The following is a 72,089-nucleotide window of genomic DNA, read 5'->3' on the forward strand; positions in this document are numbered from 1 at the left end:
ATTAAAGTCATACGTTTCCAAATAACAATGAAGTTTTGATGACTGAATAAAAGTCTCTTAAGCGGGAAGGTCTTTGAATGTCAAAGGAAACATGTTTTGCTGACAGGAATCATCTGATAGCAGACTGCTGATTTAAGCAGAACATTTATAATCAACACCGAGTTATCATCATCGGCATTCCTGAAAATTGATAAGCTGATTAATATTTTGGTGGAAACGTGATCTCTTATTGTTTTCCATACATTTCTAATAGACAGCATTATAATAGGAAAATGCATTCATAGATGCACATGAATGGGAATAGTAACATATGTGTTTTTATTTATAACACTTATACAGCTTATCACCGATGTACTGTATGCTTGTTGAGATCTGAAAATATCTGACCAGCTATTAGAAAATCTGAAACCTGCACTGTTAAAAATGCCAGCTTCCACATAATTCCTTCAAGTTGTCCCAACACAAATCGATTAAGTTAATTTGATTTTACTAATCAACCTCTTACCAATTTACAGCATAGAAAATAAGTATTAAATGTCACCATTTTTCTCAAAAAACATATTTCTAAAGGCGCTGTTGACTTGAAACTTTCATTGGATGTTAGAAACAACCTAATAAATCCATATATGCAAAGAAAACAAATCTAATCAGTTTATAAATGAAGTTATGAGTAATAAAATGAAATGACGCAGGGAAAAAGTTTTGAACACATGAAGAAAGTGAGGTGTAGAAAGGCAGTGAAAGCCCAGACAGCAGCTGAAATCTCTCAGTAGTTCTTCACCATTGTCATTGTAAATGAATATCAGCTGCTTCAGGCCAACATCAACATTAGCAGGATGATGAAGATGAAACCAGCATGGACATTTCAGCAAGACAATAGCCGCGTTTCCACTATCGCGCCTAAAGCGAGCGACCCAGGGCGAGCCAAGGCCAGTCGCGTTTCCACTATCACTTCCGGGGCGTAATTGGGGCAAAGCGGGGCTTCCTTGGGGCCAGCGTCTGGCCTTTTTCGGCCCGCCGAATACCTTGGGCCAAGGAGGGCTAACTGGGGCTTCGGGGCGGGGTTACGTACAAAGGCGGAGTTTTCCTGTCAGGTAAAGAGGAGACGTCGTTCTCGTCGCTCGGCTGCTCTTTTGCGCCTTGCAGCCAAAATCTGTGTTCGAAGTAAATGCCGCCGAACTCGAATGTCCTTATCCAGGGATCGCTGTCTGGCCTTACACCAACAGACCACAAACAGTAAAAAAGCAATCGCTTCGGTGTTCTCCATCTTCCTGCTCTCGTAGTGATGCCAGGTTGTGTTTGTGGTTATAATTTGAGTTTTTTGTTCCCGCTGAAGTGGGCGGGTTGTGTGACGGGTTGTGTGACGTTTGATTCGGGGGACGTTCTGGGGGCGGTGTTTGCGTGACGCGCTGCGAGCAACTAGCCCGACAGTGGAAACGCGACATTTCGGCCTCATTTCTCAACCTCCCGGGCTATTGGCCTGGCCCGATTAAAGCCCTGGCTCGCACTGGCCCGATAGTGGAAATGCGGCTATTGATCTAAAACATGGCAAAGCAAACTCCTGAATGCTTTCAGAGAAAGAAAATCAAGCTGTAGAATGGCCCAGCCAAACATCTGACTTGAATCCAATAGAAAATGCAAAATCAGATTTGATAGACGAGACCCCCAGAACCATCAAGATTTTGACACTCTGTGAAAGTCTGTGAATAACTCACACCTGAGCAATGCATGCGACTTCATTCCCCATATGAGGGGCACCTTTAAGCTGCCATCACCAAAAAAGCCTTTTATATAAAGTATTAAATGTTTCAGTAATTCAGGACTTTCTCCTTCTGTCATTTCACTGTTATTACACACAACTCATGTTTTGTTTTATTTTTATGTTTGTGTTTTTACCAAAATCTGGTTCAGTTACATGTCAACAACTCCTTTAGAAATATCATTTCCAGGAAAAAACAAGACGTGTTCAATCCTTATTTTATTTTATACTTATTTTGAGTGTGAGGGTTAAAAAAGATAATTAAGTACTAACCAAACATGAAGTTTTGATAGATTTACAATAGGATTTCACACAAAAATCTTCATGGAACATGATCATTATTTAAAATACTATTGATTTCTGACAGAAGAGGAAAAATTGGTCATTTGGACTCATATAATGTATTTTTGGCTATTCCTAAAACTATACAGTGAGGCTGGTTTTGTGCTCCAGAGTCCCATATTAGACAGTATCCACACGTTTCTTTATGTCATTATTTGTTCAATTTTTGGCAGTGCTTCTGTGATATTAATTATATCACATTATCTTATGAATAATAATAATAATAATTTAAAAAAACATATTTACGGACACTTCTCCTTTCTTTAGTTGAATTATAAGCTCGTTCTAATCGGTTCATCAAGTAGTCAATGCTTTCTGATGCATTACTGTTTGTTTCAGTAATATCAGCTTGCACATTTAAAGGGATAGTTTACCCAAGAATGAAAAGGTACTCATTACATTCTCGTCCTCAAGTGGATCTAACGGTTTTGCTTTTTCTTTTAAACACAAAAGAAGATATTTTGAAGAATGTTTTAAACTGGAGGCCACTGACTACCAACACAGTAGAACAATAAATACTATGACCCAACAAGCATTTTTTGTTTTTAAAAGATGTCTAATAGATGTCTAATAGACGTCTAAACATAGTTGTCTTGGCTTAAACATGGCTAAATTTGGGCTGTCAGTGAAAATCTTATAGACGATTAAGAAAAGACCAAAACTAGACTAGTCATCAAATACACAGAAAAGAATGACTACACATATAAAGTCTGTCTAATCTGTCTATTTGACGACTAGTCTAGTTTTGAGCTCAGGTTTAGCCTTGTTTTGGCCAAGCTGTCTATGCTTAGATGTCTATTAGATGTCTATTAAACATAAAATAGTTTGCTGGGGAAAGTCAATGGCTTCCAGTTTCCAACAATGCTCAAAACATCTTCTGAAATTTAAAGGTTTGAAAAAAAAAAAGAGTAGAGTCATTTTAATTTTCTGAGAACAATCCCTTTAAGACTACAAGTATAATATTATCATAAACCGTAAACATAATCACGCACCCCGATCTGATCAGTGAAGTAATCCCTGTAAACCACACATGCATCTATCTTTCAGAGTGTTGATATAAAGCTGGTTTTCATTTTGCTACATAATCAACCTAACAGCACAAAAATCCCGACAGGAAACGACAGACGAGCTGAACAGGATGTTCACTTTTCTGTCTGCTGCTTTTTCCTGAGGACACTTCTAGGAACAGTTCTACTGCCGCCGTTATTAAAAGCACATATATACAGCATGATGAACACACACACACTCTCACATTTAAAAAAGGGAAATAAAACACAACTGTCCCTTTTGTATTCGATGTACTACTACTGTAAACTCTGACATACAGTCAGCTGCAAAAGTCTGAGGCATTTCCAACTTAATCCAATTTCCTTAAGTTACACCACTGTTCAAAGGTTTAGGCTTAGTATGATTGTGTTATTTGGAAGTAGACATTTATTTGATCAAAAACAGTAATACTGTTGAATGATTTTGCAATTTAAAATAGCTGTTTCCTATTTTAATATAGGTTAAAATGAAGTTATAATATGCTAATGTGGTGCTCATTAACATTCTTTTAATGGACCCTTTTCACAAGACTGCTATGACGCGTTTATCAATCTTAAATTCTTGAAAGTTTTAATATTTAGATTTTTTTTTAAACTTATGAACATTTATATGCATTTATGTATGTATTATATCATCTTTGCATCAAATTACAAAAAAAAAAATAAAGTTAAATAAAGTCTAAATTATTTGTTTAATGCATTATAATTTCCTTTTCTCTCACTTATGATCACTTTTTAATGAATTCCTGCTGAAATTAAATATTAATATTACACCAAAGCCTTGAATGGTAGTGTATAATATTAGCATAATAATACAAGTTAAAATCTGAGAATGTATTTAGATGGATGTAACGAGGACAGCACTAGAACACGTCAAAATTAATAGCCCTCCTGTGAATTTTTGGTTTAACAGAGCAAGGAATTTTTTACAGTATTTCCTATAATATTTTTCTTCTGGAGAAAGTCTTTTCAGTTTTTAATTTTTTAATTAAAAGATTTTAAATTAGGGCTGGGCGATGACAAAAATGCAATCTCGATAATTATTTTCCATATTAAATGATAACGATATATATATTTTGATACAAGTTGTTAATGCTTCCAGATTTAACCCCAGATTTTGTCCCTCTACCAAATGATTGACCATGTTTTTACTGTTTTAAATAATGACTATTAAAGTCATTTAAAGGATGACTGCTTTAAATATTGGCTTACACACAGCATTGTTAGTTTACAAAAAAAATTATCAAACAAACATAATCCTGTTGCACTACTACACTTGATTTTGGTTTTATTGTAAAAAAAGAAAAGAAAAAGAAAACATGTTAAATGAGAATCTGAAATATTTTATGGCATACTTAAAAAAAAAAAAAGGTGATTTAGTATTCAAAAATGCTTTATTTTGAATATGTTTTTATAAATTGGTATATGTATTAAGTCCGGTACTTTTACCATAAACCGACATATTAACCAGCCTATTAACCAGGCTGATATTTTAGAAATTATGTGATGTGTTGGGAAAAAATGCCTTACTTGTGTTAACTACTGACATCAGGAGTTAGGAAATGCAATCCAAACATTTTTTTTCTTGGTGGGGTAGTTAAAGGGTTAAAAAGAGTACCCGAACAATGACTGAAGCCACAAAAATTAGAGGGTCCATTAAATGGTATAACATATTTTCGGCCAATAAATGTTCGGCGGTCGAAAATTCGGTACATCTCTAATATTAACACATTTTTAGATTCCCATTGTTGCACATTTCTGTGATCGTCTCTTAGATCAATTTTCAGTAAAAAAGTCCAGAGCTTATCATTGTTATTGACAATTCATCAGCCCATCAGCCCAGCCCTATTTTAAGGTCAATATTTTTATCCCATATAATTAAAAAATAAGATTTTTTTAAATTGTCTACAGAACAAGCCATCGTTATACAATGATTTGCCTAATTACCAATAAATTAACCTATTAAGCCAAGCTAACCTAGCTAAGCCTATAAATGGCACTTTAAGCGGAATACAAGGATCTTGAAAAATATCTAGTCATAGATAAATGATACAATTATTATCCTGAAGATAAAATTAGTTATTAAATGATGTTTAGAAATGTGTTGAAAAAAAAATCTTTCCGTTACACAAAAATTGGGGGGAAAATGTACAGGGGGGCTAATAATTCTGACTTCGACTATATATATTTTTTTACTTAATTTAAATAATTTAGCATATTTCCTAATTTTTTAGTCTCAGACTTTTAAAGCTCACTGTACAAGTGATCTTAAAAATAAACTAATCATCCACTTCAATTCATACGGTTGGTGGTCGGGAGTTAATAATTATAGTGCTACTTTTTTCATACATGTTAGAAATACGAAATATATTTTTAGCACTACCTCTACTCTATGTACATATATTCTTCAATATATATATTTATCAGAGCTTGTTGAGTTAACAAACGAAGCATCCAGAAGTCTTTCTATACTTGCATCTCCTCCAGAATCGAGTCCAGAGGATGTCTACAGTACAGCGAATAACAAAGACGTCATGATTACACTGCCCTCTACTGGCCAACAATGGAGCGCACAAGCAAAAAACTAACATCTGAATTGAAGACGTCACAAATCTTCCTCCATGCTGAAGCTACTTCTACGACTACTTGTTTTTGAGGCTCCTGGAGAAACCGAGGAAAGGAGGGGATCAGCGCCTCCTACGGGTGAAAGAGCGCCGCTGTCATCCATCAGAATATCCCCCAAGCCCATATCGGCCATCAGGGTTGGACTGAAAACGGAGGCTGTGTGGTCGTCTAACTCTCCGAAACTCAGCGTCCCGAGCTCTAGAGGACTGGTGACCGTCCCGCCCACTGATGAGGTGGAGGAGGGCGGAGACAGGAAGGAAGAGGGTGTGGTTTGGGTGATTGACAGGAGGGTTTTGGAGAGGTCGGTGTTGGGGTTGTGCTCCAGGGTTAAAGTCTGTGTTTGGGTCAGAGAGTCTGAGAGCTGAGATGACGAGAGGCCGTGGAGCCGAGCTTGCATTTCCAGTTCCTGTTGATCACACAGGAATTATTATTCAAATGCGAACAGGGGGATTTACACATGCACAGGATGCATATACAATTGCAAATAAAGGAAATGACAATTTGGACCAAAAATGCTTCTGTTTGGTGTTTGATTAAGCTAGTTATCTAAAATGAGCTGAAACAACACAATTCTTGAGTTTTTTGGGGGACAACTTAATTGTTTTGTTTAATCCACTGAAAATTCGATTAAACTAATAAGTTATCATAATACCTTCATGTTAATTCTTTAAAAAAATAATTATTTTTACAGTGTAGGTAAGTGTTTAGAATACATTTTTTATAAAATTGGCATATTGCAAATTTTATAAGCAATGCTTTTGTCAACCTTGTTAGGTCATTGATGTGACTCATTCTAATATTACTATGGAAATGTTCAAAAAAGGATGCCAATATTGTGGTAAAAAGCAAATGGATGAAGTAAAAGATGAGCCATCAAAATAAAAATAACAATATTAATATAATAAAATAATACATTTTAGTATTAAACAAAATATCACGATAAGTGAAAATTAGCCTAAATGCAATAATTACTCTTATAATTACTCTATAATTATAATTACTCTAATTAGTAAACCATCAATCTACTATCAGGTTTTAAAGGTGCAGTATGTAAGTTTGACACCCAGTGGTTGAACTAGGTATTGCATTCCAGGATCAAAACAAACTCAAGTGCAGGTTGCCAGATTGAGGACCAAGGAGCGAGTCTGACGATCGAGCCTAAAGGCTGATTTAAGGCTGATTTAAGTTGTGTTCTAAATAAAAGCAACGGCAAATATTTACCATATTAAAAGGAGTTTTTGTCCTAACCAATACCTGGAATTTCTATCTTAGAAACAGTTTCTATTTTTTGCAGCTGATGACATGATCAGCTCAGGTACACCTCATGTGTTTTATTCAGTGTTAAATGCTAATAATGCGAGTTTGAATGCCATTTTACATGACATTAATTGCCATACTACTGAAAGCAGCAGCAGATAGTTCACCTCAGATCTCGAAAATAAAATAAACCGTTTGAAACTGAACTTTAGAACTTTGTCTCAAAACACACATCAGTGATTCAGCATGTACATTTAATAATGCTAAAGTGGGTTAATATGTATTAAATAGACAATAGACCTTACCATTTCGTGAGTGAGTGCATATTCTGTGCTTTTGAATGGCTGTATTTAAATTTCTGTCATGTTTCGTCTGGTGCAAACAGCCAAATTGCTTATCACTGCAAATCGCATCATGTAGCGTGTTGTTAGGACACGAGGTTATAATGTAATCTGTTCTCCTAATGTTTACGCTTGTAATATTTATTATTTGCTAATTGATAACCTTATGTGAAACTCTGAATCTGCGTCTCATTTCAGAGTCTGCTACTGTCCACCAGAGGTTGCATTTCGGTTTTGAGAGCCTTCATCACTGAATGAATGAAATGCGCTGTTTTCTAGCAAGGCAACCTGGGGTGCTGAAATATAATAGTTTATAATAGCTATAATAGCATCGTTTTTTTATATAAACAAGAATGTTCACTTGGCATATTTCTTAAATATCTACAAACATATAATGGTATTTTTATGCTTTAGAAGAGTCAAAAACCCACATACAGCACCTTTAAATAAAATACAACAAGCTTAATTAATCAATATTCAATCAGAGTGCAGTGTTATTAAATGCAACTAAAACTATAATACTAAAAAATATTTTTGTTATTTAAAAACAAGCTGGGAAAAAAATAAAAACAAAACAATATAAACACACCCCCACATATATATACTTAATATAAATGCAACCTAAAATTAAACCCACTTTAAAGATAATTGAAAATGCTTCCTTGGAAAGGAACTTCAGTTTAAGCTGAAGAAATACAATTATTAAACTAATAAAATAAATAAATAATACATTTATAAATAAATACATATATAAAAAAGTATATGGCTACAGTGCTTAGCATAAATGAGTACACCCCTCACAGATCTGTCTTTTAAATGTACATTTTCTATAGAATGCAGTACAATAATATATTAGTGTAAATACATCAGATTAATCAGTACTAAAGCCAAAACTGGAACTAATCTAACAAAAAAACTAAAGATCACAGTCCAAAAATTAGTACACCCTAATAAAATGTGGAGGAATTTTTTTTAACAAACCAGAAAAATCAAGAGAAACATAAAAAAATATATACAATTTTGTTGAAATATAGTAGTTTGTATAACACCTCACCTCATTCTATTTCTAAAGATGTTAGGTAACCAAACTCTTATTTTCATGTATATATAACCGTTTAATAAAACTGTTTCGTTTAAATGCACCAAAAATGTTTGCCTATATTCACTGAGAAATAGATATAAACGGGGTGTACTCATTTATGCTGAGCACTTTAGATTACAAACACTGAAAACAAAAAGCTAATTCAAGAGATTTATGAATAATATCATAGCAAATACATAAGATGGACTGAACTATGGTCAATTTTTAAGTGAGTTGCTGCATCGGCGAGACCTGCACTACCTGAATGCGCAGCATCAAACTGCGGTTTGAGTGTTCGAGTTTCTTCTGTCTCGTTTCCATCTCTTTGGCTCTCTGCTGCTCCTTCTGCAGCTTGCGGATGTAGTCGACTGATGCCTTTAATATAGTGCCCTTGTTCCAGCGCAACTCCCTGTTCAGAAAATAAAAACAGGCTCCCTTTAGACACATGCACTGAATCAAAGAATCAGAAATACTGTGAATACAGAAAACACTTAGGTTTTATTTTAAGCTGTATAACTGATATACAGTTGAAGTCATAATTATTAGCCCTCCTGTTAAATTTGATAATAATAAATAATATATGATAAAGTTCTGTTTATGAAAAATTCAACACATTTCTAAACATAATAGTTTTAATAACTAATTTCTAATAAATGATTTCTTTGCCATGATGACAGGACATAATATTTTGCTAGATAATTTTCAAGATACTAGTACTCAGCTTAAAGTGACATTTAAAGGCTTAACTAGGTTAATTAGTGAAGTTAGGGTAATTAGGCAAATCATTTTATATAACAATGGTTTGGTCTATAGCCACGTGGGCTACTTTATAAGGGGACTTTCTCCAGAAGAAAAAAATATCATCAGTAATTTCCTTAATATCCATTGAGAAATATTTGAAAAAGAAAACATACATTGCAGGAGGGCTAATAACTTTGCCCTTAACTGTATACTGAGTAGGAAACATGTTTCACAATGAGAAAATGGTCTGAGACTAGGGCTGCACTATACTGGAAAAAAAAAAAAAAATCGAACATTTGCGATATTTTGTTATTCTGCAATATACAATACCTGACAAAAGTCTTGTCGCGTATCCAAGTTTAAGGAACAACAAATAATAACTTGACTTCTAGTCTATCATTAGGTATCAGAAGTGACTAATATGAAAGGTAAAGGCCTCTAGATTACACTTATTTTACATGCCCTGATTTTTAATTATTTAATTAGGACAGTAAGGTCTGACTTTGCTTAGACAAAAGTCTTGTCACTTAACAGAAATAATGCACAGTACAGAATATAAAGTCATGCTGCAGTGGAAAAAGAATGAATAGTGTATGACTCCCATGAGCTCGGAGATTCCTTGGATTCATCTTCAATGCTTCCTCCATCTTAGCCTAGACATGCTTAATAATGTTCATGTCTGGTTACTGGGTTGGCCAATCCTGAAGCACCTTGACCTTCTTTGCTTTCAGAAACTTTGATGTGGAGGCTGAAGTATAAGAAGGAGCGCTATCCTGCTAAAGAATTTGCCCTCTCCTGTGGTTTGTAATGTAATGGGCAGCACAAATGTCTTGATACCTCAGGCTGTTGATGTTGCCATCAACTCTGCAGATCCCTCGCACACCCCCATACTGATTGTAACCCCAAATAATGATTTTTCCTTCACCAAACTTGACTGATTTCTGTGAGAATGTTGGGCCCATGGTGGTTCCAGTAGGTCTTCTGCAGTATTTGTGATGATTGGGATGCAGTTCAACAGATGATTCATCTGAGAAATCTACCTTCTGCCACTTTTCCAAATGATCAACTAGAAATTAAGTTATTATTTGGTGCTCTTACAACTGAGATTGACAACAAGACTTTTGTCAGGTAGTGTATATATTGTGATATGAATACAATTTCACTGGATGACTCAATGTCTATTTGGAAAGAATTGATAACTTTAACTTGATTGGAATGATTCTGTAGGAGAGTGTATCTAAATAAAATATAATAAACAACCTACAAGGATAGATAAATACAATAAAGAAAAAGATACAGGTACAGTAATTGAATAATAAAAATAATTCAATCAAATTCATCATTATTAAAGCTATAAACGGTACAATTTCTTATGCCTGGATGTTTGTATAATCATAATACAGTCACAGGCTTCAAAAACACATGCAACTGATAAATTAAAATTCAGAATCAATATTGCATATCTTGCGACGTGACTATTGTGAATGATCAAATTGCGATATCAATGCTAAAACGATATATATTGTGCAGACTTTCTTTTTTTAAGTGTCCTTATAGTTGAACTGATCTAATCAGAGCTGAAAACCAGAGAGAAGTGAGAAAGACAGCAGTGATACTGACGGGTCAGAGGACTTTGGAATCAGAGCTCCAAGTTCCTTAATGCGGTCATTAATGTTGAACCTTCTTCTTCTCTCAACTGCAGAAAAACACACACACACACACACACACACAAACAAGCATTCTTTAAATGGATGAGACCGACAAGACAGGCAAGATGTTTCAGATAAACAGAAAGGTAATTTACTTCCTTGTACTCTACGAAGGATGATTAATCTCAAGAGTTGTTACGTGCAGAAAGTGATGACATATCTTAGAGATAAAACTGCAGGTAAAACCTGCAAGGAATCAAAACTCACTCAGGTTATGGTTGTCTTTCTTCTGCCTCTCCTTCATAAAAGCTTTTGCTTCAGCATCTGTAAAAAAAAATAAGAACAAATAAAGAAATTTATTTCAATGTATTTGTTTGTCCCTGGCAAAAACAATTTCTTCACCTGCCATTGGTCGATTAAACAGATGGCCACACCCACCCAAATGTCACACCAGTAGCTGAGGTAAAGTTCCGCAATTAGACTAATTGATAAATGGGACTTTCAGTAGAAATCAAATCAAGAATAAAATCATAAAACAATTTTTTTACATTTACACACATATACATATACATACATATAGACATACATAAACATTAATTTATTAGATTTCAGCTAGTTGCCAAGGAACCTTTCTCTCTTTCATTTAGCTTTACTTGTACTAAAATAACAACCAAAAAGAAATCTATATTACTTATATTATATCCTTACTTAAAACAATATTGCCTACAACAATTTTCCACCAACAGTCAAACTATCTGTACACCTGTGTACTGTGTACTTGTCTATCTGTGTCTACATGTGTGTAATGTGTGTTTTTCTTAGCGTATTTGTTGTCTTTCACATATTTATGGTCTTTTACATGTTTATTATTAACATTACTAACAGTAGATTGTTTTGTTTTTGGAGTAAGTCATTGTATTTTGCTTTGTATTTTGTCTTGAGCCAAAACTTAAGCTTTTCACTCATCATAGTGCATGTGCTGCTGAAGTGATGATTAAAGTGATTTGATTTAATATATATATATAGTTTATTATTATTATTATTATTATTATTGGTTGGTATTTTACACATTTATACATAAAGTTTAAGTTTTTAATTGTAGAATTTTTGTATTCATTTTAATATTATTCAAAGCTTTAGTAATAATGTTACTTACTTACTCCCAGGGCCATTTATATCGAAGTTGATATTTGTCCGCACCATATTTGTGTTCCGTAACATCAAGGTTTTATGATGCGAGTTGTTGGCCCAACACTCAACCTGGAACACCAGGACATACACATATACACTACGGACAATTTAGCTTACCCAATTTACCTAAAGCACATATCTTTGGACTGTGGGGGAAAACGAAACACCCGGAGGAAACCCACGTGAACACGGGGAGAACATGCAAGCTCCACACAGAAATGCCAACTGATCCAGCCGGGACTTGAACCAGCGACCTTCTTGCTGTGAGGCGACAGCGCTACCCACATAAAATTATTATTTATTTTTATATATATGGAACATTATTACTAAAGCTTTGAATACTATTAAAATGAAAATAAAAAATCTAAAAGTAAAAACTTTATTTCAAACACTAACAAAACTACAAAGGTGTTAAAAGACAAAAAAATAATACTGGAACCAACTAATCAGTAGGCCCACACAGAATCTGCACGCGCCCATCATTGAGTCTATATATTTACTTGTGTAAATGTTTGTTAACTTATTTTTATTCAGTTCTTAAATTATTTTCAATAAAGTTATTAACAAATATGAAAATGTTCATAAGATTTGTTACAATACAGTTTGTAAAGTAATATTTTCTGTCTTTTGGTAGATATATTATATGACAGACTTGTTTTTTTTACCAATTAAGTGGATCTAATTGGATTTGCATTGTAAACATTAAATAAAATTAGTAAAGGTATTCTTTTTTTCCATAAATTAAGTTTTTAGTAATGATACTGCCAAAATCATCCCGCATAAATACGCAGATTGTTTACAAAATTCTGCACAGAAATACCTAAAAAATGTCCGCAGATTCAGTCTGGCCCTACTAATCAGGAATTTCAGATTTAGAAACTGTAGTGTTTCATTTCACCTTTAAATTAACTGCATAACATACACAAAGCATCTAATCTAATAATAAATTTCATAAATCGATGCTAATGCTTTACATGTGCTACTAAAACATTGATCTTATTATTTATTCCATGCATTATAGTAACTGAAGATCATGGTGTGTCTTTTAATTAGTCACAAGTTCTGCAAAAGCATAAATAAACACTGATGCACTAATGAATCATACAGAGTTATGACTGTACTCTAACATTAGCTATGTTTCCATCCAAAGATCAAATTAAATTTATGTGCAAAACTGGAATATTGGTTTCCCAGTACTGGGTTGCAGCTGGAAGGGCATCCGCTGTGTAAAACATATGCTGGATAAGTTGGCAGTTCATTCGCTGTTGCAACCCCTGATGAATAAATGGACTAAGCTGAAGGAAAACGAATGAATGAACTGGAATATTGCATAAAATATTTGCAAATAACGAACCATTTCCTTTTTTATTTTTTTTTTAAGATTTATTTTTGGCCTTTTTGTCTTTTTTATTAGATAGGACAGTTTTTAGACAGGAAGCGAAGTTGGAGAGAAAGATGGGGGTAGGGTAGGGAAATGTCCTCGAGCGGGGATTCAAACTCGAGACGCCCTGACGTGCTACTGCACCATATGTCGGTGCGATAACCACTTGGCTCTTTCATCGACCCATTTCCATTTTTTAATGCACATACTAAAATTTATTGGGTAAAAGTGTTTCCATTGTACATTTATGCACATTTTTTATTGAATAAAAAGTTTTTCTATGCGCATTTTCAACATTTATGCACATCTTTTTGTTTTAAATCAAGCATTTTTTCATGTGATATTCCAAAATGTGCATAAAAATAGGTTGATAAAACATAGCTAGTGTCTGTGTAAGAACTGGGAACTGCTGTGAAACTGGGAAATGGCAAATATGGTGTGTATAACTCTGCTGATACAGTCATGCAGGCCGACGAGTGACAGAGAAATGAGGAAGAAGAAGCAGAGCGAAATAAAGAGCTACAGACCGCTCAGTTCTCTCTTGACATTCTGCAGGTCTGCAGGGCAGGAGTTGCTGACGGTGATGGTGGGCGCCGCCATGCCCTGACTGCTGTACACATCCAGGAGGTTCCCTGAGACTGGCAGCTATTAAAAACCAATCACAATGCGTTAAACCATGACCCCGCCCACTGCATTATCTAGTCCGAGGACCCCACATTAACACATGGTGCAGAGGGTGGATAACATTCATTCAGTTCAGAAGATAACCATAAACATGAGCCTCATATCTGAGGGGTCACATCTTTCACAGTGGACAAACGGCTGTGTGTGCATGTGCGCTGCTGAAGTGATTAAACTAAACAAAGAAAGGAGGATTATACAGTTGAAGTCAGAATTATTAGCCCCCCTGTTTATTTTTCCCCCAATTTCTGTTTTATTGAAGAGAAGATTTTTTTCAACCCATTTCTAAACTTGATAGTTTTAATAACTCATTTCTAAATCACTGATTTATTTTATCTTTGCCATTATGACAGCACATAATATTTGACTAGATATTTTTCAAGACACTTCTATACAGCTTAAAGTGACATGTAAAGGCTTAACTAGGCTAATTAGGTTGACTAGGCACACTGAAAAAAGTGTTGCATGCAAAACTGTTGCACACAATTTATTTGTGTTGAATTTAAACAAACAAATTAAATTGAGCAATGTTCAACTTAATTTGTTTGTTTAAATTCAGCTTAAATAAATTATTTACAACCACTTAACGTAAAAAAATTTAGTAAATCCAAGGAATCATCTTTGAATATTTTTTTTTCAGTGCAGGTTAGGGTAATTAGGCAAGTTATTGTATAATGATGGATTGTTCTGTGGACAGTCGTAAAAAATAGCTTAAAGGAGCTAATAATTCTGACCTTAAAATGGTGTTTAAAAAATTAAAAACTGCTTTTATTCTGGCCGAAATAAAACAAATCAGACTTTCTCCGGAAGAAAAAATATTATCAGACATACTGTGAAAATTTCCTTGCTCTATTAAACATCATTTGGCAAATATTTAAAAAGAAGGGAAAAATAAATCAATAGGGGGCTAATAATTCTGACTTCAACTGTATATGCAAAAAAAAAAAAACAATACTAAAAAGAAATTCGGAGGGTAAAACTTTCAAGATTGTAATATTTCCCTCATTGAAAGCATGTAAAGAGCACATAACCACAAAAAAACTGCTTTGCTTTTGTTTAACAAGTGAACTAAACCAACAAACTCTTAACCGATATGTCAGAAATGTTTACAATTATTAAACCACTGACCGAAATTCCATAAATATGTGTGAAGTTTCAAACACGCAGAGTTACCAGCAAACGTTTCAGCCTTCCTGGCAAAACAGAGCAAGCCTGAAAGATGACTTCTCATTTGAGCAAGACAAATAACTGACACCTGTACAGGATTTGCATAAGATCCATTCATTCCTCTTCTGAATCGGCTCTTTTAAACAAGAATACGCTCAAACAACTCCATTAGATTGTTCACAACATGCAATGGCTATTTATACACATTATGCTGCCTCTAATGCAAAAAACTAAATCATAACCCTACCATCTCCAGCAGAAAGTGAAAGCACAAGAAGATTAAATGCACTCAATTTACCTCAATCTTGCCTTTTTTCTTTTCATTCTCCGGCAGTAAAACCAAAATCCTCATCGTCTCTTACACACCCAAGTGTTTCCTCTTTCTGAGTCTCTCCGTACAAAAAAAACGACGTTTAAAAATGGGGAAATATCTCTTGGAGAATTTAAAAAGGCGAACGCTTGCCACAGCCTGTGAGCACACACACACACACATACACACACACACGTTCAGTGGGCATGCATGTGTGAGCGCGGCAGCTCTCCGTCACTCCAGCCCCACCCATTGTGAGCCCATGTGTCAGAAGTTTATATTTGCTTCCAGTGTTTCAAGCCCACTTTCAACCTAAACGTCCCGAATGCAAAACACTGAACTGACAATACACAGAGTTAACCTTTAATCGCGACTGATTACACAACAGCCTCCAACCTGAGCTCCTCCCGGACTCGACGGAAAATTACTGATTTGAAAAACGAAATTATATTTCCAAAGCAATGGCGTGTCAGAGCAGGATCCGCTTGGAGACAAATTAGCTTGTGAAAGACTAAGGCACAACTGTAGGCTTCAATTAATTACCGGCAATTATGACAAATATGGAAGCTTCACCACAGAATTACAATTTTTTAAAAAAGAGAGAGAGAGAGAGAAGGTGCAACCCAAATCACATACATATGCACTGTTCTACGTCATTTTGTAGTATAAATAGTGTAAGTAGTGCATTCACACTGAAAACTCTTAAAAATAATAGGAGCACTTTAGTTACACGGATGATGCACTTGGTCAGCCGGTAAAATAAAGTGTGTAATGATGGACACTTCACGCGCTCAACAGTTGCAGCTTTGCTCATGTAGCGGAAGGGGCTGAGCTTTCGCGAGCTCATGTTTGATTACTTGATGTATTTTGGATTTTGAAAGCAAAATTCCACCTATGAGAGTGATTATACCACCTCCCAATGGTGAATGCGTTATTCTGATGGCAGGTATTATTTGGCAGTTTGGTCATGTTCATGTTTTCATTCATTTGGCAACAGTCAAACGTCATCTGAGAAATGGTTAGACTTTCCCCTTAGTAAAAAATGTTTGTGTTCCATTTGAGACAACACTACATACATATACTGTGCTGTTGAGTGTTTAAGTGTATAAGTACATAGTGCATAAGTGCATAGTGTACTATTTGGGACGCAGCTAGAGAAAAAAAAATTAAAGAATTAAAATGGTTTTAGTCACTTAGAATTGTTAGAATACATAGTGACTTTTTATTTCAAAACTTTTTTCTACACAAATGGCGAGTTAAAGGCCTGGATCACCCAAAAAAGTACATTTACTCACTTTTTACTCTCCCTCAAGTGGTTCCAAACCTGTACGAGTTTCTTTATTCTTAATTATTCGCAATGTGGACATGCAGGATTTCTAAATTGCCTTACTGCTCTATTTTCCCGCAGTATGCTATTTGAACCAATCATAACGGAACACGCCTAAACAGAGCCCGAGAACAGGAGACTGAGTTTAAAGACAAATAGCCTGCTTAATGAGTTCATAGATATTTACATTAGATGTCGCCTACCCTGTTGTTGTCCAGCTAGACCCAATTTTCTGGGCCCCAGTAAAAATCTTTAGTGCCCCAAGTAAATGCATTGAGATATAATTTACTTCATATGCAAAGTGTATTTATTAAGAGAGGTAATTCCGAAATAAAGAGGTTATTCTCTATGTGCAACCGAACCAATGTTGGTGAAAGCAGTGTAATCAAAAAGCAAACTGATGCATCTCCGTGTATGCGCAAAGAACCAGTGCGCCTCTCGCACGCACTGCTCTTCTGCCTGTGCGAGTCCCGGTAGTTAACATGTGCGCCAAAAAAGCAGGCTACTTGCTGCTCACGCGTCGCTCATGCGTTGTTAGACCGGCATAACAGCCTTTTTTGTTTAGCTAGTCGACAAAACTAAAGTAAGACTCTAAGACAACAGATGATTCTATAAAACATCTTTTGTTTATATTTTATTGAATTGTCTATAGAATTTCATTCAAATGAAATTAATATTCATGCAAAAGATTTCTTAAATGATCTTAGCATATCAAGGTGGAAGAGGGTGCGTGCCCTAGTAGAGCTTTATGTCTAACAACGCCCCTGTTGTTGTCTATTGGAAGGAATGCGTCAATAGAGCCGCCATTTTAGTACAGGGTAGCTCTCCTTTGAAATGAATGCAGGACCAAGCTACAGTGGAGGACTGTGGACATCCAGAGCCAGAGAAATACACATATACACATTTATCTATGATCGGGAGGTTTCCCGGAGGTCAGTATGCAATTTATTTATTTTTGTTATTACGAAAATTATCATTTTACATCACTTTTCTACATTGATGGATCAGTGATCGCACAGGCATTCCTGACAAAAAGCTTGCAAAAATTTAACCCTTCCTGTTAAATTTGATCTAATCCATGTACTGAAACACACTCCTGCTTTCACATATCATAATGACGGAGGGAGCGATTCGTTTGGGAATGAATCTCTGTTATGAACGACTCCTTCACTTAGCCGACAATAATACAAGTGTCTGGCACCGCAGCATCTCGTTGTCATATTTCTTTTGCATTGTTTGCTGATTTGATTCAACAAAACTAACATAAGCCTAGAATTTAGTGCAAGTTGGTGCTACTTTGCCTTATGCTGAATGCAGTAAGTGACTGTATTATCATCAATAATGTTACCTGTTTAGCACAAAAGTTCATAACATACAAAAACGTAAAAAACTAAATCTTACCTATGAAATGTTCTGACTTTGTGCTTTGTTTGCTCGTTACTACACCCGTAGACGTCGCTAAAGTCCAGCATCTTCACGTAGTAACACTGTCTTGACTAGTGTGGTTGAATGACATTTTTCCTGGGAGCACTGTACCAATGTGACTGCGCTATTGACACATGCTCAGGGTCTCTATGCGATATCTAGTGTATAAATTTATGTAATGAGTTCATCACTTGGTGCCAAAAAAGTCAACATCTGTGGTGTGGCAATACATTGGAAACAGGAAGGCTGATGTATCGCAGAACCAGGTCATTTGTAAGTTAGTCATATTACGCTTAAAAGCGTGTGGAAATCGTGAGGCGCATAGCTTCCTTTAGCATTTTCAACGCGTTTTGTGCTCGCGCTCCTTTGTCGTTGCGAGGTGACCATCAACCATTTCTCAGAGGATGACAAACTAACAAAACATTGCATACAAAGTATGAAGTTGATCCGTCAGATATTGTTTTGACTCGCGGTGTGGAATTCTGAAAAGTTAAATTTAATGATTGTCTAAATAGAGATGTTTTCATCTGGGTGTGCCTGGAATACACGCGCATATCACTCTCAATATGTTTGAACAAGCTGCAGGCCTCCACTGGAAACAACGAACTTGTGCACGTAAAAGACGCGATATGTTTCACATCAGCGTCAGACAGAGGTCTATGATCTATGCAAGCCAAAAACAAATCTGTGGACATGTAGAAAAGTACACGCAACACTTCAGATATGTGGTCAAACAGAACATCGAAGCCTTACTTGAGTTTGACGGCGCACGTGTACACACACACACACACACACACACACGTCTGTTTATTTGTTTTGCCATAGGTTTGTTCTAGAGACAATTTGTTACACCTTTACAAGGCCATTGTTTTTGCCATTTTATGTCTGTTTTAGAGACATGTGACAGGTCTTTGATAAAGATCTAATTATTTTTCTTTGGAAAAATGTTTCAGACTCACTCTGTAAAATTTCTGCGTGTATCAAAATCATGATTAAAATCAAAATTACAATATTGTTCAAGAAAATAGGTTTCTATTGCCCATATCGCACAGCCCTAGCTGAAAGTATGTAACCATTGACTTTCTTAGGGCTGATTTATACTTCAACGTCGAGTGATCGGTGTGACCCACGGCGCATGCCTAGCGCACCTGTGCATTTATACTTGCATGCTGTTTATGTTGCTCTGCAATAACACTTCCGAAATGCTAGCTCGCGGTAGGTTATGTTTCTTGGCTGTTTTTTATTTTTTCTGAACGCTACCTTAATGCACAAGTAGCTAAAACTCGCTCTTTCAGAGGCGGAAGCTGACGAACTTGCAACAACTTTAATCAAAAGGTAAACGCAAAACAAAAGTTTCCATCTGAAATTCCTTCACTGGACTCGACACTTGCAAACACTCGGTCCAACAGGTTCATGCGGCTCTCACCCCCCGACCACACTCAGTTATACCAAGCCGACCAATCACAGAGCTTTTGCTATGCGTCGTTGCAACATGTAGTTAAATTTTTTGAGGTGCGTGTCAGCATCGGCGACAGCCATGGTGAGGGGTTTGCAACTGTGCGAAGGCTGCACCGGACCACATGTGTGACCAGAAGTATAAATCAGCCTTTAGTTGAAAAAACGAATACTATAGTACTATACTAATACTATATTATGTACTAATACTACAAGTCAATGGTTATTAGTTGGCAGTTTTATTCAAAATACGGTTGTTGCTAGATCAGTTACGGTTGCGGCTGGAAGTTAACAAGAATTATTTATATTATTTATTAAGTTTCCCAGTAAATGCATTTTATTAACGTCTACCTCTACCACAACCCTAAACCCAACCGTCACAGTAATGTAAAAACAGTAGTTGTACAGAGTATTATTTATGCTATTTATTAAATTACCCAATAAATTGTCCTTTATAAAAGTCTACCCCTACCCCAACCATCACAGTAATGTAAAAACAGTAGTTGTACAAAGTATTATTTATGCTATTTATTAAATGACCCAATAAATTGTATGTTTTTAAATGTCTACCCCTACCCTAACCCTAAACCTGTCACAGTAATGTAAAAACAGTAATTGTATCGAGTATTATTTATGTTATTTAATAAATTACCCAATTAATTATATTTTTAACATCTACCCCTACCCCTACCATAACAGTAATGTAAAAACAGTAGTTGTACAAAGTATTATTTATGTTATTTAATAAATTACCCAATTAATTGTAATTTTTAACATCTACCCCTACCCCAACTGTCAGAGTAATGTAAAAACAGTAGTTGTACCCAGTATTATGTATGTTACAGTATTTATTAAATTATATTTCATTAAATGTCTACTCCTACCCCAACCCTAAACCCAACCATCACAGAACTGTACAAATATCAATTATTGTTATAGTGTCACAAAAATGATGCTATATTGATGTGCGTATCCGCAGCTGTATCCTACCTATACCTCACCTCAGAATACATTCTTTAGAGTTTAATAAAAGAAATAAAGTCAAAAAGGTTTGTGAAATAAGAGTAAATGATTACGGATTTTTCTATTTTGGATTAATTTTTCCTTCAACATCATGCAAATCCTTTAGTTTTTTTTTATCTTATTTTACCAGTAGGAAAAACACACACACATGCATTGCTTCAAAACGCCATGCAAAACAAGTTCAACCAACTTCACTTAACAAGTTCTTAAGAAAGGGATGGCATTGCTCAATTGATCCTTAAAAGAATTGCGGATGTTACTACATACCGTGCTGGGAAGCTGCAAACCAGAGTCGATCAGCGTCATAAATTCATCGTTTAAACTCGACTCCAGACTGATGATGTCATCGATGACGTCTTCGATCTGTGCATATGCAAAGACAGAGAACGAACGGCTTAGCTGGACTTGTAGAACATTATTCGTTATGGCGCACACACACACACAAAAAAAAACCAGCTTTAAAAGTGTGATTTCCTGGTGAGTCATAAGGCAGATGGATGTTTAAATAAGCTACACAGCAGTTTCCAGAGTGACACACCGGCCACATGAAGATGAGAAATGCACAGACGTCCCATTCAAAGTCTCTAACCTTAGCTAGCGTGCATTTCATCGCAAGGATTTTGTGTCCAGCCAGTGCTTTTTGATTGGGAACGCTCCTTCAGTGATATTAACAGCAGAAATATGGGACTGAGAGGCTTTAATAGCCAAGCCCACACAAAGTGTAAAGTGTGCTGGGGTCATTGAGCCGTGAGTGTGATATTTACCAGCACAATGTGGTACCAAAAGCAAAGAGCCTGAGAGAGTCTGGCCGACTTTCACGCAGACCTGACAAAGCGCGCTATTGTATTTAGCAAACGCGAGGCGCATTCTTCAAAAGGATCTTTTTCCTAAGTCTCAGAGCCAAACACTTAATTAGTTGTCTAGCGTACTCTAAAGGGCTTAAGAGTTGAGATTATTAGGACAATAATTACTGGTTAGTGTAGTTTTGTAAGCATGTGAAATGCACAGACTATGAATTGCAAACTAAGCTGGCTAAAGTATGAGCCGGAGAATGAAAACATATGCTGTAAATGCACCATTGTTTGACAACACAACACTAAACTCTGACTTCTCACACAACCTAGATCAGAATCTGACTAAAACAGATCTGGGTCTGATCTGAGACATTATTTTGAATAAGTGTTCAAATTTAGGGTAATGTCTTCATTGGAATAAGCTACAGCAGTAAAAGTAAAGTTATAATTTTGCAGTTGAAAGTAGGCTAGCATATACAGCATAGAGAGAGAGAGAGATCTGATCATCATCCAGTCTGTCATGAACAAACAGAGCAAATTGAGACTGCTTACTGTTCAAAGTTTAGGCACTTGTGTAAAAATGCAAGATGCTCAAATGAGGATGCTTTCAAAAATGGTGCATGAATACATTTTATTTATCAATTAATTACTGTATTAATTTAATTAATTACTAATTTAATTACTGTAACTAAATGAATTACTGTATTAACTAAATCAAATCAATATTCGGTATGACCACACTTTGCATTTATATCACTTGGTACACTTGTCCAAAGTTTTCAAGGAAGCTTTGGAGGTGGGCATTTGGATGATGATCACATCATCTCTGGCAGTTGTCAGACTAGGGCTGGGTGACACGGCAAAAAAAATTAGCATGATATCATGTTTAATTTCATTCAATATCGATAATTACTGAATATTTTTTACAATACATTTAGGTATATTAGAATTTTTTAACCACTTTATTTTAATTTACTAACATTACCAAGGCAAATATTTAAACAAAATATCTGATCTCTTTAAAATAGAATAAACATAAGTGTTAATGAGATTCTTAAACTTGATGAATAAAATGTTACAAAGTGTGTGTAATGGTGAAGCGTAAATACTGAACAATAAGACGTGAATAATAATAATAACGCAGTAAACCTCAAACTTTGTCAACAACACAAATTATGAGAATCAACTCTGAGATTTCAAGTAAAGGAACTAACCTTCATTATTCAAATACATGCTGAACATTACAAATTGTGAAGTTGAATGACTATATTGCCCCCTTTGCTAAAAACTCTTTCAGATGGGGTGCTAGTGGCCGGGATGCACAAGAAAAGAAACCAAAAAGCCACTTTGGCGACATGTTTACATCTTTTTTTATTTACAATCTCTTCACTGCTGCTATACGGCACCCATTTTCGTCTGCCGTTATTACTGAAATGTGTATATTCTATACAAAGTGAGATGCAGATTGGTTAGTTCTATTTGAATGAATCGCGGTGCGCTCTGAGCATTCAGAAAAGTTCAGATGTTTTTTAACTAGGTGCGGCTGGAAAATGCGCGCCTCACGTGTGCGTCGCTCCATGTGCGTGTGTTACATATTTTTGTTATTTGTGCTCTGTTTGTGTTTTCTCTCTCTCGCTCTGCTCTCCCATATCTGCTTTCATTATTCACAGGTTCCGTTCATTGGTCTATTCAGCTGTCAGTCATTTCTCCCCGGTTACGTCATTCTTACGTCACATCCAATAAGCAAAGACCACCCACCATAAAAGCGAGCGCCAGACCACTCACCAGCCTCTCTCTTTTCCCTATCTTATCTTGTTTTCTTGTTGCGTTGCGTTACGAAAAAACCCGTCTAACTGTGTATTTTGTTGTTGCCCGTATCTGTGTGGCTGTGGGCTGGACCAGTTGGCGTTTCTGTGTGGACTTGGCATGGGTTTCCCCCGGGTGCTACGGTTTCCCCCACAGTCCAAAGACATGCAATAAAAGTGAATTGGGTAAACGAACTGGCCTTAGTGTACGAGTGTGTGAGTGTGAATGTGAGAGTGTATGGGTGTTTCCCAGTACTGGATTGCGGCTGGAAGGGCATCCACTGCGTAAAACATATGACAGAATGGTTGGCAAGTCATTCCGCTGTGGTGACCCCTGATAAATAAGGGAATAAGCTGAAGGAAAATGAATGAAAGAATGAAACCTAAAATTAGCATCTCTCCCAAATGCACAAACAAAATGAATTAAAACACGTGACTTTTGCTAGGCAGAATATACCAGCACAAATGCCCCCACAGTAGTAATACCACTGAAGACTGACCTGAAGCCATACAAAAACCTATTGATCAGAACACCCTAGCAACCCGAAAATCATAGCAGTGGGTTTTGGTGGAACAAATACCACCTATTTACTGAGCAACAGAAGTTAAGGTTATCTAGCAACCGTGCATGAGAAAGTAGGCCAGATCTCACAGCGCATTACGTTATGCAGGCAGTGATTGTGTAAATGGGTCATCTTTTTGTTATGGCATCGACTCAAGGACTCGTATCTTTACAGTCAGACTTTATTGCCATCATTTAGTACTATTAAAATTACATAACGTGAAGATTATGTCATTAAAAATACACTACCGTTTAAAGATTTAGTTTATTTTGGTAAATGTTTCTCTGAGTTTTATTATGCTCAAGTTGTAATGTTGTGAAATTCTAACTAAATAACTAATTTATTTCAGTGATGACAATAATAATAATAATAATAATAATAATAATCAAACAATCCTTCAGAAGTCATTCTAATATGATGATATAGTGTGCACTAAACATTTATTATTATTATCATCATCAATGTTGAAAACAGTTGTGCTACTTAATACATTTTGAGCCTTTGAAAAAACACTATTTATTAGAATATTAAAATATATATGTATTACATTAGATACACACACATTCGATCATATGTTTTGTAATCACAGTAACTTCTGATCAATTTATATAATCTTTAATGAAAATCTTACTGGCACTGGTCTCATTGCTGCCGTTATTATTCTAATACATGCTATAATAGAAATATGCCATGTGGATTGAGTTTGTACCTCTTCTTTGTTGGACCCCAGGCTGAGCACAGCGAGAGGGCTGCTGGGAGTGCTACTGCCGGCAGGTGCCAGCTCAGGAGCGGATGAGGGTTGTGGTGGAGGCGACGTTGCCAGTGTCTGACTGGCTATTTTATTTCCCAGGGTGTGAGACAGGTATTGCTTCACTTGCTGCTTCTGAGCCTGCTGGATGTGGTACTTAGTCGGATTTTCCAAGTGAGTCTGAACCTGAAATTCAACCACAAGACAACTCTAATGATGTACACAGCACCTAATTCTACAAAATCATTATATATTTTTTACGCCCAGAAATCAGAAGTAGGACAACAGTATTGAAATTAAAGGCAAGGCAAGGAACAAATCATTTTATATGCACTGATCAATCAGCCAAAAATTTGATTTTTTTGCTCTAAACGCTAATCATATTACATGCAAAAGTGTCATATTATTTTATAACTGGCCAGAAATCTGACAACAGTAATGAAATAAAAGGCATTTAACGGCACAACCCATTTTATATTTACAGATATTGATCAGACAGAAATGAGGATTAGATTTTTTTGCTCTTAATGCAAATCTAAAGCTTAAGTAAGAATCCATATTTAATTAGCTATACATGGGCTTCAATTAATCAATGCACTTTTGCATCTGTTTATTGAATCTTATGTTTGGTAAGGTTTTGAAAGAGCAGTTCACTGTTACTGATACTAGAAATACTGGAAGAAGAATCCTAAATATTGAATTTAAGGTGGGAGGTTTATTAAAGTATATATAGGAATAAACCACCGTCTTCAGAAAAGGTTGATTTTTCTTTTTAGTTACATACAGTTGAAATCAGAATTATTAAATCCCCTGAATTTTAAAATTAAAAACTGCTTTTACTCTAGCCGAAATAAAACAAATAAGACTTTATCCAGAAAAAAATATTATCAGACATACTGTGAGAATTTTCTTGCTCTGTTAAACATCATTTGGGAAATATTTTCAAAAGAAAAAAAAATTCAAAGGGGGTTTAATAATTCTGATTTCAACTGTATAATGCAAAATAAATATACCAGTGCAGCTGCTTTATCCCTTTAACTACCCCACCAAGAAAAAAAATTGGATTGTATTTCTTAACTCCAAATGTCGCTAGTTAACACAGTCAATGCATTTTTTTCAACACATCCCATAATTTTTTAAATATCAGCCTCTACCAAATGGTTGATATGTCGGACTTAATACACATACTATGAAAAATGTAAATATATGAAGCGTAAGACCTATTTAAATATATATATACTTTTAAAAAAATATTCAAAATAAAACAATTTTAATACTAAATCACCTTTTTTTGAAGCATGCCATAAAATATTTCAGATTATCATTTAACATTTCTTGTTTATTTTTAACAATAAAACCAAAATCAAGTGTAGTAGTGCAACAGGATGTTTGTTTGATTTTTTCTGTATGTCATTCTTTAAACGACTTTAACAGTCATTATTTAAACCAGTAAAAACATAGTCAACCAGTTGGTAGAAGGGGAGTCAAAGGGTTATTTACAAAACTAATTAAGAAAATCAATTTTCCTGCAGCTATACAAGCGCCGCCTACTGGATGAGAATGAGTTTGCACAGTTTTGTACAGAATAATTTTACAAAGATAAAGTCTCTAACTTATTCTTTACATTTATACAACGTAATTATATTAAATGAAACATTTCCTGTAAACAATTATTTTTAAAAAATCTGAAATAAGTCTTGAACTTTTTTTTTGTTTGTTTTGAAAATGGTGATGGGATGTCACTATACAAGGTGCATGGAAACTAAAGATGTAAACTGGGAACAAAAAAAAATAAAGAGAATTTCAGCATTGCTTGTAATAAAAGGAGATCAATGTATGGTCACACTTTACAATAAGGCTTCATTAGTTCATACATTTAGTAAAATGAACTAATTATAAACAGTCCTTTATCAATCATACTTCAACATTTACTTTATTACTTTATTTACATTATTAAAATCCAAATTCATGCTTGTTAATATTAGTTAATACACTGTGAGTTAACTTGAACTAACAATGAACAACTGTATTTTCATTATCTAACACTAACAAGCATGAACAAATACTGTAATACAAGTATTGTTCATTGTTTGTTCATGTTAGTAAATGCATTAACTAATACAACCTTTTTGTAAAGTGTTACCCAATTTATTTGTAATATTGCCGAGGCATTTTGGCTTAAAAGCCTTCCTAAATCACATAATATTTATCACATTCGATTTAGATATAAATCACATTAGATTTAGAATCATAAATGCGCATAAAAATCAAGATCAGTGCATCACTACAGTCATATATCTGCAGATTTAGGATTTGGTCATACCTTAAGCACTTCCACGGGCACCTGGGTGGGCTTTGCGGGCAGGTTGGAGGCGACAGAGATGGCAGGGGTGCTATCAGTGAGGCGCTGCTGGGCATTGGAGGCCTGTTTCTGAGCCTCTCGCCTCTCCTGGTCCTGAGCCTGCTGTCGCATCAGCTCCTGCCTCATCAAAACGCGTGACGTCATCACGGAGCCGGCTGGGGTCACGGGGTCAGCAGAGGTCAGAGAGCCACTACAGGGCAGACGATGAGAAGGTAAATCAGCTTAGAGTACCACGCTACACCCCCGTGTTGTAATCATATTACCACAAGCTATTTCTAAAACACAGAGCAGAGAGTTCGCTGCTAGAAGACAGAGATGGATTTAAGACACCGTGAGAACAGCTACTCTAAAAACATCATTTAAAAAATATATACACTACCTGACAGAAGTCTTGTCGCCTATTGAACTTTTAGGAACAACAAATAATAACTTGACTTCTAGTTAATCATTTGGTATCAGGAGTGGCTCATATGAAGGGTAAAGGCCCCTAGATTACGCTTATATTAGCAAAATAAAATATGATCATGCCTTGAATTTAAATTATTTAATTAGGACAGTAAGGTCTGACTTTGCTTAGGCAAAAGTCTTGTCACTTAACAGAAATAACATACAGTATAGAATATATGGTGTAGTGGAAAAACAGTTAATATTGTGTATGACTCCCATGAGCTTGGAGGACTGCATCCATACATCTCTGTAATGAATCAAATCACTTATTAATAAAGTCATCTGGAATGACAAAGAAAGCGTTCTTGCAGGACTCCCAGAGTTCATCAAGTTTCTTTAGATTCATCTTCAATGCCTCCAACTTACCCCAGACATGCTCGATAATGTTCATCTCTGGTGACTGGGCTGGCCAATCCTGGAGCAACTTGACCTTCTTTGCTTTTAGAAACTTTGATGTGGAGGCTGAATTATGAGAAGGAGTGCTATCCTGCTGAAGAATTTGCCCTTTCCTGTGGTTTGTAATATAATGGGCAGCACAAACGACTCGATACCTCAGGCTGTTGATGTTGCCATCCACTCTGCAGATCTCTTGCACGCCCCCGAATGTAACCCCAAATTATGATTTTTCCTCTGTCAAACTTGACTGATTTCTTTGAGAATTTTGGGTCCATGCTGGTTCCAATAGGTCTTCTGCAGTATTTGTGATGATTGGGATGCAGTTCAACAGGTGATTCATGTGAAAAATCTACCTTCTGCCACTTTTCCAAATGATCAACTAGAAGCTATTAATTGTTGCTCTTACAACTGGGATCAACGGCAGGACTTTTGTCAGGTAGTGTATATGCCATAAGTGAAATTACCAAAATGTATTTGTCATAAAAAATTTTAATAATTGATTGGAAAAAAAAAAAAACTGCTAAAACGTTAAGCTGATCAAGTTAATTGGAGGAAAAATATGCCTTTGTCTCTGCCTGAGGGAAAGCAGGAAAACATTGTAAATAATAGCAATAATATGAGCAATAATCAGAGCTATAATATGATTAACTCTTTACAATCCCAAATTATTTCTTATGAACATAAATAAATGCTGCCCCATATTATTTCTATTGAATATTTCGATACCCTTAGAAAATTTCACAAAGTGAAGTTTATTTATAAACTAATTTCGAGAGGATCAGGTGTTTATGAACATTCAACTTATGTTTATTGACTAATTCAAATCGTCACCATAGACATGCTCCTAGTTAGTAGTTATCTCTTCATAGCAATCCCTATTTTTTCATTAGCTACAACAGCAGGGGAGTTTCGAAATCTACCTGAGCTCAAACTCCCCTCTCGCCCTGCAATGGGAGGGAGCCCCGGGCTCGAGGATCTTATGAGCTTAGGGCTCACTCCCCTGACAGCATGTCAAAGACATTTGTCTTTTGTCAAACTACTAATTTAAAACAATCTGAAACAACACAATTCTTGATTATTTTTGGGACAACTTAATTGTTTTATGTTCAATCTACTTGAATTGTAAAAACAAAGTTAACTTAATTCCATCATGTTGTTCCAACACATATTGTTTGTGTGCAACCCAGCATTTCTTAAAGTCTACAGTGCAAAACAAATCAAACCTCTCCACACAGCCTCTCATTTCCAACAATTTGGCCTTCACATTCCCTTCACACGGGCTTGTTTTGATTCTGATGAGTCATTGTGGGAAGTCCCAGTGTGAACACAAAACAAGCAGCCGAGACCATGCTGCCTTAAACACACTGTTAGCATCGAGCAAATCCAAAGATTACTATGTCAGGCAGATAAGAGCACAGAGACTGTGGGAGACAGCAGCGTGTGACCTTTGAAATAATTTTAAAAAAATAATCTTAAAAAAACACTCGGTTATGAAATTTTTCTTAAGTCTTTACTGAAACCTTGTTGTATCTGACAGACTATAATAAAACACATTCCTCCATAATCAATTTATTATTATTACTTAAAGCAAAGCTGTAAAAAAAGGCTACTAGGGTTGATCTAGGTGTTTAGTTTTATGCTGATTCACTGGGAAGTCCCTGGAAACAGACACCGGACAGGGAAGTTTGACAGAAATTCAACGCCCCGTCTAAACACCTTTAGAACAGCATGCACTGACCTGCCTCAACGCATAAAAAACATGCAGGAAAAACATCTCTGGTGTACAATTTCAAACGAAACAACCGAAAAGCAACCGAGCGATGAGTATAAACAAACAAGAAGAATGTAGATCATTTCAACAATTCAGAAATACAGAACTGCCGGTAACTTCCTAAGGGGAAAATGCTGATTACACACTGCAAAATGTGCTTTTGTACTTAGATTTTCTAGTCGTTCTTAGAGTTTCTAGTCCAAATATCCAAAAATTCATAAATCAAGAAGCATTTTTTTAGACAAGCAAAACATATTGTTTTATTTTAAGTAGTAATTAAGTAGTTATTTCCTTAAAAACAAGCAAAATAACCTGCGATTAGGGCAAGTAAAATAATCTAGTTCTTCTTTTTGACATAAGATTATTTTGCTTACCCTATTTGCAAATTATTATACTTGTTTTAAAGGAAAAACTCACTTAATTTTGGCATTGTTATAATTATATCTTAAAGCAAGACAAGATTTTTGCTTGTCTAGAAAATGCTTCTTGACTTAAGAATTTTCAGATATTTGGACTACAGGGTTTCTGCAGGTTTCAACAAGTTAAATTTAAGACTTTTTAAGACCTTTTTAAGACCATTATGAATGAAATATTAGACTTATACAAGGCTATACTCGACAAACCAATATTCGAGGTTGAAAATTTTTTTTTCACATGCCCTACAAAAAATTATTATAATTTAATACATTTAATAATACAACAATAATAATAATAATAAATCAATAATAAAAAATATAGGTCAGGTCAGTATCCGCAGCAGTAAATAAAAATGGAGAACCTTTAAACAAACGTTACTGTAAATAAAGTAATAATAACATTATGGTAAAAATGCTATTTTTAAAACAAAAGTTGTATTGAGATTGGGATATTTGGTGATTGTATGGGCGATAATGACCAGATTGGGTAGCTACACATAAACAAAGAAAAATTAAGACCTGTTAAAAAAGATTTAAGACATACAACACGATTTCAGCAGATTTAAGACTTTTTAAGGCCTAAAATGTAGCTTTTGAGATTAAAGACATTTTAAGACCTTGCAGATACCCTGGACTAGAAATAAAACAAAAGAAATCAAAGTCAGAAAAGCAGACAGCAAATAAAAACAATCATGAGCATGCTGCAAAACATGATCATAAACTTCTAGTCATATTTAAACAAAGAGTGTGTAGGAAGTAAATCAGGTACGATTGCGGTTCTCGCATAAGCATATCTGGAAAGCGGCCAGTGTAAATCTGCAGGCGCCAGTACAGATACAAACAGGAAACATATTTATCATCAGATCATTGCATGCTGTAATATCCAAACTCACCTTGGTGTAATAGGCTGACTCTTCAGTTCGTAAAAAGCGTCCGAATCGGCGGAGAAAACGCTTTCCACCTCGATATCGGCCACAATCCCAGACTCAGGAAGGAGAGGTTCAACGCTGTGAAAGAAAGAAAGAACAAAAGGACGTCAAACACTGTCAGTGTGGACAAACATTTCCCATAATCTGACATGTTGATGCAGAGACCGTGAAAGAGGAGCGGTGTAATATAAAATCCTGCGATGAATAAGCATGTCAGTCACTAAACACAGTTCCTTATTCTCTATATACCATGTATTATATATAAATCACAGGGGGGGAAATACACACATACAATAAAATCATTCTATCAATCGATGCAAGAGTTTTAATGCTATCATAATAAATGTAAGAAATGCAAATCTTAAGCAAATACAGAAATGTGCTTCATATATTCATATATAAATCACATGGGGGGGCACACATACATTAAAGGGCACCTATTTTTACCCCTTTTACAAGATGTAGGACAAGCCTTTGGTGTCTCCTGAATGTGTATGTAAAGTTTCAGCTCAAAATACTCATCAGATAATTTATTATAGCCTTCAGAATCGGCCCATTTCGTGTTTTGAGTGCATTGTAGCTGTTTTTGTAGCCTGTGGCTTTAAATGCAAATGAGCTGCTTCTCCCTGCCCATCGTTCCCATGTTTCTCATCATGCGTTACGTCAGATAAACTGCACAGTGACAGAGACAGACTCGGTGAAGCTGAAATACAGCTCATTAGTCAAAAATACCATGTAAGTTTACTTAATGTATTTGTGGTGGTTTATTCAAGCCTTTCTGAAATGACGAGTCTCACACAAATGCCATTTGCAGTACACACACACACACACATTAGCGTTTACTGACACCATGCGGCTGTGGTGATTATAGCAGTTAAGAATTAGTGATTTTACTGTCCGTGTTACAAACATGCTCTGTTTTAAAAATGTTTTAAACTTAAAAAAACTTCACAGAGAGTTGGAACAGATGTTTTAATCCCAGTTTATTTGCAAAAAAATTGTTGACGTGTATACATGCCGTTATTGAAACATGGCGCCTGTCAATCAATTCGCTGGGCAGGGAAAACTGCACTCCTACATCACGTAGAGGTGGGCCTCAAAAATCACTGGGATTCGGATCCTATTTTAATGTCAGGAAATTTAAAAAATAAAACCCGTAGGGTTTATATCACTCCAATATGCCACAATATAGATACAGACAATTCTGTTCAAAGAGCTTACAAAATTACATTTTCATCATAGGTACCTAGGGTTGGGCGATGTCGACCAATTTGGCATCGTACAATGTCTAATGTGAAACATCGCAATGGACGATGGCATCGTCGTCGTAGGCGGAGGTGAATTAATTATTTATGAATAATTAATTAATACAAATCAAATTAATTATTTGTAGCCTAGCGTTTCAACTACCTGACCTGCATAGACTTGGTTTTACACATAACCAAATCATAAATAAATAAAGATAAGTTACACACAAATTACCACCTGTCAATCACTTTTTCGCGGGACTCTGGCATGAATAGGCAGTGATCTGTGTCGTTATAATGTCGTCGACAAACCAAAAAAGGTGAACAACCAACAGGAACCAACCAACAGTATCTGAGATTTTCGCTAAAATTACTAAGTAAGAGTGTGAAAGCGAAAGATTGAAGCAGTGTACTGACGCTGTGACACAGTACCTGACATATTCAAAAGACCAAAGAGTCGTTAGAGACAAGATGGATTAAATATCACGTTTAACAACTATAGTGAGACGCCATCCAGTGGTACATCCTTGATAAACTGTCCGACATGTACTGCTCTCTGGGGTTTTGTGCTCAAAGCACCCGCAGTGCATGCCTTTGTGTGTGTGTGGTCACGTGATGTGCGTTTTCAGCGTTATAGTGTGGACAGAGAGCCGTTCAGAAATGCTATATGAAACGCCAGTTTGGACGTGGATTGTTTTTGTTCTACAATGGTATTTTAAAACTAAGATGTATAGTGTAAACGGGGCCCAAGTGTGTATTTTTAGCGAGCGGGTTGCTGCTGCTACAGGGGCGGGGTGGAAAATCGCGATGCCGGCTCAGCATTGTGATGTTTTTCGGCCATATCGACCCAACCCTATAGGTGCCCTTTAAAAAAATGTATCCATGCAAAAGTTGTACATAATAATAAATGTGAGACATGCAAATACATTAATAAATTTCACATACACACACAGACGTTTGTTTTGTGAATTGCAGGAACATTCTATAGATTTCTGTTTCAGACCCCTTACAGGAAACTGTGTGCAGTTTTATTTATGAAAAAAAAATAAATTCTGTATAATTTATTAGCCTTTAAAAAAACATTAGCGATGTCCTTGACTGCTCATAATTCACTTAATTCATAAATCGCCTTGTAATACCCATGTCATTCACATTTGTGTCCTGATATGTCACAAAACAAACACACACACACACGCGCGCGCACGCACGCACACGCACACACACGCGCGCGTACGCACACACACACACACGCACACACACAGGGTTTTTAGAGTTGCTAAGAGTAACCAAGCCTACTTTAAGTCCTAATGTGTCACATAAAAACACACACACATGTTTTTTGAGAGTTTAAGACAACGTCAAAAACTTTAGTGCACATAAATACCCAAACACTAGTCAGCTTCCAATCTTAAACAAATTTTTTGTGGCACTGATGCCTAAAAGTGATGTCTAGGTGGCACAGAAGCTCAAGGCATTGAGACGCATCCATCTTACCAGTGTGCCGCTATAACAGAAAGCTGACACGAACTATAACACCATCAAATCTGAGCATGAAGCGTGAAATAACATCCACTAAAAGCTGTAAATGCATGTCATGATCACATAACGTTAGCGTTACCTAAAGCCTCTTCTGGATAGTGGAATAATCCAGGTGATGTAATCAGATCAAACGTTATCAAGCGAAACTATTCCGGTAAATAGGGTTTGTGAAGCCATCCTCCATGTTTAGCATATATAAATCCCGGACTAAAGCGGCGCTGTCACGATCATTCAGACGATCTAAAAGCGAGATTTGAGCGTAAAGCATCGCCGTATCGCTTGTGTTTTGGTTTCACTAGGTGGCCATGTTTGTGCCACTCTAAGCACGCGAAGCTCCTCTATCCTCCGGTGAAGTTCCAAAAGCTACTACGACGAAGGCTAAACTAATGAATATTAAAAAAGTCATTCTGAGACGTTGCTTTGTAACTTGAATGGAGCTGTCAGAACTATATTATTATTCATCGACCAAGCCTCCACTAGTCGCTGATAGGCCAACTGACTAGCATCCATTTGCCCACGCTTACCTTTAAGCCAATCAGATTCGCGGTCTTGGTAAGATATTTTAATATTCATGAGCCAAGCCTTCAGCGTTGTAGCATGTGCTACCCGGTCTCAAACGAGCTTGAAACAGCTCAGTTTTAACAAATGCACGATAAATACAAGAGAATATAATCCTTTTACTTACATAATGTTTGTGTTCGACTATTTCAGTGGCAGACTGTTCATAATAAAAAACTTGTACACTTTGAGAAATGGAAAAAATCTTTTATCAGCACTGACCACCAGAGGGAGTCAATGCATGAACTCAATATTAGTATACACAAACCGGCCACTTATTAGGTACACTTTACTAGTATCAGGTTGGACCCACTTTTGCCTTCAGAACTGCCTCAATCCTTCGTGGCATAGATTCAACAAGGTACTGGAAATATTCCTCAGAGATTTTGATTCATATTGACATGATAGCATCACGTAGTTGCTGCAGATTTGTCTGCTGCTCATCCATAATGCAATTCTCCCGTTCCACCACATCCCAAAGGTGCTCTATTGGATTGATATCTGGTGACTGTGGAGGCCATTTGATTACAGCAAACTCATTGACATGTTCAAGAAACCAGTCTGAGATGATTCGTGCTTCATTGACATGGCACGTTATTCTGCTGGAAGTAGCCATCAGAAGATGGGTACACTGTGGTCATAAAGGGACGGACATGTCAGCAACAATACTCAGGTATGCTGTGGCATTGACATGATGCTCAATTGGTACTAATGGACCCAAAGTGTGCCAAGAAAATGTTCACCACACCATTACACCACCATCACCAGCCTAAACCATTGATACAAAGCAGAAGAGGCCCATGCTTTCATGGTGTTGACGCCAACTTCTGACCCTTCAATCCAAATGCTGCAGCAGAAATCGAGACTCATCAGACCAGGCAATGTTTTTCCAATCTTCTATAGTCCAATTTTGGTGAGGTTGTGCGAAATGTAGCCTCAGTTACCTGTTGTTAGCTGACAGGAGTGGCATCCCGTGTGGTCTTCTGCTGCTGTAGCCCATTCGCCTCATGGTTCGACGTGCTGTGCATTCTGAGATGCTCTTTTGCACACCTCAGTTGTAACAAGTGTTTATTTAAGTTACTGTTGCCTTTCTATCAGCTGGAACCAGTCTGGCCATTCTCCCCTGGCCTCTGGCATCAACAAGGCATTTGCGCCCACAGAACTGCCACTCACTGGATGTTTTCCATTTTTTCAGACCATTCTCTGTAAACCCTAGAGATGGTTGTGCGTGAAAATCCCAGTAGATCAGCAGTTTCTGAAATACTCAGACCAGCCCGTCTGGTACCAACAACCATGCCACGTTCAAAGTCACGTAAATCACCTTTCTTCCCCATTCTGATGCTCAGTTTGAACTGCAGCAGATCATCTTGACCATGTCTACATGCCTAAACGCATTGAGTTGCTGCTAGATGATTGGCTGATTAGACATTTGCGTTCACCAGCAGCTGGACAGGTGTACCTAATAAAGTGGCCGTTGAGTGTATGTAGGTATTTTTTTAAATGTTCATTCATTATCTTTTTATTTAGCTGACCCTAATCATTTCCTATATTGTATCTTACATTGTATTTAGTTTTGCAGACGATATTGTATACTTCTTGCACTATAATTGCTTCACTGCAAAATTGTATTTACTTTTTGTCTATATCTGATGTACTGATGTAATATTTTTACTGCACTCAACCCAACTACCACCAGTGCTGTTAAGCGTGACAATAAATAATCTTGAACTTTGAAAGCACATTATGCAACAGGAGAAACGTAAAACATTAAAAAGCAGTATTTTATGGTAACTGGGTTATAGCACAAAAAAAAGCATTTATCACGTTTTTTTTCTGAAAAACACATTCCTTTTAAGTACAAAAGAAGCAAAATCGTGTGAGCTCAGCAAACATTCAGTCAATGCAAGCAAGAACTTGGGAGGAAGAAGAGTGAAAACAGGGATAGGAGGGAAAAAAGCGAAAGGGAAAATGTGTGGGTAGATTTGCTGAGTCATTTCCCGTGAAATTTGAAGCTCTGAACAGAAACTGCAAAACAAAGCCTCCGGTAAAACGGCTCTTGTGGGTCAGACTAACACAGACAGGCATTCCAGAGGAATTATTTTGGCTGAGTTGAGAGGAGGGAGTCTGGTTTTAAAGGCTGAGGCTTGCTAAATGGCTTTGACAGTAAATGGGCCTTGGTGAATAAACCTAAGGGCTTACTCTCAAACTTAAGTACATCATTTTACAACACATGAGATAAACACAGGAATGCAAATTTCAAAAGATGGCATGTCTCAGCTTTGACTTAAAGCACAAAAGGTTGAAATAATCGTCTGAAATAATATAAATAGATGAAAATAAAAATACTTTGACAGTATGACGTTATCATAGCAGATTAATGTAGTCACAATAATGGATTTTCTAACTTCGATACGATACCATGACTGATACCAATTTCGATACCACAATAAAAAACCCTCAACATTAAAAGTATACAAAATTAGTTTTTTTTTTTAAGATAAACGATGTTAGAATATCAGAATAAGGCTTTTTTAAAACTTCTCCAATCATCTTATTTTCTTACTAAAACAAAAGTATTATCCTAAAATTAACTGGTCGCTGAAATATCTTGGGGGTAAATTACATCATTATCAATACTGCACTACAGAAAATTTTAGCACAACAGTACCCAAGCTTGTCAGCTAAAACTCCAATAACTCTGAGGGAGATTACCTACATTCACTTTATAGGGAGATTTAAAGGGCAAAAAAGGAAAACATGTGTCGATACTAAACAAAAGCAAAATAATATCGGTTTAAATGTTTCAGTATCGATATGTATCGAAATATCGATACCTTGACATCTCTACAGCAAGCAGATATGCTATATATCATTGAAAATGTCTCAGCTAGCTAAATGGGGTATATGCCGAAGCATGCTAATAGGACTTTGAATTTGCCAGTAACTTGGGTTAAGCGCTTCCCGACAATTGTATGCCAATGCAAAAATCGGTGCATTTCAGGTCAGTTTTCTTTAAAAATCAGTGATCTCCACTAGCTGAGTGATATCTGATATAAAGTGGGTCTCAGATTGTACACGAAGCACTGCATTAAATTCCATTCCCCCACCATGTCTTTATAATATGAGCATTTATTTTACCCCATTATATTTAATGGAGCTTCTGCGCTAGCCTGCCGATTCAAGATTAAGTAAGATTCAAGTCTGCCAAGATTAAGTAAGTCTTTGGGCTGCATTTTCATTTGTGGCTTCAACTAACATTAGTTAATCATGTCATACTAAGTCAGAACAAGTTTATTTTTTTGACCGAAACGAGACTAAACACAATGCAACACATGGATCTTGAGATAATTTACACACAAGCGTTACATTACATGTTGATTTGCTAAAGCTAAAATATTCAGAATCTGGCATTGTCATGTTTTTGTTTTATTTTTTCTGACATGATTTAAAAAAGTTGAACCAATAGATACTGGATCTCAGATATGGTGGGCAGGCATATTGAATGTAGACAATGCCAATGCCATTCTGGGCCATATGTAGCCTTGGCACTGAGCTGAAGATTAGTATTTATTTTACACATAAATTATATTTGTATTATTTATCTGCTTTATGTTATCTTCTTTGGTTAATATTATTTTTTGTTCTAGAGAACAGAATTAAAAATCTGTCAATAACTGACTTTAAAATGTGCATATGTTCATTCATTCATTTTATTTTCAGCTTAGCCCCTTTATTAATCCAGGGTCGCCACAGCGGAATGAACCGCCAACTTATGCAGCACATGTTTTATGCAGTGGATGCCCTACCAGCTGCAACCCATCTCTGGGAAACACACATACACATTCATTCACTACGGACAATTTAGCCTACCCAATTCACCTATACCACATGTCTTTGGAATGTGGGAGAAACCGGAGTGCCCGGAGAAAACCCACACGAACGCAGGGAGAACATGCAAACTCCACACAGAAATGCACACTGACCCAGCCAAGGCTCGAACCAGCGACCTTCTTGCTGTGAGGAGACAGCACTACCTACTGCGCCACCGCGTCGCCTGTGCATATGTTCCCACTATTTGCTAATAAAACAGCTGTGTGCAAAAAATAAGAGGAAAAAACATGAAAGAATGGACTAAATCAGCAATCTAACACTCAATGCAATGAATGTAAGAAATCATGAAATAAAAAGTCATAGATTCTTTGCAGACAGACAGACAGACAGACAGACAGACAGACAGACAGATAGACAGATAGATAGATAGATAGATAGATAGATAGATAGATAGATAGATAGATAGATAGATAGTTTTTAAAGTGAAATCTGTAATATTTTGTGAACTTTTTCCAGTTTTCTGCTTTTGAGCATTGCAGGTCGAATTTGAAATGAATTAAAATTATGTAATTATAATTATTTGGATCTGTTGTGTGAATATCTGAGTTTGTTTAGTGTGCATATACGCAGAAAGTTGAATAAGTCTGAGTTTTCTTTTTTTTGTTGTTTGTGTTGTTTTTTAACTGCACAAAAAATCTTAATAAATCAAATTTAAATGTGTTTCTGTTTATTGACTTATCCAAACAGTAGCCTTTAGTATAGGAAAAAATTGTTATTGTTTGTCATTTAAAAAGCAACACCATGCCATTATGTAAACTCTAATTTATAATGAATGAAAATGAATGACATTTTTCTTAGTTATCATCAGGACTGATGATAGTAAAGCAACACATGTCAGAAGACAGATTTTTGTGCTCTATGGACCTTTAACTTTTTTTAACTGATGCGCAAGCGTATAGGTAATTAGTGTTATCCAACATCTAATAATTGCAAAGGCAAAACAGTTAATTAATGTTTAGTTAAAGTGACACTGACCTGATGAGATTGACAGATTCTGCCGAATCCAGTATTACGTAGACGGTCTGAGGACGCTCGTGCCCCTGTTGCCCAGGTGATGCCATTTCCGATCTTCCCTTCTCGGGTCTGACAGAAGGCAGGCTGGACATTTTTCCACAAGTCCACCAATATGATTAACAAACAGCAAAATAAACGAGTTAGAATAACCAATATACACTGACAACCTGTGAGCGACAGTAAGGCAAACCAATTGTTTTCTAAAGAGGCTAAAATAGAGAACTGTTAGCCCGACTGTTAGCGAGAGATGTTTACTGCAACAGCTAGTCTTTTCTTCAAATTCCCGTATCGATGCTTTCTTTCTTTATCTGTCTAGACTAGAGTTTGATGAAAAAATAAATGCGACTTAGGAGTCTAAAGTCCTTAGTTCCTCTATCAGCGAGCGACTGCTGAGCAAACGGCTATATCACGCTCTCTTCACCGTCCACTGAGGGAGTAAATCTGACTGGAAAACCCCACAGTGACGCTCCATGATCAGCCGAGTGCGCATTGACGGACAAGCCGACCAATAGCCGCGCAGCAGGGGCGGGATTTTGATGATGTCAGCCAATAGACGAGCGAGAGGATACTTGCTTACTTCAAGCATTAGGTCAGCCTTTGATATAACATTACAAACTATTTCGTCATCCTTTAGATTTAGGTGATGAATCTCTGTGTGATGTTTAGTTGAAAAGAATGCTAAAATCTTAATGTTGTGGTTTAAATGTGAATATAGTGTGGCATTTTCTTTAAATATATGTATATTTATTAATTTAGGCGCAATACTCATAGTCCATGCACATGTATGTGGATTATTTTGCAGATTCTTCCAATAGGGAACAGTTTTTAAGCATTAGAGGCATATATATTGAGCGTGTATATATGTAGAGAGAGAAAATATTGTTGCGTGAGTGTGAATATGCATATTTAATAATTAAATTGTATAATTATTAATATCAAATCATTAATACTACAATACACAACATTAGGATAGGATGTAATCAACATGTCACACTATTTTTGTTCTTTTATTACTTTATTTCATAAACATTTTCATGATCTTGCACAGATTTCATTGGGATATTAACATACAATGGTACCCAGTGGCCTGCCACTAATTGAATCAACAATAATAATTATAATAGTACTTGAAATAACAGTAATACCCATTATGTGTACAATAAACCAGGTTTCATGAGGGAAAACAACGGTATGTATACTTGTGCCATATAGTGTGATGTCTTCGCTAATGGGCTTGAAAAAGAATGCTCATAATGCAGCCATTTTGTGGTTGTCTGAGAGAGCAAAATAACATTACGTGAACAGTCCTTGAGAAGATCAGATATAAGGGCCATCTGGCAATGTTTTACAAATCCTTCTCTGCTGATTTGTTGCAAACGTGCATAAAGAGTCAGCAAAAATATGACAGAAACAGGTCAGGAGGTTGGCATGCTGTGATGATGCCAGAAAGCAGAGGAGAAGGAATGGTAGATCATCGCTAGACAGGTATAATCATTAACATCTATGAGCAAAACAACTGCCCAAGCCTCCGTTTCTCTATTTAACTCCCATATAAAAGAATCCTGCTTGACCAAACGCTGGCTTACAATAAATACGTTTCAAAGTTTGGCGTTACAAAGTAATCTTCCTCATGGCAAAAGGGAATTGTTGCTAAAAGTTATAAAAACAAGATTATACCACTCAAGTCAAAAATCCAGCAACAGATTACATCATCATCATCATCATCATGACTGTGCTAGTGTTTTGGTACAGATCTGAGCATATACAATATATACAAAGCGACATTTAATTCTCTGTTCTGCACCACAGAGATGTACTGCTCTCTCCCAAATGATTCATTTTGTGTTAATCCTTAACATTGTGTAGCCAATGTACAGAGAAACTCAATTCCTGAACTCGTTGTATCATTTATTAATAAACACAAAGCTGTTCCCTTGATCAGATGATAAAATAGCACCTCTATTTTTGTAAATGACAGATCAAAGACACAAGATTGTTCAGGAAATGTTTGCTTAAAAATGCATTGTTGTTCAGACATCTCAAAATTAACTACAGTGTATCTCTCGCTTGTTTGTGTGTGTAAAACCTCAGAGTTATATACTTTCAAAACGTTTATAAATCAGTTTCGTGGACGAAAGAATGAAGGCTTATCATACTGTACATCATCTTCCAATTATTATGGGCCTAAAACATATCGGTCCGATATCAAAATTAGGCAGGTAAATTATGTATTATTTCCGCTGCTTGAACTTACGGGGATGCACAATGTATCGGTGGCCATATCAATATCGGCCGATATTGGTCCGATATCAAAATTAGGCAGATAAATTATGTATTATTTCAGCTGCTTGAACTTACAGAGATGCATGATGTATCGGTGGCCAAATCAATATTGGCCGATATCGGTCCAATATCAAAATTAGGCAGATAAATTATGTATTATTTCAGCTGCTTGAACTTACAGGGATGCACGATGTATCGGTGGCCAAATCAATATCGGCCGATATTGGTCCGATATCAAAACTAGGCAGATAAATTATGTATTATTTCCGCTGCTTGAACTTACATGGATGCATGATAAATCGGTGGCCATATCAATATCGTCCAATATCAAAATTAGATGAATTATGTATTATTTCCACTGCTTTACATGCTTGCTGCCAAAATTATTATTTTATTATTTTACTGGTATTTTGATTTTGGTTAATGTTTTTTGACTTAGCTGCTTTATTTTACATTATTATTTTTTATCAAGCAATTGATTTTAATTCTATAAAAGAAAGTTGGCCATGGAAATTAATTGTTAATTAATAACGTTCAAAGTTCTTCACTGTATGTGTTTTGCCTTTTGTTTTTGCAGTCATGTAGAAAAAATACATGATATCTATCGATCTATATATTGTTTATCCGACCTTCATAGTTATCGGTTCTCGGTATCGGTCAAAAAATCTATATCAGTCATATCCTCCTAAATGTGATATAGAGTTAATCTATATGCTTAAATACTGTTTATCAGCCTTCAGATATTATTATAGAGTTTATCAGATTATAGAGTTATCGGTTATCAGTATCAGTCAAAAAATTCTTATCGATGCATCCCTAAAAACATACCAAATAAAAAATAAGTTATATCCTCCCAAATGATGATTTCCTTGTGTTTTGGTAGTGTATATCTATATGCCTTTATATTGTTTATCGGCCTTCAGATTTATAGAGTTATCGGTATCGGTCAAAAAATCTAAATCGATGCATCCCTAAAAACATAGCAAATAAACAATAAGTTATATCCTCCCAAATAACAATTTCCTTGTGTTTTGGTAGTGTTCAACTATATCCCTATATATTGGTTATCGGCCTTGAGATTTATAGTTATCGGTTAATGGTATCGGTCAAATAATCAATATTAATGCATCCTTAAAACATACCAAATAAACAATAAGTTATATCCTCCCAAATGATGATTTCCTTGTATTTTGGTAGTGTTCATCTTTTTGGTTCATCGCAGTTTTTTCTACCCTCACTACATTTACCTCTAGGAGTAAAAAAAGACAATAAATATCGGTATTAAAAAAATGCAAAGTTAAAACAAATGTGACAACAACACAGAAATGACATTTCATTCTCTAATACACATTTTCTGCAGTATACTTTGGCAAAAAGCAATTGTGAAAACAAAACTAGATAAGCAGAGGGTTGCAAAATATCGGTAAGGCAGGATATCAAGAACAATAATACTGAAAGAAGAGGAAGATGCATGTGTGTGTAAGCGTGAGTGACGGGCAGGCTCAACTGAGGATTCTGGGAATGACAAGTCGTAAACATTATGGAAGATAACACACGCAGCCAATGACACTCCTGAATCGTGAATTGTTCAGAAATCACTGCTTTCTTCAGACAGACTGGAGGAAACACACTGACTGGTTCACCTTTACTTTAAACTCGAGCGATGTCTTTGACAACAAAGAGCCAGATTAAATATCAAACACAAAAGAAAAAGAGTTAAAGCAGTTCTCAATGAGTTCACATTGGCAAGTACGTTTTTGGAAACTGGATTCAAAAAGAGGAGAAAGAAAACAAAGCTCTTTCTATAAAACACTGAATATCTACCTCTGGAATACGTGGTAAATGAGAGAACTCATCCTAAGCTTTTCTTGACCTGGAATTTACCACAAGTCCATTTAAAAACTGCACGTAACGAAGATCAAACACCGAAGCTCATCGACAATACCTAACCCACAAAACTGGGCTCTGAGGAATAAGTTATATTTACAAATGAAGTTGTCCTTTCGACTTTTCATACACAAATACAACACGGCTGAAAACGTTTGATATCCTCATCAAAACTTTGACCTTGTTTTATTTATTTATATATATTCTGTATTAATCTAAAAAGAAACAACCCTCTAAATAAGGCAGGGATATCATTGAGTTTTACAATGATAAAAACTAGCCAGATTCATACATACCCTTCATCTTATATGCAGTCTTATCAAATCCCACAACATTCATAAAATCACTCATGCACGCTAAAACTACAGGATAAGCCTCTGTTATCCTGTAAGAAGAGCCCTGTCATTTAGTCCATTGATTTAAACATTTCATTACACACGTTTTCAGAATTATTTGAACGAAAGGGGTTCTTTAGGCATGAATCTCACATAAAAGGCGTCACTTATCACTCCAAATATATAAAAAATACATTTTTATTTTGCTTAAAAGTAAATATGCTTAATTTAAATGGATTGTTCACCCTCAATAGAGAATTTAATCACTATTTACTCATCCTCAAGTGGTTTAAGTTTCTTTATTCTGTTGAACACAAAAGAAGATATCTCGAAAACCGGTATCCATCGACTTCTATTGTAGGAAAAACAAATACTATGGAAGTCGGTGGTTACAGGTTTCCAGCTTTCTTCAAAATATCTTCTTTTGTGTTCGACAGAAGAGTAAATGATTGTAAATGAGTAAACGATGACAGAATTTTCAGTTTCGGGTGAACTATCCCTTTAAGGACCATATTTTTTGTTTGTTGTTGTTTCATTGTGCTATATTATCACTATTCTTAATAATTCTCTGTAACACAATTCTTATTTTATAAATATGACACCATAAATAGCATTAGCAATAGCATTATTGCTAGCAATAACATTAACATAAATTAAAGCACAACACAATACTACATTATAATTAATATTGTACAATTTAAATAATTTAGCAATTATTTTATTTTGCTGAAACAATATGGTCACTTAAAAAAGCTTTATTTACCTTGTGCAAAATAAAAGTTTCTTATATTAGCTCGACTTGGGGCTGACGTGACATTCACTCCTAAAATATAAGCGGACATTTTGACAAGCGTCCACTAGATGGCGGAATCAATTTGGTAGTGTTTTTCTGCGCTGAAGGGACCGTGGAGTCAACAGGAAGCACATATTTCTGTTGGTCGTGAGTGGTTTAAAACCCGCTTAATAAATATTCCTGCTATGTTCCTGATTACCACACATGTACTCTGTGTCTCTGAGATAAACACAGGCTTGCATAGCTGAACAACATTTCATGTGGCCAATGCTGTCACTGTTCACTACAACAGCCAACGTTTAATAATGTAACCGAAATGTGAAATTCTGTATTTGTTCCTCTTCCTAAGCGGATTATTGCCATAAATATTGGCTGGATTCATATTCTACTGACTAATAAAATCTAACAAAAGCCATTGCCGTTCCAGGGTGTTTTTACCTTTAGACTCTCATGAAACCAGACCAAACCTTCAAACACAACTCGCCATCAGTCTCACTTGACTAAACCACATCCCAACACCTGGATATTAAGCAGGAAACAGATGATCTAAAGGAACAGTTCATCCAAAAATGAAAATGATGGTATCATTTTTTCAAATTTTTACTTGTTTTGAACTTTTATGAGTTTCTTTCTTCAGTTTGGCACAAAAGAAGATATTTTTGGTAACCATTTACTTCCATAGTAATTGGTTTTCTACTATGGAAGTCAATGGTTACAGGTTTTCAGCATTCTTCAAAGTATCTTATTTTGTGTTCAACAGAAAAATCAGAAGAATATCTTAAATATTTGAAACTACATGACGTATGAGTAAAAACCATGAGTAAACTTTAATTTTGGGCTGAACTGTCCCTTTAACAAAGAAACTGCTAACAAAAAAAAATCAATGCACGTACTGTTGTCTTTAAAGTGTGCACACTTTTTTTGTCAGATTGTTCCAAACACTGGTCACTCACACAAAGATGAGCAATACACAGAGAAACGTACCTGTAGATATTTCATGCAACTTACAACTGACAAGTAATACAGATGTGTGTAAGAGAGAAGCTATATGTGTGTGTCTGTGTGTGTGTTTGTCTATTATATCCTGTCACTGTGGTCACATTTGTACAGTTTGCGTGTGCAAAATGATATCATATATATATATTTTTTAGCCAATCATGTGCTTTCTCCTGTAGGCGCTGGCTCCTCCCCCTCCTCCTCCAGGGCCTCAGAAATGGGCCCGTTGGATTGTAGCTCTTCGCCCCTGCCGGCTCTGGATAAAACCTCCATCCAGCGGCGCTGCAGCTCCTCACAGTCGGCACTGAAGTAAACCGTCAGATGACTCTGGCTCATTTTGAAGGCGAAGCGGCGTTCCAGGCGGTCGCCGGATTCAGGTAGAGACACCTCGAAGCCGATGAGGGGGAGACTACGCTGAGCTTTGACATCCTGAGAGAGAAGAAGAGACCAGAAGATCAATATCTAGTCTGGTAAAGCATTAACTAGACTCTGGGAAGCACATTAGTCATGGGACGAGCTGCAAGGCTTTGTTTACACCTGGTGTTAACATCTGTCTTTGCTGATCTGATCATTACACAGATCTCAGGCTAGGAGAATGCATGTCAAATGCATCTGCTTTAACTATGTGTGACCACAGTTTGGGGTTGCTAATAGTAAAACATGTTAACTAAATCTAAAATAAATACTTTTGTTTAAAAAAAATAAATATGGCTATGTTGAGGACCATTATTTTATTTTGACCATGTGCCATATCATTTTATATATATACAGTTGAATTATTAGCCCTCCTAAATTATTAGCCCCCTGTATATTTGTATAGTTTCAACACATTTCTAAACATAATAGTTTTTAATTTCTAATAACTGATTTATTTTATCTTTGCCATGATGACAGTAGATAATATTTTAATAATAATAAAATTAATAATAATAATAAAACTAATAATAATAATAATTCCTTACATTTAAATAGCGCTTTTCTGAACACTCAAAGCATTTTACATATTTTTGGGGTGAATCTCCTCATCCATCATCACTAGTGTGCAGCATCCACCTGGATAAAGCGATGGCAGTTATTTTTGAGCCAGACCGCACCCCACACACCAGCTGATTGGTGGAGAGGAGACAGGGTGAAGAAGCCAATCATGATATGGGTATGGTTAGGAGGCCATGATGGACAGAGGCCAGTGGGCAAATTTGGCCAGGATGCTGAGGTTAAACGAAGGACATCCTGGGATTTTCAACGACCACAGGGAGTCGGGACCTCGGTTGAACATCTCATCTCACTAAGCAGTATAGAGTTCCCATCAATATACTGGGGCGTAAGGACGCACACAGACCGCAGGTTGAGCGCCTCCTGCTGACCTCACCAACACCACTTCCAGCAGCAACCTAGCTTTCCCATGTGGTCTCCCATCCAGGTACTGACCAGGCGCAGCCATGCTTAGCTTCAGTGGGTGACCATGTGAGAGTTGCAGAGAGCTGGCTGCCAGCAAACAACGAAACATTTTTTTTCCCTTGTGCATTTCAACATACATTTTGATAACTGTTACAAAATATAATACAATACAGGGAAAATAAAGGGAATTTTACAAAACCACAAAATAGAGTTGGAATTAAAATAATAATAAAAATGGATTATTATTAAATTAATCCAGCAGGGTGAGGTTTAATATAATGGTGACCATTGCATTGTTACATTAAATTGACAAAACAGTAATATCAATCATTCATTCATTTTCCTTCGGTTTAGTCCATTTATTCATTAGGGGTTGCCACAGCGGAATGAACCGCCAACTTATCCAGCATATGTTCTACACAGCGGATGCCCTTTGTGGTGGAAATTCATTTTATTCATCCATGAATGTACTGTTTTAGTTAGACCAAGTGTGAACACATTAACATCTGTTTATCACCAGACAAGATCTAGATAAGTACATGGTGATTTAACAAACTACATGTTCAGATGAGATGTAAGGCTGAAATGTAGATGGTCAAAAATAAAGTTTGAGCGCTGATGTAACTGTGATTCATCCTGTATATCACTGATGACCTTGTGGGTATTACAAGCTAGATAAAAAGAGAACGCACTCTGTTTCTGCGTCTCCCTCTCTGCAGAAACTGTCATTGATGTACGATCGTGTGACCTTCTTTGCAAAGAATAAAACCTTAAAAGACACTTTGGGTAAGAATTTGTCTTCTTTACCACTGAGGGAGCCTCCTTAAAGAAAATTGCCACTACACCTTCTAGCTGCAACCCAGTACTGGGAAACATCCCTACACACTCATTCACACACATGCACTATGGCCAATTTAGTTTATTCAATTCACCTGTACCACATGACTTTGGAATATGGGGGAAACCGGAGCACCTAGAGGAAACCCACACTAACACAGGGAGAACATGCAAACTCCACACAGAAAAGCCAACTGACCCAGCCAGGACTCGAACCAGCGACCTTCTTGCTGTGAGGTGACAGTGCTAACCACTGAGCCACCGTGCCTCAAAAACTGTAATATAATTATATCTATTTTAACATTGTTGACTCAAAAACAATTCTTTCAACTTACTACACAGAATAGGTCCTTTATGCTCATTTAGTGTTAAAAAGAAAGTAAAACTTCCATCTTCCAAATTTATTTTGCTTTTACTTTTGATTCTTTTATTTTCAAATTACAATTGATTTCCATTCTTCTACAGCCAAAGGTTTATTTATATTTATATAAACATGACATTAGTTATGTAAATCCACAATTCCCAAAAATAATACATATAATTTTAATAACAGTTAAACCATTTTTAGTAATTCCTCTCCTGTTATCTTCATTTATAATAAAAAAAATTAATTATATTTTTGGATTAATTAAAGAAAATACAACACTGTAATTCTACACTTTATAAACCATTTACTATTTAAACATATTTTAATTTATTATTTATTCATGTCTTTTACTTACTTTTTTTATTTAATGCATCCTCGTTGAAAAAAACCACCTGTCGGACATATAGTGGCAAATCCCACTTTATGATTATGCTAAATTTCTTGTAGAGTTGCATGGGAAAATAATATATTGAATAATTGAATTAATGTTGCATTTTAGATTAACACCCACTCAGGCACATGTGTCAAAGCCAGTTCCTGGAGGGCCGCAACTCTGCACAATTTAGTTCCAACCCTAATTAAACACCTGATCAAACTAATTGAGTGCTTTAGGCTTGTTTGATACCTACAGATATGTGTGTTGAAGCAGGGCTGGAGCTTAACTCTGCAGGGCTCCGGCCCTCCAGGAATTGACTTTGACACCCCTGCACTTAGACATACACTAGGGGATGGTTCACCAGAAAATTTAATTACATTCACTACTTTCTCATCCTAAACTTTGATGAGTTTCTTCCATCTGTTAAACACAAAATAGGATATTTTAAAGGAAGCTGAAAACCTGTAACCAATAACTTCCATAGTAGGAAAACTATGGAGTATATTATGGAGTATATAAACATAGTAGGATATCATGGAAGTCAATGGTTACAGGTTTTCAGCCTTTTTCAAAATAGCTTCTTTTGTACATAAGAAAGAAACAGTTTTTGAACAAGTGAATGATGAGTAAATGATGACAGAAGTCTCTTTATCGCAGGCCATGATCTTCTTACCTGTGGAGCACCATAGATATACAGCACCAGTGGTTCATTTTCAGGGATGACGAACCATGCCTTCTGCCATCCACGGCCACTTCCCTTCTCCATGTGGTGCAGAAAACTACACAGCACACTGTTCTCAGCCGCCACCGAGGCCTGCTTCTGTATCAGGAGAACAACAAGTTTTTCTTAAACATTTTTGCATGATGAATTATTATTTTTTTTTCTACTTATTCACCCTTGCATCCTCATATTTTGCATTGTTTCCCTACAGTCGATTATCATGCACAGTTAAAACAAAATCCATGTATTTACATATTTACATATTTTACATACATTCATTCTCATTCGGCTTAGTCCCAGATTATTAGAGGTTGCCACAGCGGAATGAAGCGCCAACTATTCCAGCATATGTTTTAAGCAGCGGATGCCCATCAAGCCGCATCCATACGCTCTTAAATTCACACACACACTCATACACTACAGCTAATTTAGTTCATCCAATTCACCTATAGCGCTTGTCTTTGGACTGTGAGGGAAACCAGAGCACCCGCTGCACCACTGGACTAACCAAAAACAGGACAAGGTTGATCAAATATGATGAAAACAAACAAATGAACATATCTAAAATAAGACTAAGGCTAAATAACAGAAACAGCTTACTAAACTAACACTGCTTAAAGCACGGGTGTCCAAAGTCGGTCCTGGAGGGCCAGTGTTTAGCTCCAACTTTCTTCAACACACCCCTGGAAGTTTCTAGTATACCTAGAAAGAGCTTGATTAGCTGGTTCAGGTGTGTTTAATTGGGGTTGGAACTAAAATATGCAGGACACCAGCCCTCCAGGACCGACTTTGGATATCCCTGGCTTAAAGGGATAGTTCACCCCAAAATGAAAATTTCCTCCCCATTTACACACACTTTATGAATTTCTTTGATATTCTGAAAATATAAACATGATATTCTGAAGAATGTTTAAAAAAAAAACATCCATTGACATCCATAGTAGGAACAAAAATACAATGGATGTCAATTTCCACCACTCTTCAGTATATCTTCCTTTGTGTTCAACAGAAGAAACTCAAAGAGGTTTGGAATATATGAAGGATGAGTAAATTCAATCATTTATTCATTTTCTTTTTGGCTTAGTCCCTTTATTAATCCGCGGTCACCACAGCTGAATGAACCGCCAACTTATCCAGCACATGTTTTATGCAGCAGATAATCTTCCAGCTGCAACCCACTACTGGGAAATATCCATACACACTCATCTACACTTATACACTATGAACAGTTTAGCCTACCCAATTCACCTGTACCGCATGTCTTTGGATTGTGAGGGAAACCGGAGCACCCAGAGGAAACCCACGCAAAATGCAGGGAGAACATGCAAACTCCACACACAAACGCCAACTGACAGCCGAGGCTCGAACCAGCGACCTTCTTGCTGTGAGGCGACAGCATTACCTACTGCACCACTGCGTCACCCGGATGAGTAAATAGTGACCGAATTTACATTTTTGGAGGAACTATCCCTTCAACACTAACACACAATGGCATCCACTATATAACTACAGGTTAACAATGTTTATGTATATTATTTAACTGTTAAAAGCTATTAGTTACTACTTAATTAGTTAAGGTTATTAGTAACTAATACAGTTATGGTAACTAATAACCTTAACATTTCTGAATTTGATTGTAATGCAATAATGTGCACCTTTTGTGAAGCTGGAACTCGTATTTCTTTTCAAATTTTTTTAAGTCCATGTGAAATCAAAATGTACAATATTTATTTTGCTACAGCACATTGTTACTCTTTAGCTGAACAACTAATTCATGCAAGTTAACCCACTGAAAAAACAAAAGTCAGTTAAAGGCTCACCTTTTCCTGACCATGTTAGGCCCGGTTTACACTAATATGTTTAGTTTTAGAATGGCGCTTTAGAACAAAAACTATCCATGTCCACACCTAGCATTTCTGAAAAGCTCTCCATCCACACTACACCGCTGAAAACGCACATCACGTGACCACACACTCTGGAATGCGCTGCAGCGTATGCGCACGTCTGAGCTCCAGGCAGTCAGCGGGTGATTTGAGCACACCTCCCCAGCTGAGAGCAGCGCACGTCTGACATATCTAATGACTCTTCAGTCTTTTAAATCGATTACTTGTTCTCAGGTAACGTGTTTTGTCTGAGCGCAAATATAAGATAATATATTAATTTATGTAACTACGTACACTGATTCTGTACATTTGACTGATTGCTTGCCTTTATTTCCTATATTGGACAAGCTTATTGTACGTTAAACTTTTATAATGGCCATTATTGATTATTAAAACTGATATTCAGCAAAAGAGAGGGTGTGTTTCGTATTTTCAATGAAAATAAAAGGAGGCAGTTATGTTAGAGGCTCCATTTTGTCATAAATATGCATACAGTGAAGATGACGATCATATAAATATACAGCTACACGACGCCTCAACACTTTTCAGTGTCCGTTAAGTTGTCAATATTAAAATTAAAATAGGCAGCTCCTTATATCATGTTTACATTTTATTGTTAAGATAGTGAAACAACATAGCCAGGGTGATGTGAATGACGTTATAAAATACACTGTTGTCTGTTGAAGATTTACCCGATGTGTCCTCTGGAGTTTGTTTTCCATATCAAACTTGCAAAGTCTTAACTTACAAGGAGAGGATGCAAGACTTAACTCTGTGCACTTAATATTGAGAAAAAGGTCCAATCAGATAGGTCAATGTCTGCAGCTACGCCTCCGTTTTCAGATGTCTCCGTTTTCCCCCCCATCCACACTGACACAGAGCAGCAGTGTTTTAAAACCAAAATGGCCTCTTCAGTGTTTTCAAAAGGCTTCGTTTTCAGGGCTCAAAAACTCCAGGGTAGTGTGGATGGAAGGCGTAATCGTAGCAAAACTTATGCATTGTGAAGTTTTCAAACTAATTTCGAGAGGAGCACGTGATATGATTGACTGCAGCTGGCCACTCATCTACATTTACTAGTTAGCCAATCAGATTAACCCCAACTCACTATAAGTAGCCTAGCTAGAACTACTCTCTTATCTTTGTTTTCCGAAGAAACCCCCCATCCACCCCATCTCCTCCTCTTTTCTACCTCTTACCACGGGGAGCTCTCGAGAACCACCTGATCTCGTACTCACATATGCTCTATGGACCAGGCGGGAGCCCTGGGCTCACCTATCTCCGAGCTCAGGGTTCTCTCCCGGGACAGCATGCCAAACCTGCTAACAGTTGTCAAACAATATCTAAGTGTGAACTCTTGAATTAAAACTAAAACGTATTAGTGTAAACAAGGCCGTAGTTTGCAACAAGGGAATGATGCGCAAAAGGAAAGCTCCACCCCCTACTCAATATTCCATTTGAGTTGGAAGTACATGAACATACTGACTTAAAAGTCTCAGCAACTTCACGCAGACTTTAAATGCTGATAGTACCTCTAGGATGGAGCGTCGTCTCTGTGTGCTGCTGCTCAGACTGGCAGGAGACGGCGGCACTCCAACTAACATGGTATAACAGTCTATACACACACGGTTGGCTCGGTTATTATCATACAACAGCCGGGCACGAAACTCTGAACACTTTCCACACACCACCTGAAATGAAAAAAGACCCACGTCAGCGCGCTGTCAACATCAGCATGCCCTATAAACACAGTTATGGCGTGTGTTGATCCTACATGTCCGCAGGCTTTGCAGTGATGCCGTCGTTTGGTGATGGAGTTGAACGGCTCCTGACACTTCATGCACAGCGTAACCTCTTTCTCCCGGATCGGAGTGGGCGCTCGCTTTCCAAGCTCTGAGCAATTCTGAAAACAAAGACCGAGAGTCACAGAATATTACAGTAAGTATTCACAGACCTAACCTACACCTAAACATGGGATTAAATGTCATCACATTAGAGCGTGGGTCATTCATTCATTAATTTTTCCTTCAGGTTATAATTATAAGGTTTTATGTTTTGTTTTCAGAAGCAAAAACATTCATATTAGAATTTATATGTAAATACTGATAACATGTCTTCGAACTGTCAGAGCGCTTATTTGCAGAGAATTACAATATATCATTAATATTTATTAATATAAATTAATAACATTGAGGAAAAAAGAACATGTTATATTCTGTTAGTGTATTAAATTTGTAGGTGTATATATATATATATATATATATATATATATATATATATATATATATATATATATATATATATATATATATATATATATATATATATATATTAGTTTATACAACAGTTCTGTCTGGTTCTTGAATCTGATTGGCTGATGGCCGTGAGATATTAAAGTAATATCAGCACTCAAACAGCCTCTTCACCTTTGTGTATTACTCCGCCCAGACCGGCGACATCAAGAAGGCTAAACAACTCTACACAGTTTGACAAATGTTGCTGCTGTTGGACAACATAATGTACTTTTGAGGCTTTTTTAGTTGTTTAGATTCCAACTATGCATTTTATTGATAGTGCCTATTTAGAGATATGTTTCATGAATTTGGGACTTTCAGAGCCCTGTTAGCCCTGTCATACTGCCCATCATGAGCACTCCTCTGACGGCTACTAAGTCAAAAGTATGGTAGGTGTCTTTATTTTAGTCTACTGTAAAATGTTATTTGCTCAGGCTATATCTAAATACAATATTTTGGTCAAAGTCATCTGTTATTTACTCTAGAGCAAATACCACCTAAATGTAATTACTCCCAGGCTGCCCTTACCATGAAACATATTATGTTGGAATGTGGAAGTTCAAATACCATTAGACAAAATTTTTATAAGCAGAGTACTTTGATGGACATTTTTAAAAAGTTACCACCAGGAAGAATCTTAAATTATTTATCAAAAATTAAACTGAAAAATCATATTTAACTTTGAATATATTTTTGTGTGAATTTTATTTATTTATATTCTTTATATTTGTACAAATAAATTTTTATTGTAATACAAATTTGTTTTTATCATGTAGTATTTTTTTGTACAGTTAAAGTCAGAATTAAGAGGGCTAACCTCCTGAATTATTAGCCCCCGGTTTATTTTTTTCCCCCATTTCTGTTTAACAGAGAGAAGATTTCTTCGACCCATTTCTAAACATAATATTTTTAATAACTCATTTCTAATAACTGATTTATTTTATCTTTGCCATGATGACAGTAAATAATATTTGACTAGATATTTTTCAAGACACTTCTCTAGAGCTTAAAGTGACATTTAAAGGCTTAACTAGGTTAATTAGGTTGACTAGGCAGGTTAGAGTAATTAGGCAAGTCATTGTATAATGATGCTTTATTCTGTAGACTATCGAAAAAAATTATAGCTTAAAGGGGCTAATAATATTGTCCTTAAAATGGTTTATAAAAAATTAAAAACTGCTTTTATTCTAGCCTAAATAAAACAAATCAGACTTTCTCCAGAAGAAAAAATATTATCAGACATACTGTGAAAATTTCCTTGCTCTGTTAAACATCATTTGGCAAATATTTAAAAAAGACAAAAAATTCAAAGGGGGCTAATAATTTTGACTTCAACTGTATATCCATTTTGCCATGAAATAGCCATAAGCTGCTGATGTTGTATTAAATAAATAATAAATAAATAAATACTCTAGAACAAATAGATTTGACTGCAAAGTTAAATTTAGCATAATGCTGAATGAAAACTTGTTTGTTATTCTTTTGACTGATTTACTTATCTTTATATTGTTGTTTGTTTAATGTTATTAATGGATATATTCATTTTATATAAATTGCAGTCATATTTAATGAAAAATATGTTTGTAATACATTTACATTTACATTTACATTTAGTCATTTAGCAGACGCTTTTATCCAAAGCGACTTACAAATGAGGACAAGGAAGCAATTTACACAATTAGCAATAGCAATTATAGCAATTAACTATAAGAGCAGCAGTGAACAAGTGCTATAGACAAGTTTCAGGTGTGTAATACAGATTTTGTAGTAATTTAGCACAACTTGAGCAAAGAAATTGACGTTACACTGTTTCAGCAAAAGATGGCGACGGACTCAGCATAATAAGCCAGGGGATAAAAATGTTTTTTTGAGCGTAAATTTAAAACAAAACTTGAACAAATCATTATAGAACTGATAAGTGACATTCTAAGTTGATCACTCTCTTTTGTCTTTTATATTGCTGTATTTATGCCATAGTAATCCAATAGAGTTTGCTTTGCGTTGGCTTTTTCAGGGTTAAATTTTTCCAGAGAAAAACTGGGAGATCTCTGTAGACCAGGGGTCTCAAACTTAATTTACCTGGGGGCCGCTAAAGGCCGAGTCTGGGTGAGGCTGGGCCGCATCAGGTTTTCCACAAGAAATTAATTATATTATTAATGATTAATTTCCAATTTGGGGCGAAACAATGGCGCAGTGGGTAGCACGTTCACCTCAGAGCAAGAAGGTTGCTAGTTTGAGCCTCGACTGGGTCAGTTGGCATTTCTGTGTGGAGTTTGCATGTTCTCCCCGTGTTGGCGTGGGTTTACCTCCAGGTGCTCTGGTTTTCCCCACAAGTCCAAAGACATGCGCTACAGGTGAATTCCGTAAGCTAAATTGTCTGTAGTGTATGTGTGTGAATGTAAGAGTGTATGGTGTTTCCTAGTGATGGGTTGCGGCTGTAAGGGCATCCTCTGCGTAAAATATGTGCTGGATAAGTTTGCGGTTCATTCCACTGTGCAACCCCAGATTAATACCGAGACTAGGCTGAAAAGAAAATGAATGAAACCTATGAAAACTGTTTGCAAACCTAAATGAAGTCTAGATACTTACTAATATTTTAAAAATGAAATTGATAATTTAAGTATGACATAATGACAGTACAGTGGTTTTGCTATTTTATTTCATTTTTGTTTTTCTTTCATATTTTTATTCAGCTTTAATTTGATTTAAGTAGTTTAAGTAATTTTAGTATTCCAACCAAGATATTTTTATATTTTGTACACGTATTTATATTTCAGAATTACTTTAAATAATAAAAGTGTTTGAATTTTTTTAATGAACAATATTATCAGTGCATAATTTATTATTAATATTTATTTATTTATATATTTATTTATTTATTCATTCATTCTTTATGATTTATATTAATACAATAAAACTTTTTATAAAACTTTTTAAGTATTTCAACTTAAGCATAATATTTCTTTTAAAACAAATACTGATATTTTCAGAATTACTTTAAATACAGTAATGATAGTGTTTTCATGTTTTCCAATGCACAATATCAGCATTGTGAGTGCTAAGGCAGGCACCAACCGGAGAGTTTGGAGGAGTGAAATCCTCCTCCCGAAAGGAGCAGTTGAGCATCCGGAAGGTCTCCAGCGTCTGCTCATGTCTCTGTATAGTAGCCTGGATTGCCTGTGAGTAAGTGAACAAGAAGGAAAAATTAGTAAAATGTAAATGTGTGAATGTTAGAGAGCCTGTCATGTGACTTAAAGGAGAACATTACCTGAATCCAATCCCTCTTTTCTTCCTCCGTCCTGGTGAAATAAGAAAATTATTTTAAACTTCCAAAAGCTGCACATACTGTACACTGTAAAAAGTGATTAGTTGACATTACTTAATAATTATAAGGCAACAAGTTTACTCTCTCTTTTTAAGCAAACAAACTACATGCACTTATTAGGTACACCTGTCCAACTGTTCACACTTGGCAGCAACTCAATGCATTTAGGCATGTAGACATGGTCGAGATGAACTGCTGCAGTACAAACCGAGCATCAGAATGGGGAAGAAAGCTGATTTACGTGACTTTGAATGTAGCATGGTTGTTGGTGCCAGACTGGCTGGTCTGAGTATTTCATAAACTGCTGATATACTGGGATTTTCATGCACAACCATCTCTAGGGTTTACAGAGAATGGTCTGAAAAATAGAAAATATCCAGTGAGAGGCAGTTCTGTGGGCGGAAATGCCTTGTTGATGCCAGAGGTCAGAGGAGAATGGTCAGACTGGTTCCAGCTGATAGAAAGGCAACTGTAACTCAAATAAGCACTCGTTACAACGGAGGTTTGTAGAAGAGCATCTCAGAACACACAACACGTCTAGCCTTGAGGCGGATGGGCTTCCTTAGCAGAGGACCACACCGGGTGCCACTCCTGTCAGCTAAGAACAGGACACTGAGGCTACAATTCACACAGCCTCACCAAAATTGGACAATAGAAGATTGGAAAAACGTTGCCTGGTCTGATGAGTCTCGAATTCTGCTGCGACATTTGTATGGTAGGGTCAGAATTTTGCGTCAACACCATGAAAGCATGGATCCATCCTGCCTTGTATCAATGGTTCAGGCTGGTGGTGGTGGTGTAATGGTGTGGGGGATACTTACTTGGCACACTTTGGGCCCATAAGTACCAATTGAGCACCACAGCCTACCTGAGTATTGTTGCTGACCATGTCCATCTCTTTATGACCACAGTGTACCCATTTTCTGATGGCTACTTCCAGCAGGATAACGCACCATGTCATGAAGTGCAAATCATCTCAGACTGGTCTCTTGAACATGACAATGAATTCACTGTACTCAAATGGCCTCCACAGTCACCAGATATCAATCCAATAGAGCACATTTAAGATGTGGTATAATGAGAGATTTACATCATGGATGTGGAGCCGACAAATCAGCAGCAACTGCGTGATGCTATCATGTCAATATGAACCAAAATCTGTGAGGAATATTTCCAGTACTTTGTTGATTCTATGCCACGAAAGATTTAGGAAGTTCTGAAGGCAAAAAGGGGGTCCAACCTGATACTAGTAAGGTGACCCTAATAAAGTGGCGGGTGAAGTTAAGTCAATGGGTTTGCTGACTTTTTTAAAAGTAAAATCAATTTGTTGCCTTTAAGACAATGGGTTTACTTACTTTCTAAAGTAAAGTAACTAATTGCTTTTTACTTTCTCTTGTTTTTCAAAGTGCTGATTTGCTTTTCTTGGGTATTTTTATTAACAAAAAACAAAAAACCTCTGGCAGCATATTTGTGGTTGTCAATCAACCTCAGGATTTATTTTTAAAGCAGATGAAGCACATTCCCTAAAGTGTACCTTGCTTGCAGTTCTAGTGAGCGCTGTTTTCCGGACACCAGAAATGTTCGCGGTACATTCATGCTGCTGGTCTCCTTCAGCTGTGAAGCAATGCAGAGTCAATTAAACATCTGATAACAACAGATTTATGTTCAATATGAAACTGTAAACAAGATAAAAACACATCAGACCTCCATGCCGTCCACATCAATCCGCGCTCGCACTCCAAACTTCTGTCCTATCAGCCTTAGTTTAGGGACGCAGTACAGCAACCTGTCATTGAACTTCAGAGAGAGAAGAACAGTTCTAAGCCATATAAACAGTTAAAGTCAGATTTATTAATGAATTTAATTTAATTTTTTTAATATTTCCCAAATTATGTTTAACAGAGCAAGGAAATTTTCATAGTATGTCTGATAATATTTTTTCTTCTGGAGAAATTCTTATTTGGTTTTTTTTCAGCTAAAACAAAAGCTGTTTTTAATTTTTTAAAGCCATTTTAAAGTCAAAATTATTAGCCCCTTAAGAATATTTTGTTTCCAATTGTCTACAGAACAAACCATCGATATACAATGACTTGCCTAATTACCCTAACCTACCTAGTTAACCTAATTAACCTAGTTAAGCCTTTAAATGTCACTTTAAGCTGTATAGAAGTGTCTTGAAAAATATCTAGTCAAATATTATTTACTGTCATCATGGCAAAGATAAAATAAATCAGTTATCAGAAATGAGTTATTAAAAAACTGAAATCCTCTCTCCTTTAAACAGAAATTTAAAATATAAAATAATAAAATATATATAAAATAGTACAATAAAAGTATCTAATAAACCATGATTGCATGCCTGCCACATGATCGACTGACAGACATTAATGTATTTTTTTAAAACACATCATTTAGTTATTCAAATCATTATCTGTGCATGTTTGACTCACCAGAATGAGGTATCTATCCTGCGACGTCCCGTTTTTAGCTGACAGTTTGAGGATGTGTCCCTCTTTAATCAGCTCATTAGTGGGGTTAACGATATCCTCCTCACCTCCAAGCAGCTCGTACACTTTCAACAGCTTCCTCATGCGCTCCTTAGAGACAAAACATTCACGTTTGTCCCAAAAAAATAAAAAATCCCCCATTTTCAATGTTTTGAATTGGAATTTTCGCATTTTGAATAGTTTCAGATCGGAGGGAGGGATGTCTCGAAATGCAGAAAACAAACCCATAAGCAATTAACAGTTGTAAAATGAGAGACTTTGAGAACAGTCGGCACATTAAAGAGGCAGCCGTGCTTAATTACAAAGCCATGTTAAGTGGCAGTGTTTGGTTTTCACCCCAGATGGAGTGTGGCGCTCATCTGAAGCTCTAAAACTCACCATTTTTCTGATGGCAGCGTTTGAGTGTTCTGCCGCAGTGGCGATCAGCTCCAGAGACTCTGCACAGGAGAAACAACAAAGATCCTGAATATTCACACAGTGTATTCTTCTCTATTGAGATAGCCCATGTTAGATAGCAGTTGTGGCCTAACGGTTAGAGAGTTAAACTTGCCATAGAAAGGTTGCAGGTTCAATTCCTGCTCCCGGTAGAAACTGAAGAGGGGGGCAGTGAATAAACCACATTCTCTCCATCTTTGATACTCAACTAAGGTGCCAGTGAGCAAGCAAAGCAAAGCATAGCTGCCCACTGCTCTGGGTGTATGCTCAAGGTGTGTGTGTGCTCACTCCTCACTCAATTTGTGTGTGTGTGCACTTGGATGGATTAAAATCAGAGGACCAATTTTGAGTATGGGTTAAATTATACTTGACACGATTCATTCATTCATTCATTTTCATTCTGGCTTAGTGCCTTTATTTATCCGGGGTCGCCACAGTGGAATGAACTGTCAACTTATTCAGCATATGTTTTACGCAGTGAATGTCCTTCCAGCTGCAACCCATCACTGGGAAACATCCATACACACATACCCTACAGAAAATTTAGCTTACCTAATTATAACGCATGTCTTTGGACTGTGGGGGAAACCGGAGCACCCAGAGGAAACCCACGCCAACACGGGGAGAACATGCAAACTCCACACAGAAATGCCAACTGGCCCAGCCGAGGCTCAAACCAGCGACCTTCTTGCTGTGAGACGACAGTGCTAACCACTGCGCCACCGTGACACCCTGGAACGACTCACTAACTTAAAATATTTTGCCTTTTATTTTAGCCTGTTAACTTCAAATGAATATTTTTACTGAAGTATTTTCAGGTGCATGCACTTTAATATATACAGTAGAGTACAATAAATATAGTTAAAAAAATATTAGCAATATTATTAGTATACAGTATTAGTAATATAAAAATGAACATATTACAATAGCATATTTTAAAAATTGTTTGTATATAGAAACCCCAACCCCCCGCCATACATCTTGTTTTGATATTCTTTAAGTGGGATAAATTGTTAATTGGGGGGTGTCAGTCCCCCCTAAACCTCCCTGTTATTCGCACCCTGGTTATAATGCAGGTCAGGATAAGGATGAAGTGCACTCACTCTGGGCATCTTTGAAGTCGTCTGCGTCTTCCGGCAGCCGGTGCAGGTAGTCTTTGAGCAGCAGCTCGTAGCGAGGGATTCGCTGCACAGGCTCCAGCATGTGGTGCTGGAGGGTGAGATTCCCACACATCTCCTCTTTCTGCAACACACACCCAAAATCACACCACGAGTGAAAAGAGAACATGCACGGATTCATTCACACACACTAATGCAGGATATATTCTCTGCAGAATATTTATAAGACTCGCACCTTTAGGACAACATGAATACAATAAGTTCACACTATATATGAAGTTTTTATTGTGCTATTATATACTTATTTTTTATATTTAATATAATAAATTCATACTATCAGTATGTGTTATATCAGTATACACAAAAGAGTTATTAATATCCATTCATTAATTCATTTTCTTTTTGGCTTAGTCCCTTTATTAATCTGGGGTCACCACAGTGGAATGAACCGCCAACTTATCAATATGTTTTACGCAGCGGATGCCCTTCCAGCTGCAACCCATCTCTGAGAAACATCCATACACACTCATACACTACAGCCAATTTAGTCTACCCAATTCACCTATAGCACATGTCTTTGGACTATGGGGGAAACCGGAGGAAACCCACGTGAACACAGGGAGAACATGTAAACTCCACACAGAAACACCAACTGACCCAGCCGAAGCTCGAACCAGCGACCTTCTTGCTGTGAGGCGACAGCACTACCTACTGCGCCACTGCATTGCCTCGCACAAACATATCTTGTAAATATTAACTTTTATATTGGATGCAACTAATTGTTTGACGGTACTAGTTTTTAATATAGTTTAATACATGTTTTTTTCTCAAAATGTATAATTTAAAACATATTTCCAACATTTATTTTCACACAATGAAACTAGATCACACAAGAAAAAATAAGCCTCGGCCTCCATGATTTCCCCTAAATGCTTAGTTTCACTTTGAAATGCAATAAAAAGTTAGTGTTGAATGAATGCTGTTTCATGTTGTCTTTAGCAATCATTCAAACTCTCTGAACACAGCCGAGCACAATCCAGAGAATCCGAGAACAGGCATTTAGCGTGATGAAACCCGCACCTTGCCTGATCTCCTTACAGCCGTCCTGTGATCTCAGATGGCAGCGCTTAATATTCCTCACACACTGGCAACCAGAGATGTTTGAAGCCTGATTGGGCCACCATTAGTATTCACCAGAACCTACAGCTGCCCAAAAAACACTCCTGCACCCACAGCGAATCACTCTTTCATCTGACGCACTCAATCATGGCAGAGTACCGTTCCACTGCGCTCCTGTCTGCGGCTGTGAAGGTGATTTTGCTGCTTCATTCGGTCCACGGGTGTGAATTATGCAGGCTTGCGCACAATTAACAGCGAAGAGAGTTTCTTATTTTCACACATTTTTGGCTGAGAGTGTGATTTCCTCAACAGTGCTCCACACATCTGACTGCCTCTACATTTAATGGCAAACCATTTCAGCATTATTGTTATTATTTTTTCACTGTACAAATCTTTTCACTTATTTTCATTGGGCAATAAATCCAATTGTGACAAAAGCAGCTTTTCTTACTTAGGGCCCTATCATACACCCAGCGCAATAAGGTGCAAGATGTGTTTGGCACGGTTTGCTGCTATTTTCAGACCAACGCAACAGTAGTTTTCATGTTTTGTGACATGTTATTTAAATAGCAAATCCATTTGTGCCACTTTGTGGACTCATGGGCATGCTGGTCTATAAAGGAGGTGTGTTAAGGCGCACTGTTTGCACGTAGCTATTTTGAGGAACTCAAATAGACTGAGCTGTTGACCAACTAAAATATTAAGTATTAAGTCCAGCGTAGATCACGCTAGTTATGCACCGATGGAGTTCTAAACGCTTACTGTGCGTTCACACCGAAAGCGGTGAGAGCGTCTGAGGTCGGTCTGGCGACAACGCTGTCTGGCTTCAGCTCTGGCGACAAGAGCGTCAAAATTCGCCACATTAATCTCCTATTTAAAGGGGCCGTTGCAGCATATCAGTAATAAAAATATGCTTTCTAGCGTGAAAATGTTGCACACTTCTGAATTCATTTCACAATGGAAGATCAAGTTGCATCTGGTGTGGCTTTGCTCCACTTGATTATCCAATATGTCCATATGTCTGAAATATTCTGAAGCAGCAATACTGTTTGTACTGTCGCATGAGATTCCCGCTTTTTTAAAGATAGATATATAACGTTACAACATTAAAGCACATCAGTAACTTATTTAATGTATGTTCCTGTAAGAAAACATAGTAAATAACTGAAAATCCGACAACCGTAATAATCAAACCCTTGGGAACAACTGTGGTAGGAACCAAAGTTCACAGGTTATGTTCTCTGAACTCCCCTCAAGCGGTGGACTTCCTTATTCTGATTGCTTGCCGCCAAACAGCATCATGGCTCATTACCATAAAACTGACTTGATTTCAACTCTCTTCGACGCTCACACCGGCGAAGACGCGCCGTGCTGCTCCTCGCCGCTGGCTCTCATTGAAAATGAATGACTTCTGGCTACTTTGAAGCTCTCACCGCTTTCGGTGTGAACGTACGGTTACACATTGGTTAATTCACACAAGATGTACAGAAATACACTAATATCTTTACATCCAGGATTAAAATGTTACGAAAATTATTATTTTCTACATAAATATGAAAAACAGCACCTCCATGTCTTCTTCACCTCGGTTGGGCTTTTTTCAGTTAATTCATGATAATCTGCATTTGTATAATGTTATTATTATCAGTAATATTATTTATTATATGCATATTTATATTTGGCACACTTTGTGAGTGTAAAAACTGAACGCTTTACTAGTGAGAAAACAGCTAAACAGACCATCTGCAGCACGAGGATAAAGAACGAGCCTCCTCCATTCGGCCTTCACTTTCTTGTTCTCTCTTTCGTGGATAAGGAAACGGTGTTGTAAACTCCACTGAAGACATCCATTAGTCTATTTATTTAATTTAATTTGTTAAGCGTAAAGATTTATTTCAAAACTATTTCTAAATTCAGCTGACTATAGAGATTTATTTTACGTTTTGTAAATAATAGGTCCCCTTTAACACACACCACTAATGGAAAGTATTAAGTTGTTTAAAAATATATATCATACCGCTCCAATTTAAACAACAAAATTAGTATTTATACAAGTTCTTTTTTTAATTACACAGCACTACAGGCTTAGTTCAGCAGAAAGCATTCTCTGGTGTACCTGGATGTTGTGAATGATGGTTTTGAACTGAGATGAGCGCTGCATCCAGGTGTTTACCAGCTCCATCGCATGGTCAAAGTTTTTCACATACTCGCCGTACATCTTCAGGAAAGGCGCCAGTTTCTGCAGGATGTCCCCGATGCGGGGGTTCAGATCCCTAAGGAGAGAGGAGCACAAGTCAAGGTTCATTCATCGTGTTAGTCCGAACTCTTAAAAAAGGTCACACTTCCTCTTACAAAATGGCAATATTTCTACACAGATTAGTTTAGAAAAATACATACGCGGCTTCTATTTGTTTGGATAATTTGAAACATATATAACATAACATAACATAACATAAATAATATAATATAATATAATATAATATAATATAATATAATATAATATAATATAATATAATATAATATAATATAATATAATATAATATAATATAATATAATATAATATAATATAACATAATATAATATAAAATAATATAACATAACATAACATAACATATATAATATAATATGATATGATTTGATATAATATAATATAATATAATATAATATAATATAATATAATATAATATTATATAATATAATATAATATAATATAATATAATATAATATAATATAATATAATATAATAATATAATATAATATAACATAACATAACATAACATATTATATATAATATGATATAATATAATATAACATAACATAACATAACATAACATAACATAATATAACATAACATAATATATATAATATAATATAATATAATATAATATAATATAATATAATATAATATAATATAATATAATATAATATAATATAACATAACATAACATAACATATATAATATGATATGATATAATATAATATAATATAACATAACATAACATAACATAACATAACATATATAATATGATATAATATAATATAATATAATATAATATAATATAATATAATATAATATAATATAATATAATATAATATATAATATAATGTAATATAATATAATATAATATAATATAATATAATACAATAATATAATATATTATAACATAACATAACATAACATAACATAACATAACATAACATAACATAAGATAATATATATAATATGATATAATATAATATAATATAACATAACATAACATAACATGACATGACATGACATGACATGACATGACATGACATGACATGACATGACATGACATGACATGACATGACATGACATGACATGATATGATATGATATGATATGATATAATATAATATAATATAATATAATATAATATAATATAATATAATATAATATAATATAATATAATATAATATATTATAACAGAAAATAACATAACATAACATAATATAACAACATAACATAATATATATAATATGATATGACATGTGATATGATATGATATGATATATGATATGATATGATATGATATGATATGATATGATATGATATATGATATAATATAATATAATATAATATAATATAATATATGATATGATATGATATGATATGATATGATATGATATGATATGATATGATATGATATGATATGATATGATATGATATAATATAACCACCCAGTTGTTTATACATAGTTAGGTATACAGTATAAGTATGTCTATCTTCATCTTTCCTGATCTAATATGTAAGTTTAATATATGTATTTTTTATCCCAAATACAAAAAAATGTGAACCATGAAGCATTATTCTAGTGTTACCCAAAAAATGATGATGCCATTTACTAAAACAGCCACTTGTAAAATTAGGCCTGAGATATTTATTAATGATTTTCTTTTTAACTGATAAACACTGTAATTTATTGAACTGTGCTTGAGTCTGCCACACCATACACTCTCAGAAAAAGTCTTACATGGTAGTACAAACAATGTTCCTTAAGGAACAGTTTTGTACCATTGTAAAAGTTGTACCTTATATGCTACAGAAAAGACCTCTTATGATAGTGTTCTGTACTTTTTATGGTACAATTGAAATGAAGGTACACAATTGTTCTTAAAAAAAGGTACATAAGTGTTGGACAACTCCTTTATTTCAATATCTATGAAAATAAATATTACTGGAAAGGCAAAGTGATTTCATGAATAATTTCTCTATTAAAACATGAATCCTCATTTAAAAGCTTCTGTTTAAAGAAACTCATAAACATTCATTATTAAGTTCTATAAAACAAAACAACTGGTAAAACAAAACTATAGATGTTGTAAACTAAACATTTAAAGCATGTTTAATAAATATTTGGTAGGCATTTAAGGATAAATACAACTTCATTACTGATATCCGCACCTTTTGGCGTTTATTCACAACGCATGTGAGCTGGCTAAAGTCAGACATTTTAGTATTGTAAAACTAATCATTGTGCACATCTCGTAACAGTACTTTTGCATAATTTTTATTTTAAAATTAAGTAAATTCAGTTAACTTTTATATGATTACAAAGGTATTGTGTGAAAATTGGAGAAAAAAAATGTTTTATTTTGAGGATGGAAGAATGAATTTCTGTAACATGTTTGTGAAAAGTGTTGTGAAATGTTTAGCAAAAAAATAGATCTTTTGATTTATGTTAAAATATTTTTTATTTTTTATTGTAAATGAAAAAGGTGCATTTACACAAAAGAAACTTTGTTTAAAATCTATTTGATGTTTTATATTTACTGAAAATAAATTGATGCATTTTGGATAAAACAAAATGCCTTTAAATAGTTCTTGAATGAACACATTTGACACTGTTAAGGTACAAAGTGTCTTGTAACTGTAGTGGCACCTTCATGGATCAGATTTGTACCTTTGATGAAGGTTCAATATTGTATCTGCAGGTTTTAAAAACCAAAGGTACATTTCTGTCTCTGATGGTACAAATCATGTTCTTAAAGGTTCAAACTGCAATGGTACAAATTTGTTTCTTTGTCTTAAGGTACAATGCTGTTCTATAAAAAGGTACAGCCCCACTGACATGGGTTTGTACCTTCTTTGGTACAACATTGTACCATTTTTTCTGAGAGTGTACTTAAACCTTTAAATTGCACTTTTTGAATAGCTGAATACTAGTATCTTGAAAAATATATAGTCAAATATTATGTACTGTCATCATGGCAAAGAGAAAAGAAATCAGTTCTTAGAAATGACTTATTAAAACTATTCTGTTTAGAAATAAGTTGAAAAAATCTCTCCATTAAACAGATATTTGGGAAAAAATATACAGACGGGCTAATAATTCTGACTTTAACTGTAAATGCATCGTCTCTCTCACCATTCCTCCATACGTTTCTCCAGCGCAGGCAGCAGGAACTGCTGGTGGAAGCAGTAGATGGAGCAGATGTTGGAGAAGATACCCATAACCATCTCACAAGGGAAGGAGCTGCGGGCTCGAGCCTCCTCCATCAGCTGAGCGCAGAACACCTGGTCCAGGAGGTGCAATCTGGACACGTACGCCTTCTCCGTATGCAGGAGCTCATTAGCAATGTTGAACACCCGTTGCTGGACCGACATCTGCCAAACAACAACAGGTTTCAACATCCCTGCACATCTGTGACAAGAAGCTGGACTAAAGAGTGAATAAATAAAGTTCTGATTCTGCCAACTGTGTGCATATACAGTGCACAGCATAAATGAGTACACCCTAACATTAATCTCTCTTTTAAATTGATCATTTCTATGACTTGTTCTACGAGATATTTGTGCGGTCACACTTTATTTTGATGGTCCGTTTGTTGAATTTAAGTTACACTGCATCTACATGCCAACTAATTCTCATTAGATTATCAGTAGACTGTTAGGTTGGGGTTAGGGTTGGGTTTAGGGTTAAAGTAAGTTGACATGTACATGCAAAGTTTCTTATAGTCAGTTATTTGTCTGTTGAGGGAGCATTATCAACAGATATTAAGCAGACAGTCTACTAATACTCAAATAGATCATCAAAATGAAGTGTTACCATTTGTGCAAATCTAGTTTGTTGGTTTTACTTTATATTAGTCAGTAAAAAAGGCAAAATCTAATCGAAACTAATCTAAAAAATAAAAAAAACATGTACAATCATGATGTAAAACATTAGGAAATACAACAATTACATTTAGTTTCATTTTCTGAAGGTTATTTTTTATATTTTTAACACCTCAAATGCTTTTTTCCCCTTATCCTTAAGATGTTGGGTGACCTATGGAGTCAATTCAGGGCCTTAAAGTTTTTATTTTATACATTTATAAGGCTTACACATTGTTTTTTCCTGGGAATAATATTTCTAAAGGAGTTGTTGACATTGAATTGAACCCGATTTTATTAAAAATCCAAACTATACGAACATAAAAATTAAACAAAACAAATCTGAAACATTTGTTGTGTGTAATAACTAGGGCCAGACGGAATCTGCGGATGTTTTTTTGCCATTTCTGTGGAATTATTTTGGGAGTATCATAACTAAAACCTTAATATGTGAAATAAAAAATAATATCTTTTAAACTTTTTTTTATGTTTAAAATGCAAATCCAATTAGATTCACTTTATTTGGCAAACAAAGCAAGTCTCTCATATAATATATCTACTAAAAGACAGCAAATATTACTGTACAAACTGCATTTTACATAAATCAGATGAACATTTTCATATTAGGCATTTTCATATTACTGTAATTAATTAAAAAACTGAATAAATATAGATTTACACACATTTACTCAAGTAAATGAACAGAATTAATGATGGGCCTAAAATCTGCGTAAAATCTGTGGAATTCTGCGCGTGCAGATTCCGTGTGGGCCTAGTAATAACAAGGGAATGACAGAAGGAGAAAGGCCTGAATTACAGAAATGTATTTAATACTTTATATAAAAGGCTTTTTTGGTGATGGCAGCTTAAAGGTGCCCCTCATATGGAGAATGAAGTCACATGCATTGCTCAGGTATGGTTATTTTCACAGACTTCGACAGAGTGTAAAAAACTTGATGCTTCTGTGGGTCTCGTCTGTCAAATCTAATCTTTATTTTGTATTTTCAATTGGATTCAAGTCAGGTGATTGGTTGGGCCATTCTACTGCTTGATTTTCTTTCTCTGAAAGCATTCAAGAGTTTCCCCTCGCTGTGTTTTGGATCATTGTCTTATTGAAAAGTCCACCCTGGTTTCATCTTCATTATCCTGCTAATGCAGAGTATATATAGGAATCAGAGAGTGAAATTCAATACCTTTTCAGACTTTTAAGACTCAGTCCATACATTATAAGACCATCATAATTACCACTTTTCAATCGGAAACACTGGCGAGATTTTAACTGCATAACTATTATTAACAGCATATTTACTAGGGTTGCACAATACTGGAATTCGGTACCATTTGGATACTGAAATTTTAAAAATGCCCATTTCCCGCTAACATTTGAGCACTGTTGAGCTCGTTCTTAAACAGCGCTGTTTGCCATTGTGTTCACATGCTCAACAGAAATGACTGTGATTGGCCGTGAAGGTCATCAGTTCACCAAACTCACCGCTGTTTACTGAGTGTAACCACAGATACAGGGACACTGGAGCTTTTTAAAGCCGCGATTCATCAGCGGATCGCTCGTATGTCAGCTTATAGACAAAACAGCTGATCGACATGACTTTGAAACGCTCCAGTCTCCCTGTATCCGTGATAGACCCTTTTCACATTTACGGGTTTCTCAGTAGTGGAAGTCGTCATAGTTGGGTGAATTTAGAGCGCAGTGAATTGGAGAGTGCAACAAATATATTTTTTTAGAATCCCATTTGCTGAAATAATAAAAGAAAAACTTAACAATGGTGTTATCAAGACTTTCAGATGAAGGAAAAAATTTGTATGAGACTGATGACAGCAGTCAGAGAAGAGAATAACATCAAGCTTACTGCCCTGTTCCATAGACGCTGCATTAGAAACACCTTGCATACGCGGCAATTCGATTTTTGTAATTTAAAGCAAAGATGATATAATACATACATACATACATGCACATAAATGTTCATCCGTTTTTTAAAAAATTCTAAATATTAAAAACTTTTAGGTATTTAAGATGCTGATGACCGTTAAACACATCATAACAGGCTTATGAAAAGGATCCATTACACTTAGTAAACAGCGGTGAGTTTGGTGAATTGATGACCTTCACTGCGAATCACAGTCATTTCTGTTGAGCACATGAACACAATGGCAAATCAGTGCCGTTTAAAAACGTGCTCAACAGCGCTCAAATGTTAGCGGGAAATGGACGTTTTTAAAATTTCAGTAATATTTCCTAGATAATAATGTAAGAAACTAATCCAAAACTAAAGCATTATTCACATACTGAATAAAAATCTATTTAGATTTTTAAGAAATTAAGATTTATTAAGGTTAAGAAGTCTATTAAGCTAATTCTGCAGGTATTTACTGCAGTTACCAAAGCAACACCATTTTTTCTGCAGTTCTAAAGCAGCATGATGTCAAATCTAGCAGGATTTCATTGATTTCATAAACTATATAGCATCCTGATATTCGCAGATTTAATTCAGGCAAACTTTAGCATACAACCATATATTGCGTAATCAAAAATGATATAAAATTTAATAGCATTACAAGCATTTAAGACGTTTTAATACTTTTTAATAAGGGCCTTAAATTTCTCTACATTGACTTATCAACTTTTAATAATTTTTAAGACCCAGCAGACACCCTGTAATAACGAAGTGCAGAGAGTTGCTAAAGAACTACTGAGAGATTTCAGCTGCTGTCTGGGCTTTAACTGCCTTTCTACACCTCCCTTTCTTCATGTGTTCAATACTTTTTCCCTGTGTCCTTTCATTTTATTACACATAACTTCATTTGTAAACTAATTAGATTTGTTTTCCTTGCATATATGGATTTATTAGGTTGTTATCAACATCTTGTCAACAGCACCTTTAGAAATATGTTTTCTGAGAAAAATAGTGACGTGTTCAATACTTGTTTGCCCCACTGTTAATAAAACCATGTAGATGTAGTATATGGCATCAGCAAAGCACCGTTCTGACCTCAGTGGAGTCTTGTCGTTCAGCTTTGGGCAGAGGTTGTAGAGCCATGGGGTTCATCTCACTCTCGTCCCCACTGCCCTCCTCCAGATCACTGTCTCCCTCTGAGTCTCTACCGGCCTCCACACCACCGGCCCCCTCTCCGTCAGGACCCTCCACATAACTACATGAAATCCCTGGTCCTGGGCTACACGGACAAATCTCCCGCTCATGACCGACCCGATCCTCATCCCCAACAAAGCAAAGTTCCTCGCTGTGTGAAGGAGAACTGATGCTGTCGATCCCGCTGTCCCGATTGGCCAACTTCCCGTCCATCTGCGCTGGGGGGAGGGACAATCGGTCAGAGGGGATTTCTGATTGGTTGGCTGTCATCTCCATATTGTCCAGCAGTTTATCTGAAGCGCCGTAGCCTGATTCCATGGAGAGGCGCTTATCTGAGCAGGACGCCCCAAGTTCGCTGTCATCTTCTTCAGTTTCATCTACATCTTCTTCTTCTTCCTCTTCCTCCTCTTTTTCTTCTTTCTCAAGCTCGTCCTCAGCCAGCGGCGCCTCTAGAGGTTCCTGAAGGGATGTGCAGGGCAGGATGAACTCTGATGTTTGAGGACTAAGTGAACCAGGAGTGCCCTGCTGATCCGGGACCCGAGGGGTACACATCACGCCCCCAGTGATATCTGGCACCACGATTATCTGCTCCCTGAATATTAAACACAAAAAAGCACAAATAAATATATTATAATATAAGATGAATATGCAAAACATTTTGTGATACGTGTATATATAAATATCTAAAACACATCATTATGCTGAATAAAAATGTATTAAATAAACACATTTAAATAAAATAAATATAAAAATAAATGTAAATAATATAGATTTATATCACTAAAAACCTTTTTACACTCAAATATACTAAATAAGATAAATTTAATTAAACATTAATTTAAACATTAATTTACTTAAGACTTAAAAATAAATACAAACGTATCCAAGAAATGAAAAATAATGTATATAAAAA

General features: G+C 35.9%; 2 protein-coding genes across 7 annotated transcripts in view; both read right to left on the minus strand.

Moving 5' to 3' along the window:
• Window positions 1–5,376: 5,376 nt before the first annotated feature.
• tfe3a (transcription factor binding to IGHM enhancer 3a) lies at window positions 5,377–39,706 on the minus strand. Of its 2 annotated transcripts, none has more exons than XM_056464068.1 (10): window positions 39,243–39,706; window positions 30,997–31,110; window positions 27,035–27,263; window positions 24,673–24,897; window positions 21,069–21,164; window positions 13,941–14,058; window positions 11,109–11,165; window positions 10,813–10,888; window positions 8,713–8,860; window positions 5,377–6,178 (listed from the first exon to the last, which is right to left on the minus strand). In XM_056464068.1, exons 1-10 carry the CDS (start codon window positions 39,371–39,373, stop codon window positions 5,753–5,755), a joined length of 1,620 nt encoding a protein of 539 aa, XP_056320043.1. In that variant the 5' UTR covers window positions 39,374–39,706; the 3' UTR covers window positions 5,377–5,752. The 2 variants fall into 2 exon arrangements, with proteins under 2 accessions (XP_056320043.1, XP_056320044.1); XM_056464069.1 differs by lacking the exon at window positions 39,243–39,706 and adding an exon at window positions 33,898–34,144.
• A 4,793-nt stretch (window positions 39,707–44,499) lies between these two features.
• The window catches only part of fgd1 (FYVE, RhoGEF and PH domain containing 1), a 106,175-nt gene continuing 78,585 nt past the window's right edge, over window positions 44,500–72,089 (minus strand). For all 5 annotated transcript variants that reach the window (XM_056464072.1, XM_056464071.1, XM_056464074.1 and 2 more), the window contains 14 exons: window positions 71,078–71,768; window positions 67,342–67,580; window positions 64,069–64,225; window positions 60,819–60,957; window positions 59,659–59,717; window positions 59,224–59,370; window positions 58,478–58,570; window positions 58,308–58,387; window positions 56,717–56,747; window positions 56,524–56,625; window positions 52,929–53,057; window positions 52,687–52,845; window positions 49,227–49,373; window positions 44,500–46,004 (listed from right to left, as the gene is read on the minus strand). In XM_056464072.1, the coding sequence (XP_056320047.1) occupies window positions 45,735–46,004; window positions 49,227–49,373; window positions 52,687–52,845; window positions 52,929–53,057; window positions 56,524–56,625; window positions 56,717–56,747; window positions 58,308–58,387; window positions 58,478–58,570; window positions 59,224–59,370; window positions 59,659–59,717; window positions 60,819–60,957; window positions 64,069–64,225; window positions 67,342–67,580; window positions 71,078–71,768 (2,443 nt within the window). In that variant the 3' untranslated portion in view covers window positions 44,500–45,734. The remainder of the gene's footprint in view (window positions 46,005–49,226; window positions 49,374–52,686; window positions 52,846–52,928; window positions 53,058–56,523; window positions 56,626–56,716; window positions 56,748–58,307; window positions 58,388–58,477; window positions 58,571–59,223; window positions 59,371–59,658; window positions 59,718–60,818; window positions 60,958–64,068; window positions 64,226–67,341; window positions 67,581–71,077; window positions 71,769–72,089) is intronic.

This window comes from Danio aesculapii, chromosome 8 (genome assembly GCF_903798145.1).
Source record: "Danio aesculapii chromosome 8, fDanAes4.1, whole genome shotgun sequence".
In the NCBI taxonomy this organism is placed as follows: domain Eukaryota; kingdom Metazoa; phylum Chordata; class Actinopteri; order Cypriniformes; family Danionidae; genus Danio; species Danio aesculapii.

Bases quoted from the DNA above. Each gene is read 5' to 3' on its own strand.
- tfe3a (XM_056464068.1), bottom strand. From the start codon at position 39,373: ATGTCCAGCCTGCCTTCTGTCAGACCCGAGAAGGGAAGATCGGAAATG. The intron at 11,166-13,940 runs GTCTGTAGCTCT...TTTTTTTTACAG, and splicing joins TGTCAAGAGAGAACTGAGCG to ATGCTGAAGCAAAAGCTTTT. The intron at 8,861-10,812 runs GTCAGTATCACT...TTTTCTGAACAG, and splicing joins ATTCCAAAGTCCTCTGACCC to GGAGTTGCGCTGGAACAAGG.